The sequence below is a fragment of the Scyliorhinus canicula genome, chromosome 3, assembly GCF_902713615.1.
Source record: "Scyliorhinus canicula chromosome 3, sScyCan1.1, whole genome shotgun sequence".
Taxonomy (NCBI): domain Eukaryota; kingdom Metazoa; phylum Chordata; class Chondrichthyes; order Carcharhiniformes; family Scyliorhinidae; genus Scyliorhinus; species Scyliorhinus canicula.
Genome location: NC_052148.1, coordinates 98,086,656 through 98,158,744, shown reverse-complemented (window position 1 = coordinate 98,158,744; position 72,089 = coordinate 98,086,656). Strand labels below are relative to the sequence as shown.

At 46.1% G+C, this 72,089-nt stretch overlaps 1 protein-coding gene and 1 long non-coding RNA gene across 3 annotated transcripts; one reads left to right on the top strand and one right to left on the bottom strand.

The window, feature by feature from the left end:
• The first annotated feature begins 18,803 nt into the window (after positions 1-18,803).
• On the top strand, positions 18,804-23,941 carry plk2b (polo-like kinase 2b (Drosophila)). The gene is made up of 15 exons (XM_038790960.1): positions 18,804-19,031; positions 19,403-19,510; positions 19,633-19,749; positions 19,859-19,988; positions 20,097-20,184; positions 20,274-20,369; positions 20,600-20,798; positions 20,901-21,048; positions 21,180-21,274; positions 21,382-21,529; positions 21,644-21,724; positions 21,846-22,005; positions 22,107-22,236; positions 22,411-22,521; positions 23,189-23,941. The coding sequence occupies exons 1-15, from the start codon at positions 18,843-18,845 to the stop codon at positions 23,378-23,380; spliced, it is 1,992 nt and encodes a 663-aa protein (XP_038646888.1). The 5' UTR covers positions 18,804-18,842; the 3' UTR covers positions 23,381-23,941.
• A 5,136-nt stretch (positions 23,942-29,077) lies between these two features.
• On the bottom strand, positions 29,078-44,411 carry LOC119963720. Of its 2 annotated transcripts, none has more exons than XR_005460138.1 (3): positions 44,338-44,411; positions 33,757-33,865; positions 29,078-29,319 (listed from the first exon to the last, which is right to left on the bottom strand). It is a non-coding gene; the product is annotated as an uncharacterized LOC119963720 (long non-coding RNA). The 2 variants fall into 2 exon arrangements; XR_005460139.1 differs by lacking the exon at positions 44,338-44,411 and adding an exon at positions 42,761-42,863.
• Positions 44,412-72,089: the final 27,678 nt, after the last annotated feature.

Below are 72,089 nucleotides of genomic sequence, written 5' to 3'. Positions count from 1 at the left end.
TTAAGCCCGCGATGCCAGAGTTTACGGCGGCGGCATGCTAGCCCCGACCGGGGACCAGAATCGGTTCCCGGTCGGGGAGGGGGAGGCTGGCCTCAAACCCGCCCGGATTTGACGCCAGCCTTACGATTTCTCCCTCTCTGGGAGAATCGCGCCCATTGTATTTTATATCTGTTGCAGTAAGGTTTTTAAAAGCCTGTGTTAAGGTATATATATGTTTGTGCAGTAATATTATTAAAGAATCAATGTTAAATTATTCAGACTGTGGATCTGCTGAAGCTGTAATTAAGAGGTCATAAAAGATGAGGCAATTATTAATGTAACCGTTTACAAAGAGATGCCCTATGGAACTTTGTTCTGATTGTTAGAGATTCTCTGGAAAGTAGATAATTTATGAGGGTATGTATGTGGTCCATAGTTGGATAAAGATGATGTAATTAATGGGAGAAGCCAGGTCTGTCTGTAGTTTTGCAGTTTTGATATACGTTTGACAGTCACCTGGGAGTTTCTAAATTGAACAGCAGTTTTGCCAAATGCTGTCAGATTGAGCAGGGAAAAGACAGAAGAATTTGTAGGCTGTTCCTGAAAGGCTATCTCTCTTTCTCCAAGCAGTCTTTCCAACACATCTCTACACAAGAGTACAGCAAGTAACCCTATGTTGTTAACATTATTTATAAGTGACTTTTGATGTGTAATGTGCTTTGCTTAATTGAAAGTAGAGATGGTATCAATTAGTAGTTCAATTATTTTCCTATTTTGTTTTAGAACTGTTTAACTGTCAAATGTGGAGCTATTTTTCCTGTGATGTTAATGCAGTTAATACTGTATTAATAATAAAGATTATTTTAATATAGAAGATCCCTATTTGTCAGGGGAATCATCCTGGGGCAAATTATCCTTTCCTTACAGTTTTACAAATTGAAAAATTGTAATCTCATCCGATTTCCCAACATATATTGGGGTCTGGTCTAATATCGTAACACTAGTCAATGACTCATTATTTTTTTCTTCCTTTTTGCGCCACCAGCATGAAAAGGCAGAAGAAAATAACAAGCAAGGGCCTCAGCTCAAGCCCCAGCCCCCAGAGCACCTCAGATGAGGAGGCAGACCCATAACTGCCTTCAGCAGCGCAGACACATGCACCTTGGTTTGTCTTAGCTCTAGAGTAGGTCTCTGCTCACAATCTGGTGATTGCCTCACTAACATGTGTCCACAGCAGGAGACCTTGGAGGTCCAGTCACAGCCGGTTCAGGTGGATTTGCACACCTTCTCTCTAACCTTGGGGTATTCCAGCAGTGGCTAGGTGAGTGATGGATGAGGCACCTTGACCTCCTCCAGGTGTCCTTTCTTACAGCATCAGGGAGAGGCCCTTAGGCACTAAAAGAGAGGAGAAGCATCAGCCAGACAACTCGAGGGCATCCAATGTGTACTCTCCCCTGCCACTCCAAATCCCCTCTGCCTGTGACTCCATCATCTCCAATGGGTCAGGCTGAGGAGGGTGCACCTGCCCCAGAACAGGTGACCCTTAGCAGGCACAGGCCATGTCAGGCCTCCAGAGGATGGCTTCCAAAGTCATCTCAGGCAACAGGATATAGCAGTCAGCAGGCTGACTCCACCTCTGTTGCAAATATTGGAGCTGCACCTAGACAGGGGCAGCACGGTACCACAGTGGTTAGCACTGTTGCTTCACAGCACCAGGATTCCAGGTTTGATTCCTGGCTTGGGTCGCTGCCTGTGCGGAGTCTCCACGTTGTCCCTGTCTGCGTGGATTTCCTCCGGGCACTTCGGTTTCCTCCCACAAGTCCTGAAAGACGTGCTGTCATGTGAATTGGACATTTTGAATTCTCCCTCTGTATACCTGAACAGGTGCCGGAATGTGGAGACTAGGGGCTTTTCATAGTAACTTCATTGCAGTATAAATGTAGGCCTACTTGTGACAATAAAGATTATTATTATTATCAGAGAGTTAGAACAATTAAGAAGTTTTGAATGCACAATAGTGATACAGGTGTTCATTCACTGTATACTGTGTGCAGTATTGTAGATATATTTTGCATCTATCTCTCTCCATGTCTCAGGTACTGAATAGCTAATTGTTATGATTCATGGTTCCACATTCATTCAAAGGTATCAATAAACTCCCCAAATTTTCTTGCACCTTGCCCCTCTGTTACAGTAAATGCACTCAATCTCATCATATCCTATCTTCCACATCAGCGACATGAACAAAGGGATTTCCTATATGAAGTGATGGCTAGACAAAACGTATGTGACCATTGCATCTCAGGCAGATATGTGACCTCATGAGAATATTCATCAATGTTAGCGATTATCCTGATGCTTCTGAACTGAACTCTTTAGTTTGCGGATCTGCTGAGTATTTAGAACATAGAACATAGAACAGTACAGCACAGAACAGGCCCTTCAGCCCTCAATGTTGTGCTGAGCCATGATCACCCTACTCAAACCCACGTATCCACCCTATACCCGTAACCCAACAACCCCCCCTTAACCTTACTTTTATTAGGACACTACGGGCAATTTAGCATGGCCAATCCACCTAACCCGCACATATTTGGACTGTGGGAGGAAACCGGAGCACCCGGAGGAAACCCACGCACACAGGGGGAGGACGTGCAGACTCCACACAGACAGTGACCCAGCCGGGAATCGAACCTGGAACCCTGGAGCTGTGAAGCATTGATGCTAACCACCATGCTACCCTGCTGCCCCTTTTTTGTCGCGACCAACTTTGCAATGGCGTTTATTTTATGACTGAGAGTTTTGGGGACAAGTAGTATTCATTGTTGAGCATCATAGCCTTTTGTGCCTCCCTGCAGCAGTTTTCATCTCCACTTGTAGGACTGAATGTTATTCCTATATTAGGTCCCCACTGTCCCCATGCATGATGCTGAGCAATGGAGATTGGTTCCACTCGGTAACATTTGAAATGTCTGCTAGACAGGAATGAGTGTGTGCTGTCAGAGGTGTGTGAACATCCTGATGAAGCTGTCTACTTACCTATGAGGATCTTACTTTGCTCCTGAATGGCTGTCGAGCATTGTTTCACAGTATCTTTCCATAAAGCCACAGAACATAAATCGATATGCGATCATTGCATGATTGTGCACTCAGTGACGTAGGGTTCACAGAAGGCTTCTCTGAGAAGGACACGACAAGGACTGTAACGGTATGAAAGTGACGCTGCAGCACATTTCCCGAGTTCTCAACAGTATTGGTGAAGGATTAAATAATCATTCACTGCAGTATTAAAGCTGACTGCCAGATGCCATGGCTATGCAAGACATAAACTTGGCAGGCTTTCGGCGAATGCAGGGTAATGAGTGTTTGTCAATAATCACACAATGGCCCTGCTGAAGCGCTGTGAGGACATTGCTCACATAACTCACAGCTTTGCATCCATGCTGTGATGTAACAGATCACTGCATCCTGATGTCCAATGCAGCACGGTAGCACAGTGGATAGCACTGTTGCTTCAGAGCTCCAGGGTCCCAGGTTTGATACCCGGCTTGGGTCACTGTCTGTGCGGAGTCTGCACGTTCTCCCCGTGTCTGCGTGGGTACTCTAAATTTAAAAGCAAAAAATAATAGGGGGCTACGTACACAGCCTTGCAGGCCCTGGTGTTGTGGACTATCGTGGAGGAGATGTTGCTGTTTATCCTTACTGATTATCTACGGCAGCACGGTAGCACAAGTGATTAGCACTGTGGCTTCACAGCAGCAGGCTCCCAGGTTCGATTCCCCGCTGGGTCACTGTCTATGCGGAGTCACAAGTTCTCCCCATGTCTGCTTGGGTTTCCTCCCACAGTCCAAAGACGTGCAGGTTAGGTGGATTGGCCATGATAAATTGCCCTTAGTGACCAAAAAAGGTTAGGAGGAGTTATTGGGTTACGGGGCTAGGGTGGAAGTGAGGACTTAAATTGGTCGGTGCAGACTCGATGGGCCAAATGGTCTCCTGCACTGTATGTTCTATGTTTTATTGTGATCTGTGGGTCAGAAAGTCGAGGATCCAGTTGCAGAGGGAGGAGCCGAGTCCTAGATTTTGGAGTTTGGATATGATCTTGGCTGGGATTATGGTGATGAAGGCGGAGCTGTTGGCAATGAATAGGAGTCTGATGTCAGATTCCTTGTTATCGAGATACTCCAGGGATGAGTAGAGGGCCAGGGAGATGACGACTGCTGTGGACCAGTTGTGACGGTATGCGAATTGCAGTGGATCAGGTCAATCTGGAAGGTTGGAGTTGATGTGCCTCATGACTAACCACTCAAAGTCCTTCATAACAATAGATGTCAGAGCCACCGGTTGGTACTTGGTAGTCGGGACAGTCTCTTCAAAATTAAGTGACAGTGTGGCCTCAACCCCAGGACAGACTCTTCAATATAACCCAACAGTGTGGCCTCAGCCCCAGGACAGTCTCTTCAATATTCCCCCTGACAGCATGGCCTCAACCCCAGGACAGACTCTTCAATATAACCCGACAGTGTGGCCTCAGCCCCAGGACAGTCTCTTCAATATAACCCAACAGTGTGGCCTCAGCCCCAGGACAGTCTCTTCAATATAACCCGACAGTGTGGCCTCAGCCCCAGGACAGTCTGTTCAATATTCCCCCTGACAGCATGGCCTCAACCCCAGGACAGACTCTTCAATATAACCCGACAGTGTGGCCTCAGCCCCAGGACAGTCTCTTCAATATAACCCAACAGTGTGGCCTCAGCCCCAGGACAGTCTCTTCAATATAACCCGACAGTGTGGCCTCAGCCCCAGGACAGTCTCTTCAATATCCCCCTGACAGCATGGCCTCAGCCCCAGGACCGTCTCTTCAATATAACCCGACAGTGTGGCCTCAGCCCCAGGACAGTCTCTTCAATATAACCCGACAGTGTGGCCTCAGCCCAGGACAGTCTCTTCAATATCCCCCTGACAGCATGGCCTCAGCCCCAGGACAGTCTCTTCAATATAACCCGACAGTGTGGCCTTTGCCCCAGGACAGTCTCTTCAATATAACCCGACAGTGTGGCCTCAGCCCAGGACAGTCTCTTCAATATCCCCCTGACAGCATGGCCTCAGCCCCAGGACAGTCTCTTCAATATCCCCCTGACAGTGTGGCCTCAGCCCCAGGACAGTCTCTTCAATATAACCCGACAGTGTGGCCTTTGCCCCAGGACAGTCTCTTCAATATAACCCGACAGTGTGGCCTCAGCCCCAGGACAGTCTCTTCAATATCCCCCCGACAGTGTGGCCTCAGCCCCAGGACAGTCTCTTCAATATAACCCGACAGTGTGGCCTCAGCCCCAGGACAGTCTCTTCAATATCCCCCCTGACAGTGTGGCCTCAACCCCAGGACAGTCTCTTCAATATCCCCCTGACAGCATGGCCTCAGCCCCAGGACAGTCTCTTCAATATAACCCGACAGTGTGGCCTCAGCCCCAGGACAGTCTCTTCAATATAACCCGACAGTGTGGCCTCAGCCCCAGGACAGTCTCTTCAATATCCCCCTGACAGCATGGCCTCAGCCCCAGGACAGTCTCTTCAATATAACCCGACAGTGTGGCCTCAGCCCCAGGACAGTCTCTTCAATATCCCCCTGACAGCATGGCCTCAGCCCCAGGACAGTCTCTTCAATATAACCCGACAGTGTGGCCTCAGCCCCAGGACAGTCTCTTCAATATCCCCCCGACAGTTTGGCCTCAGCCCCAGGACAGTCTGTTCAATATAACCCGACAGTGTGGCCTCAGCCCCAGGACAGTCTCTTCAATATAACCCGACAGTGTGGCCTTTGCCCCAGGACAGTCTCTTCAATATAACCCGACAGTGTGGCCTCAGCCCCAGGACAGTCTCTTCAATATCCCCCCGACAGTGTGGCCTCAGCCCCAGGACAGTCTCTTCAATATAACCCGACAGTGTGGCCTCAGCCCCAGGACAGTCTCTTCAATATCCCCCCTGACAGTGTGGCCTCAACCCCAGGACAGTCTCTTCAATATCCCCCTGACAGCATGGCCTCAGCCCCAGGACAGTCTCTTCAATATAACCCGACAGTGTGGCCTCAGCCCCAGGACAGTCTCTTCAATATCCCCCCGACAGTTTGGCCTCAGCCCCAGGACAGTCTGTTCAATATAACCCGACAGCGTGGCCTCAGCCCCAGGACAGTCTCTTCAATATAACCTGACAGTGTGGCCTCAGCCCCAGGACAGTCTCTGGCTCTGACTTGAAGCATCTTATAACTCTTGCCCCAGGACAATGTTTCACTACTCCACTCTGTTCCTTGGCCACTCCCTAGTCATGCCTCAGTCTCCACCCTGGTCTGCCATGTCCACACCCTGCCATAGGCCACACTCCTCAACACACTACTTCCCACACCCCCCCACACCCCCATGTCCTTTCTCCATTTCCCCCTCCCTGCTGATATGGCCTCCTATGCCCAGCCTTAGTATAGCATGTGATGCAGGGACCTGAAATCTCACAGAAACTCATAAAAGTCGGCGAAGGCAGCGTCCACTGACCTTGATGTTGTTGATGAAGTGAGGTGTGCAGCTCAGTCAGGAAACAGGCCGTTCTAATTATTCATAGGTGGGGCACTTAATTTGAAGCAGCAACAAAATTTCAGTGAGTTGACTATTTAGTGAGCATTCATGAGATATAAATCATTGCAAATATAGTTCCCGCCATAGATCAGCAGGAAACTGATCCGTATTTATCGCACTAAAGGCGGGAGAACAAATTCCTAAACTCATTTACCGCCAGCAGAAAACTGACTTTTCCATCATGCAAATTTAGTGCCCCCAGCTGTCATGATTCCCGTCACTGGCAGGAGTGCAAAACCCCAGCCAATAATCCAGGTTGATGGTTGGAAAGATAAGTGATGCTTAGCGATGTATGATTGTAATACAAGGTCTGAAGTAGCATCTGGAAAATTACTTCTCTCAGAAAATGCAAACCCTTCACACTGCTGCATGAAGTAAAATTACAGTATCCAATTGAAGAACAGTGAAATGCTTCTGCTGCTTATATAATGACAGTAATTATCTTGGGTGGAAATTGGTTAGAAGGTTAGTCACCCTTGCATCTCCTTAGATGACACACATAGCACTCCTGACAGAATGTAAGAAATGGGAGCAGAAGAAGACCACTGAGTGATAAAATCATACAGCATAGAAAAGGCCCTTCGGCCCATCGCATCTACGCTGGTCAAAAACAACCACCTAACCAATCTAATTCAATTTTCCAGCACTTGGCCCATAGCCTTGGATGCCTTGGACCACAAGTGCACATCTAAATACTTCTTAAATATTATGAGGTCTCTGCACACATCACCCTTTCAGGCAGCGAATTCCAAGCTCCCACTCTCTGGGTAACAATGTCTTTCCTCATGTCCCCTCTAAACCTCCTGACCCTTACCTTAAATCTATGCCTCCTGGTCATTAAGCTCTTCACCAAGGAAAAAGATTTGTTCCTGTCTGCTCTATCTATGTCCCCAATAATTTTATACATCTCAATCATGTCCCCCACTTCAGTCTCGTCTGCTCAAAGGAAAGCAATCCAAGTTTATCCAATCTCTTTTCATAACTAACAGTCTCCAACCCAGCCAACATCCTGGTAAATCTCCTCTGCACTCTTTCCAGTACTATCACATCCCTCCTGTAATGTGGATTCCAGAACTGCACACAATATTTTAGCTGTGGTATAACCAACACTTTATACAGTTCCAGCATAACATCCTGGCTCTTAAACTCTATGCCTTGTGTCATGAGAATGTCGCTTCTAAAAATGTTTGGCGGCTCATGTTACTGCAGTGATGTCAGACTGTGGGTGGAGCTGAGCTCTGGCTCTGCTTTTTAGTTTCACTTTGAGAAAAGCTTGGGCATGTCTGTGTCTTTTTGGTTTCATTTTCAGTGTTGGAGCTGGAGCCAGACAAAGCAGGTGTACTGCTGTTCTCTCTGCCATGAAAAGACTATCTCTTGATCATTTGGTGAATTCAGAATTATAAATGTTCTCAGTAGTGACTTTAACCTGATGTTCTTCTGTTAAAGGTTTTGTTTTTAAGTCGTATGGATGTTAAAATTAAAGCTTAACGGAATACTTAGTGTTGAAGTCTTTGGGGTTGTATTTGAATTAATGGTTGCTAAGATGTTCACTGTATGTTTTTAAAAGGTTAACTTTAGTTCATAGAATAAACATTGTTTTGCTTTAAAAAATACTTTTCCTTTTCTGCTGTACCACACCTGTAGAGTGGGCCGTGTGCTCCTCATACCACAATCTATTAAAAGTTGTGGGTCAGGTGAACTCCATGATACACTTTGGGGTTCTCTACACCCTGGCCCATAACAAATTGGGGGCTCGAGGGGGAATAAAAGTGTATCTATTAGATTGGCTTTGTGAACTTAAAGACAGTGAGGGGTGAGCATATTGTGGTTGCTTTTTAGGTGTGGTATTTTAGTTTAAGTGGGGAGTGTGTTGTGGACAATGGCTCTTTCAAAGGCTCTGAAGTTTTTGGAGGTGGAGACGGTCACATGCAGTACCTTACGGACAGAGACTAAACGCAGACTGTTAGATTTGGCAAAAACATTGCAGTTAACATTACCTGACAAAAAGCGAAAAGATGAGGTAATTATGGCGGTGGCTAAGCATTTAAAGTTGCCTGAGATACAGTTTGACTCATTGGAAATGGCAAAAATTCAGTTACAAATTAAACAAATGGAACATGAGAAAGAATTCGAGCCAGCTTGAATACGAAAGAGAGAGAGAGGAATAAGAAAGAGAAAGAGAGAGAGAGGAAAAAGAAAGAGAAAGAGAGAGAGAGGAGAAAGAGAGAGAAGAAAGGAAAACAGAAAGAATAGCCCTAGCAGAACAAAAAGAAAAAGAAAGGGAGATACAGATCAGGGAAAAAGATAAAGAGAGAGAGTTTGAACTTCAGAAAATGGCCATGAAATATGACAGTCAGTTAAAATTGGCATGCTCAAAATGAAACGTGCAGTTGGATGATTGTGATGAGGATAGTGAGAAAGAACGACAAAGTCGAAGGCTTGGTGGTAATCTATTTAAATCTGTCTAAGCATTGCCAAGATTTGATGACAAAGAGGTAGAAGCCTTTTTCAGTTCATTTGAGAAAGAGGCTAAACAAATGAAATAGCCACAAAACATGTGAGTAGTACTTATTCAAACAGAGCTGGTAGGTAGGGCTAGTCAAGTGTTTGCATCACTACCAGAGGAGGTATCTGAGATGTATGAGGAGGTGATACATCTGAAATGATACATCTTAGGTGCATATGAACTAGTGCCTGAAGCTTACAGACAAAGGTTTAGAAATTTAAGGAAAGAATTTGGTCAAACATACATGGAGTTTGAATGGCTCAAACAGAGTAATTTTGATAGGTGGATAAACACTTTGAAAATAGACCAAACGTATGAAGCTCTCAGAGAAATTATGCTTTTGGAGGAGTTTAAAAACTCAATTCCTGATGCAGTGAGAACTCATGTGGAAGAACAGAGGGTTAAAACTGCGAGATTAGCAGCAGAAATTTCAGATGATTATGAATTAGTTCATAAATCAAAGTTTGTTTTCTGCCATCAGTTTCAGCCTGAGGGATGGAAACTGGGGACATGATAAATACTCAAGTGGTAAAGTTAAAGGTGATCTGATGGGAGATAATAAAGAGAGTGTACCTCAGATTTTTTTTTAAATCCTGGGGAGGGTGGAAAAGAAATGAAAAATTTTAAATGTTTTCACTGTAACAACCTAGGCCATGTAAAGTCATAGTGTTGGTGGTTGAAGAAAAGCACTGGGGGGGGGCTGATGTGGTAAAACAGGATAAGACAGTGGGGTTTGTTAAAGTGGTAAAGGAAAGCCCAAGTGACGCGAAGGAGGTGCAAAAGATTGTGCAGCCTGGTCAAGAGGTGATTGATAAGAAGGTGCCAGATCTCTTTAAAGAATTTACTTGTGTGGGTAAAGTTTACTCATGTGTATCAGGAGGAGCAGGTAAAGAAGTCACAATTTTAAGAGATACGGAAGATAGTCAATCTTTCATGGTAAGAAATGAGGAGTTATGTAGTCTGGGAAGAATATTGCCAGAAAAGCTGGTAATATGTGGAATTTAGGATGAGAGAAGTAATGTTCCATTATATAAGGTAAAGTTGGTCTAGTGAAGAGTGGTGAAGTGGTAGTAGGAGTAATAGAGAAACTATCTTGACCATGAATACAGTTTATCTTGGAAAATTGGCGGAGTTACAACAAAAAGATATAGAAATAAAACGGATGTATCAGAAAGCATACATGGAAGAGGAATCTGAGTGTATCCCTCGTGTTATTACCGTAAAAGTGATATCTTGATGAGAAAATGGAGATCTTTACATATGCAGGCGGATGAAAAGTGGGCAGAAGATCATCAAGTAGTATTGCCGGTAGGGTATAGAAAGGAAGTGTTACGAGTTGCACATGAGGTACCAGTGGGAGGTTATTTGGGAAGAAGGAAAACTCAAACTAAAATACAAAAACATTTTTATTGGCCTGGATTACACAAAGATGCAGTTAAATTTTGTCAATTATGTCACACATGTCAAGTGATCGGGAAACCTCAAGCAGTGATAAAACCAGCGCCCTTAATACCCATTCCAGCATTTGAGGAACCTTTTACAAGGGTCCTAATTGATTGCGTAGGACCGGTTCCTAAAATGAAAAGTGGGAATCTATATCTTTTGACTATAATGGATGTGTCTACTAGGTTTCCAGAGGGCAGCATGGTAGCATGGTGGTTAGCATAATTGCTTCACAGCTCCAGGGTCCCAGGTTTGATTCCAGGCTTGGTTTACTGTCTGTCCGGAGTCTGCACGTTCTCCCCATGTGTGCGTGGGTTTCCTCCGGGTGCTCCAGTTTCCTCCCACAGTCCAAAGATGTGCAGGTTAGGTGGATTGGCCATGCTAAATTGCCCTTAGTGTTCAAAATTGCCCTTAGTGTTGGGTGGGGTTACTGGGTTATGGGGATAGGGTGGAGGTGTGGGCTTGGATGGGGTGCTGTTTCAAAGAGCCGGTACAGACTCAAAGGGCCGAATGGCCTCCTTCTGCACTGTGAATTCTATGATTCAATTCTATGATTCCAGTTCATAATATTACAGCTAAAAATTTTGTGGAGGAGTTACATAAATTCTTTACTAGATATGGACTACCCACAGAAATACAATCGGATCAATGATCAAATTTTACCTCAAGGTTATTCAAAGAAGTTATGGATAGCTTAGGAATAAAACAATTTAAATCAACTGCGTACCATCCAGAATCGCAGGGAGAGTTAGAAAGGTGGCATCAGACATTAAAGACAATGTTGAGGGCTTATTGTCACGATTATCCAGATGATTGGGATAAAGGAATTCCATTTGTGCTGTTTGCAATTAGGGATGCACCTAATGAATCAACCACATTTAGTCCTTTTGAACAAATTTTTGGTCATGAGGTAAAAAGACCACTTAAATTGATTAAGGAAAGATTGGTGAGTGAGAAATTAGAACTTACATTATTGGATTACATATCACATTTTAAGGAACGATTAAATAGAGCAGGTGAATTGGCTCCCGCTAGATAACATTTAAAAGTTGCACAAAATGTGATGAAACGGGTAGCGGACAAGAAATCCAAAGTTTGTAGTTTAGCCAGTGGAGATAAAGTTTTAGTATTGTTACCAGTGGTAGTGGAACCTTTAAAGCTAGGTTTTGTGGACCTTATCTGATTGAAAGGAAATTAAGTGAGGTGAATTATGTGGTAAAAACACCGGATGGAAGGAAAACTCACCAAGTGTGTCATGTGCATATGCTTAAAAGTTAATTTGAAAGGGAAGGAGAAAAAAAGGAGGAGGTTTTAATGATTCTAACTCAGTGACGAACCAAATCCAGATGACTGGGAATTTGACATACCTCAAACTAAATTGGAAAATGAGGATGTTCTTAAACATTGGGATAAATTGTTGAGTTACCTTCTAGAGGAAAAGCTAACCTACCTGAAAGAGTTATTGATATCACATAGGCAAGTTTGTAGAGATAAACTGGGAAGTACTAAAATGGCTATACATGATGTAGATGTGGGAAATGCTGTTCCAGTCAAACAACATCCATACAGACTTAACCCTTTAAAATTGGCACAGGTTAACAAAAAGATTGAGAGTGTGCTTAAAAATGGCATAATTGAAGTGGGTTGCAGCCAATGGAGCTCACCCACAGTGATGGTACCTAAACCAGATGATAACCAACAGTTATGTGTGGACTATAGAATGGTTAATGCAGTTACAAGAACAAACGGTTATCCTATCCCACATTTGGAGGATTGCATTGAGAAAGTGGGACAATCAGCTTTTATTTCCAAACTGGATTTACTTAAAGGTTACTGGCAGGTACCTTTATCCGAAAGGGCGAAGGAGATTTCAGCTTTTGTGACTCTGGATGGTTCATACAAATTCAAAGTTATGCCATTTGCATGAAAAACGCCCCAGCCACATTTCAACGGTTAACTAACAGTTGTTTCAGGATTACCCAATTGTGGGGTATACATCGACAATCTGGTAATTTTCAGCCAGACATGGAAAGAACATTTAAAACACCTGTTGGAGTTATTTGATCAACTTTAGGAGGCGTGTTTAATGATAAACGTAGCCAAAAGTGAATTTGGAAAAGCCCAAGTCACTTTCCATGAGGAGTTTCTGATACCCTCAAGACGAAGGGAATTAATGCGATTTCTTGGCATAAGTGGATTTGTTCGAACATTGGTGAATGATTTTTGTAGCATGGTTGCTCCACTGACGGATTTGTTCAAGAAGCGTAACAAATTTCAGTGGACAGCGGAGTTTCAACAGGCATTTGACGGCTTGAAAGGTGTGATAACCAATGCTCCTGTGCTAGAGAATTACAAGGGACTCTGATCAGATTGAACTAAACTATCTGACTTTAAAGAGAAATGCCGAGGTGTAGAGAAATGAAAGTATCATGCAGAGACCTTCTTGTTCAAAGAGACTGTCAATCGAGAAGGATTTCAGTTGGAGGAAGAAGAAAGGGAAAAATATTGACTGCATTATTATACCTGTTTGCTTGTGTTGTTTTTTTGAAACGAAAAAATATATTTACTGTGTGCATTTCTTAAAGGATAGTGAAAAGGTGAAAAATGAAATCATCTTGGAGTTGATGGTTTATTTTTTTTCTTGGGGGGAGGTGTCATGCTTTAAGAAATGTTTGGCTGCTCATGTTACTGCAGTGATGTCAAAGTATGGGTGGAGTTGAGTTCTGGCTCTGCTTTTTAGTTTCACTTTGAGAAAAGCTTAGGCATGTCTGTGTCTTTTTGGTTTCGTTTTCAGTGTTGCAGCTGAAGCCAGACCAAGCAGGTGTACTGCTGTTCTCTCTGCCATGAAAAGACTGTCTCTTGATCATTTGGTGAATTCAGAATTATAAATGTTCTCAGTGGTGACTTTAACCTGATGTTAAAGGTTTTGTTTTGAAGTCGTATGGATGTTAAAAGGTAAGCTTAAAGGATTACTTAGTGTTGAAGTCTTTGGGGGTTGAATTTGAATTAATGGTTGCTAAGATGTTCACTGTATGTTTTAACTTGAGTTCATAGAATAAACATTGTTTTGCTTTAAAAATACTTTTCCTGTTCTGCTGCATCACCCCTGTAGAGTGGGCCTTTGTCTCCCCATACCACAATCTATTAAAAGTTGTGGGTCAGGTGAACTCCATGATATACTTTGGGGTTCGCTACACCCTGGCCCATAACACTTGGCTAATAAAGGCAAATAAAATGCGTTCTTAATCATTATATCCATCTGCTCAGGTACTTTAAGGGACCGGTGTACACGCACAACAAGATCCCTCTGATCCTCGATGCTTCCCAGAGTCCTGCCATTTATCATGTATTCCCTTGCCTTGTTTGTCCGCCCCAAGCGCATCACCTCACACTTATCTGAATTGAATTCCATTTGCCACTGATTAGCCCACCTGACCAGCCCGCCTACTCAAAGGCTGTCCTCCTCACTATTAATACTCCACCAATTATCGTATCATCCACAAACTTACCGATCAACCCTCCTGCATTCATATCTAAATCATTTGTTTAAAGTGAAAACAGCAAGGGCCCCAACACTGATCCCTGTGGAATCCCACTGGACACAGACGTCCAGTCAGAAAAACACTCCTCGGCCATCACCCCTTGCTTCCTGCTAATCAGGAAGTTTTTGATCCAATTTTCAAAATTTTCTTGGATTCCATGGACTCTTATCTTCGCTATCAGTCGCTCATGTGGGACCCTATTAAAAGCCTTGCTGAATCTAAGTAGACTACATCAAATGCATTTTCCTCATCTACACACCTAAGTCACCTCTTCAAAAAACACAATGAAGTGTCAGACATAACCTCCCCTTAAAACTATGCTGACTGTACAGCTCATTGAACCTGCTCCATAATTCAATATGATCATGGCTCATCTTGGGCTTAAAATCCACATTCCTGTACGCTCCCTATATCCCTTGATTCCCTGAGAGATCAAAAATGTGTCCACCTTAGCCTTCAAGATAATCAGTAACAGAGCATCCGGAACCCTCTGAGGTAGAGAATTCCAAAAATTCACACCCTTTGAATGAAGAACTTTCTCCTCCTTTCAGTCCGAAATCATCGGCTCCTTATCGTGAAATCGTGCCTCCTTATTCTCGGTTCCCCAACCGGGGGAGACAGCTTTTTGGTACCTACCCTGTCAAGCCCCTTCATCATTTTGAATGTTTCATATTCAGGTAAAGTGACTGCAATTGTTTTCCCCCCGAACATGAATTTTGAGCAGGAGTAGGCCATTTGGCCCTTTGAACCTGCTCCACAATTCAATAGGATCATGGCTGGTCTGATTGTAGTCTCAATTCCACATTCCCACCTATGTCTGATGACTTTTCACCCCCTTGCTTATCAAGAATCTATCTAGCTCTGTCTTAAAAATATTCAAACACTCCGTGGTGTATTCTCCGCCGACGGGAATCTCCATTCCACCGGCAGTGCACCCCTGCCGACGGGTCTCCCAGCGGCGTGGAGTGGCCAAAATGCTAAATCCCATTGGCTGGCGATGGGAATAAAGTATCCCGCTGCCAGCAAAGGAGCGCCACTGAGGAACACGTGGTGGTGGAGATGGAGAATGCACCCCTCTGATTCCACCACCTGTTGAGGAAGAGAGTTCCAAAGGCTCACAACTCTGAGAGAAAAAGATTCTCCTCATCACTGACCTAAATGGGCGGCCCCCACAAGAAGGAAACATTCTTTCCACATCCATCTCTGCCAAGTCTCCTCAGGATCGTATATGTTTTGCACCACTATTCTCTGCATGGATCTTACCCTCTAATGCACAATTACTGTTAAATTCTCTGCCCCTTTCTGTCCCTCTCTGCTTGTCTTTACCCACATTGATATACTTTTCTATTGCCTCAACTTTTGTCTTTGTTTTCTAAATCTCCCATCACATGCACATTGCCACTCTCTGTTAGTTTAAAGCCTTTGTTTCCTTCCCTGATCATGCTTGCTGACGCAGTCTCATATTTGTATGCTCTGTTCCTTCCTGTCACATACTCCTTATCATTACCCGGATTGCTTACCTGCATTGTTGCCTTGTCCTTCCTCTTTAGCTGTCCAAATCTCCCCTCACCTGAACCTTCCCACCAGTAATTAAGGAAGTGATGATGTGGAGATGCTGGCGTTGGACTGGGGTGAGCACAGTAAGAAGTCTTACAACACCAGGTTAAAGTCCAACATGTTTGTTTCAAACACTAGCTTTCGGAGCACTGCTCCTTCCTCAGGTGAATCAGGCATTCACCTGACGAAGGAGCAGTGCTCCAAAAGCTAGTGTTTGAAACAAACATGTTGGACTTTAACCTGGTGTTGTGAGACGTTTTAAGGAAGTGGACATCTTTTTTGGGTTATAATACATGTACATACAAACATACAAACAAGCGCAATAGGAGCAGGAGTAAGGCATTCGGTCTCTTGAGCCCCTTCTGCCATTCAGTCAGATCATAGTTGATCTAATTGTGGATTTTCCCACCTACCCCCATCCTATACCCTACATATGCAGGTTTTTAATGGCAAATTTGAGAACCCTAGGAATCCTTTTGGATCTGGAAAAAATTAGCATTACCCATGTAACACCTCGAAAATGGCATCGTCAATCAGAGTGCTACAGATTTCACAGTGGCCGAACTGCTGGGTAGTTAAAGCATCTGCCTGTTTGAAGTGATAGGTCCCTTTTAATATGAAAATTCAGGTATTATGGACCCTGGTTATCATATTAGGATAGGACTAATTAGAGTGTGTGCTGCGCATGTTTCAACCAGTAGCACAGGCATTAATCCTGAAGAATCCCTGGAAAGAAGAAAGACTTGCACTTATCTAACACCTTCCATGACCTCAGGACCTTGCAAAGCATTTTAATTTTAATAATGTACTTTTATAATGTAGTCACTGTTGGAATGTAGGAAATGTAGTAGCTGATTTGCACACGACAAGGTCCCCCAAGCAGCAATAAGATAAATGACCATTTTCTTTTGTTTTTGATTAAGGTAGCATCTGTGGAGAGAGAAACAGAGTTAATCTTTCAGTTCTAATGAAAGGTCACAGTCCTGAAATGTTAACTCTATTTCTCTCTCCACAGATGTTGCCATAAATTGCTTAGCATTTCCAGCATTTTCTGTTTTTATTACAAATTTCGAGCACCTGCGGTATACTAATAATAATAATAATTGTTTATTGTCACAAGTAGGCTTCAATGAAGTTACTGTGAAAAGCCCCTAGTCGCCACATTCTGGCACCTGTTTGGGGAGGCCAGTACGGGGAATTGAACCCGAGCTCCTGCCTTATTCTGTATTACAAGCCAGCTATTTAGCCCAGTGTGCTAAAACTGCCATTGTTTTTTGGTGTTAACCTGAAGGGTAGATATTGGCTAGAACACTGGAGGTCAAAGTACTATCAACTGGGTCAAAGGTGACACTTAAGAAAGGAAACTTTGAGTTGTCTTTGTGGGCCCCAAGTCCTCCTCAAGGGCCCAACAAAAATATTATTACCCCCCCCCCCCCCCCTCTCCCTTGGCTCCCCCTTTCCTCCCAGGACCTACTCACAGCTGCCGTTGGCAGCACAGCGACCCAACATTCATGTGACCCAAACTGGCAAGCTGGTATGCAGCTGGTAAAAACTACAAAACCTTCACCCATTTTACCACCAAATCCCCCCATAATGGGCTTTAACTCAGAAGAGCCCCAAAGCCCCAATACTTAAATCAGGAGACTGCACATTTTTGGATTGGCGTTGGCGAAAACATTACACAATTTAGTGTACCAGGTCACATTGGCCTGAAATATTAACTCGGTTTCCCCTCTCCACAGATATCCCAGACCCTGAGTATTTCCAGCATTTGTTTCTGTGTCATATTTCAGTTTGTCATTTGTTCAATAGGGGGAGCCAAACAAGCGTTGATCCTTGCAGAAAATACCCGTGGAGCAGAGTCAGTGCAAGGGGTTGATGCAGTTTAGATGGCGGGACATTGGGTGGCGCTCTGTACAATGATTCATCCCCTTCCAACCACCTCCAAAATTCATGTCCAAGTGTCAGTGCACTTCCTGGTTTCTTTCTGTGCAATGTGTCTCTGCCTAACACACATAGATCTATTTCGCTGCCACGGTGCTTAAAATCCAAACGTGCGCTGTTTTCACAAATTGCGACAAGGGAATTTACGAAGGTTGAGCCGCGGAGTTAAATGCGCCCACATTTTAAAATACACAACTTAAACTAAACACTGCGCAAAAAAATGCCATGTAATTACAAATGGCATTAATCAAAATGAGCAATGACACGGTTTTGGGTGCGCACTGTTCGCTATATCGGATGGTGCTCCATCCGTGTTTCAGACGTTGCTAAAAGTTCCCTGAAAACGAATACATGGTGAGTCGGCTTCTGAGCTTGCGTAAGGGCAAAGCAAGGATGAATCCCAATGAATGGATTTATAGTAAAATCTATGATGTATCTGGTCTTGAATTGATTCATTTATTGTAAAACCCAAAGCTGTACGCAACATAGATAAGTACACTGAGAGTAAAAACAAAGATAAAATATATAGCATCGAATGAACGCGTGCAAAAAATACTTGCAGTGTCGTGACAAAATATAGCGGTTATGGAAAGATACAATACCCCTAAATGACAGTTTGGTCTGGGCAGATGGGAAGAGTATATTCAACAGAGTAACTGATAGACTGCAACGCTCTGATATAAATCTGCATGTCGTGCTTATAAAAACAGCAGTTAACAACATGTTGGGATAATACTGAGGCGGAGGCAAATGGAAACAGTAACGACTGAGATGATTGATAAAAGTTGCAGTGAGACTGTCTGGAGATAAACCGCAGGCGGTTGGTTGTTCTTAGAAAATGCAGCAACAACCTCCCTCTCGACCCCTATGTTTGCAACTGCAAATGTACCGTGCATTCAGATAGGAAGGAATAAAACAGTGTATGGTATTTCTAACAAATATAATAAATGCACCGTTTAGTGCTGCTTCTTATATGTTATGATCCAGGAGTTGTGCATGTTGATGATTTTTGCTGGCATCAAGGTAATTTGTTGGTCCTGGGGGTTGACTGAACTCGGCACGTTTCATCCAATCAGGTTTCGAGGAGGGCGGGGAGGAAGGCATGAGAGGTGATTGGCATTCCCCAAAACCAATCGGAATGGGCGGTGGAGCGGTTGCAGCCAGTTGCTCTGTGACGCCATGGCGGGAGCATATAAAAGGCAGCGGGGAGCGAGCTGGCGCTCACTGCAAGTGCGGAGAGCAGAGTAGGCGATGGACATACTGAGGACTATCACTTACCAGCAAAGCTCAAAGATGTGTGAGCAGCCTCTCAGCAGGTCCGCCGATCACCGCTTCACCAAAAGGCAGGAAGAGTTAACATACTCCAACGCCGAGATGTCCCGGATTATAACCGACCCCGCCACGGGCAAATGTTACTGTAGAGGAAAAGTGTTGGGCAAGGTGAGACAAGAGGCTGCCTTTGTGTGTGGTGTGCGGGGGATAAGCGGGCGCACTGAATGTGGTGCAGCGGGTGCACTGAATGTGGTGCAGCACTTGTAAATGTGGTTCAGTGAGCGAATCCCTGCCAGAGGTTTGAGTTGATGGGGTCTCATCCCTGTGGAAAACGGTGAGCAGAGTGTGTGCGGTTCCCAGCCCGCAGTGTCTGGGTCAGCATCTCTCAGACTTGCGAAGCACAGCACGTTCAATACTAGAATTTTTTTTTTTTGTTACAAAAACTATCGTTATATCTCAAATCTTTAGGTTAAAAAATATAGAAAATATGTTGCTGTGGATGCTTATTAACTTGGCCCCTGCGGTTTTGTTTTTCTTAGGGTGGTTTTGCTAAATGCTACGAGATGACCGACCTGACGACTAACCGCGTCTATGCTGCAAAGATCATCCCGCACACCAGAGTAGCCAAGCCCCATCAGAGGGAAAAAGTGAGTATGCCACTGGGATTGACGATGATTTTTGTAATGCTACAGGCTAATTAAAATACTAATGTCATAAAGTGTTCCTGGGTGCAACACTCGAGCCTGATTTTGATATTTCCTACACGCAGATTGATCGAGAGATTGAGCTGCACCGAACGCTTCACCATAAACACATCGTTCACTTTTACCATTACTTCGAAGATAAAGAGAACATTTACATCCTTTTGGAACACTGCAGCAGACGAGTAAGTATTTATCCTTTTCTCTTCTGACACTGACTGTGAAGTGCAATATTTACCAGTATATTTATTTTAAAAATGCATAGTGCTTCATTTGTTTTGTTTTAATTTGCAGTCAATGGCTCACGTACTGAAAGCTAGGAAGGTGCTGACAGAGCCAGAAGTGCGATACTATCTCCGGCAGATAGTATCAGGACTGAAGTGTCTGCATGAACAAGAAATCTTGCACCGAGACCTCAAATTAGGTATGATGCTTCTTAATATGAGATTAAGATTAAGCAATGGTAAAGAACATCGTGTCTAATTTTCTACTGGAAAATATGATTCTAAGTGGTCATGCTTTGTAATTGCAGGTAACTTCTTCATCAATGAGTCTATGGAACTGAAAATAGGGGACTTTGGGTTAGCAGCTAAACTGGAACCAGTGGAGCAACGGAGCAGGTAATGAACCAAGATATATCCAAGTCTAAATGATTTTGGGGAAGAATTATGAAATAACAGTGCTAACATCAATGTGATTATCTCCACAGGACTATCTGTGGCACACCAAATTACTTGTCTCCTGAAGTTCTCAACAAACAAGGGCATGGCTGTGAATCTGATATCTGGGCATTAGGCTGTGTAATGTAAGTACTGCACTTCAAAGTATGTTTATATTCTTTAATCACAATTGGGAGTAAATTCTTGTCTTCAGTAGCAAATATGAGCTGCCTCACTATCTAATTATATACCCAATTTTTTTATTTTCGTGAACTGAGGTTCAGCTCTTCACTACTGAAGATGAAAACTAATCCCCTTGGCTTTGTTGGGGCTTAAACTTTGAAGACACTGACTCCTTAAATTGTGTTCATTACAGGTACACGATGCTGTTAGGGCGGCCCCCATTTGAGACAACCAACCTGAAAGAAACTTACAAATGTATAAGAGAAGCAAGATATTCAATGCCGTCAACATTGTCACCCTCTGCCAAACAATTGATAGCCAACATGCTTGCAAAAAATCCAGAGGATCGGCCAAGTTTAGATGACATCCTGCATTATGACTTCTTCACTCAGGTTTGTGTTGCAAGAATTCTTAGTTTAACTTCAGTACCCTTTTTTTCATCCTATTGCCACAATAACGCAGGCACGCATCTAAATTTTGGTCTTCTGTTGCAGGGATTTACACCTGAGCGATTGTCACAGACCTGTTGTCATTATGCACCAGATTTCCATTTGTCCAGCCCTGCCAAGAACTTTTTCAAAAAGGCAGCTGCAGCAATATTCGGTGGGAAGAAGGACAAAGCCAAGTTTTTGGACAATCACAGTAAGTGCACATTTGCTAAACAATGTGTTTGAGTTCTGATTAGTGAAGAAAAAAAAAACCATGCATAAAAGTCAAATTCTGACTTTACATGTGCTCTGCTACAGTAAGCAATTTCTTTTTATACAAACCAGGAAAAGATGATTATGATGAAATATATAAGCTGAAGAATGATTTGAAGAAAATGTCATTAAGTGACCAATTGAGCATCAAAAGCAGACTAGCTGAGGTAGGTTGGTCTCATTGCTGTGAATATAATTTTTTCATGTTTAATTATGTATTCAACAGTGCAAAAATCTAAATCTCTCCTAAAAGTTGACACTTTCTTTTTGACAGGAGTCACGGTTGTCTAGCAAGTCACTGACCGTCCATGTCAAGCCAGAGGCCACCTCTCCAGTGAAGGATAATGAACAACAAATCAGAGACTCTATTAGGATGATAGTGAGAGGAACTTTGGGAAGCTGCAGCAGCAGTAGTAGTGAATGTGAGTACAAGTTTTGCAGTTACTGCAAACCTTGGATATATATTTGTGTAACAAATATAAACTTTGAAGTCTAAACTTATTTAATTGAGAATTTCACAATACTTTATTTTCCAGCTCTTGAAGACAGTACCATGGGAAGTGTTGCTGATACAGTAGCTAGAGTACTAAAGGGCTGCATTGAAAATATGCCAGAAGGTAAGGACTGCTCTTAATTGAATCAAGTGTCTATTTAAAAATTGAAGATTAGGATTGGCCACTTGTTAACTTGACCACTTTAAACAAGCTGCTTTTTTTTTCATTTTTGCTGCTTTCCCAGGAGACTGTCTGCCAAAACAACAGTTAAACTTCTCCTTCCAGTGGGTCACAAAGTGGGTGGATTATTCCAATAAATATGGGTTTGGATATCAATTGTCTGATCACACAGTTGGAGTCCTCTTCAATAATGGAACTCACATGAGTCTCTTGGCAGATAAGAAGTAAGTAGCTCAATCTGATTTTTTTTTTTTAAAACTGCCTTTGAATCTAAAATTGACTAAAATTAGGTGTTAACCTGGAGCATATCTTTTCCCCCTCTTAGAACCATCCAGTACTATGCAGAGTTGGGCCAATGTTCCATCTTTTCAGCACTTGATGTGCCTGAAAAGTTCATCAGTCAAGTGACGATTCTGAAGTACTTTGCACACTATATGGAAGAAAATCTGATGGAGGTAAGAGTCCTTGACTCTTCTGTTTCCCCTGTATACTTTGGTGTGTTAGCCATTTTATATTTATAACAAAAAGCTCCTCTACTATCATCCTGTGCTTGCCATTGAATCATTTTAGTCCAACCATTTAGAATTTGTAAACCCAAGTTTTTAAGCAGCCTGATCTTTCTCCTACAGGGTGGTGATCTGCATAGTTCAACGGACGCCCAGAAGCCCAGACTATGTCTCCTTCAATGGCTAAAATCTGACCGTGCTCTAATGATGCTCTTTAGTGATGGCACATTCCAGGTGAGAATTGCATTGTCTTTAGCCAGCATGTTACTAGTGCACAAATTTATTGAACTAATTTCTTGATGGCCAGAACACCCAAGGTGAGACATCCTCCCCATAAGTGAGATTGAAGGGGAAAGCCACTTGATTAGCAAATGTTGAAATCGGGTGGTTTGAGAACCTTCTCACCAGTACTGAAATTAAAGATCGGTTGCACCATTTTGATAACTGTGCAGCTTTGAATTTCCTGGGGCTGGGTTGCTCTAAATTCACAACAAGAATAAAGAAAAATAGCTTGTTGAAAATGAAATGAAATTAAAATCCATCTCTGATCCAATGCTATAGAATTCCAACAGTGCAGTTGTACTTGCCTCGAAGAGCACCCTATTTAGGCCCACTCTCCTACCTCTGTAACCTACATGTAACACAGTTTAGCATGGCCAGTCCACCTATCCTCTTCTTTGGACTGGGAGGAAACTCATCCAGAGGAGACCCATGCAGACATGGGAGAGTGCAAACACTACCCAAGGCTGGAATTGAATGGAGGTCCCTTGTGCTGAGGCAGCAGTGCTAACCACTGCCACCATGCCACCCAAGTATATTCATCAAAACTCTTGTCATGAAGAATCATTAAGCAGCCTTATAAAGAATCATTTAAGTAATCTGACTTGTACTTTTATCACAGGTAAACTTTTATCATGATCATACAAAAATCATTATTTGCAACCACAATGAGGAGTACCTGCTTACTTATATCAATGAAGATAGAGTTTCTACTACATTCAAGCTCTCAACACTGCTAATGTCTGGGTGCTCCCAAGAACTTCGTACTCGAATGGAATACGCATTGAATATGGTGCAGCAAAGATTTAATTAAAAGGTTGAACAGTGAAGCTTGGCCATGGCTTCCTTCAATTTTTGGAACTGACTCAAGGTAACCATCTGTCAGGCGGTACGAGGAACTTGTATTTCGATTGGTGTGCTGGGCCGGTACCAGACAGATGAGTTTTACAATCCTGCTTTATTGAACTGACCTTTAAAAGGACAAGTACCTGAAATGTAACAGCTGCCTGAGGAACTTCAATATTTTTGCATTACAAGAAGAAATTGATTTTTCTGTTGCAACAAAGGGTGTTGCAGCTCCGGTGAGCAAAAGGAAAGTGTGTGGCGAGTGAAATTGTAGCTGGATTTTGCAAGTTGTAAGGACACGTATTTTTTTTTTAAATGCAGCTTATGCTACTGGTTTAAAATATGACTGGTTCTTTGAACAGAGAACTGAAAATTCAAACACATTGCACCACATTTGTGGCTGGACATATTCATTCTTTAATTTATTATGCACTGAGTATTTATTATTTATTGACCAGCCTGCTCAATGACACTCTGACATGCTGAGCAAGCAGTGGTTTAAAATATTAATAAAGATTATTTGAATTCATTTTGAGTATGAAATTGTTTTGACACATTTCAGTGTGGGGTTGAGTTACTCGAATGATCATGTCTGTACATTCTGGGTGGCGCAGTGAGTTAGCTGTGCTGCCTCAGATGCAGAGATCCCAGGTTTGATTCTGGGTCACTGTCTGTGTGGCGTTTGCACATTCACCCCGTGTTTGCATTGATTTCACCCCCACAACCCAAGGATGTGCAGGTAGGTGGATTGACCACACTAAATTGTCCCTTAATTGTAAAAAATGAATAGGGTACTTTACATTTTTTTTTAAATGTCTGTACATACCACATAACTACACAAGAACCCAAGACTGATAAAGTGTATGAATGAGGGCTGTGCTGACTTGAACCATAATGGCTGCTGCACCTCAACGCACTGGAAAAGCAACAAAGTGCTGATCTTCCTCACCGTAAAGATGCCCTACATGGCGTTGACCCTTTCAGTCTAACATCACTTGTCGCTTTCCGGAATCACCTTTCATTAGTTAGGCTGTTACATGAAGTCGTCAGAGCTGAGGTATTTATGGATGCTGTTATGACCAATACATGTACAAAATGGAGTTTGGGGAAAACCACTGGCAGACCCACTTTCTGGAGATGTTGCCTTTGATGCCTCCCATTTTCTCTGTTTTCCACCTTTATTCTGGTTGGAATCTATCCACTTTCCTCTCCTGCCACCTCTCCAAGACATTTCTTGCTGTTATGTCATTGTTTATATCCTTTTAATTGAGTTGCTACAGGTCTCTGGCAATTCCAACTAGTCCAGGTCTTGATAAAGTTAGCACATTGCCTGGGTGTTGTACACGTGATGCAACTTGGGAGCAGTAGAACATGGTGCAAAGGATTTATTCTGATGGTTAAATTGAACAGTGAAGGCACTTGAGTTTTGTATCAGGGAAGTTAATCTCATCGACTGAACCAGATTAGTCTTTTCCATCTGCACTGGGTGTCAGCCATTCAGTTTGGTTTAGCTTTCATCTGTATCATAACTGCTCTGCCAGATTTGTAGTATCATTCTACAAATTTTAAATGAATGTGGTCTGATGCCTTTCCTTAAAAATTCTTGAGGACAATTCCACAAATAACAAACTATTTGACTTGCTGAAGAATCTGGCTTTTTAACCTCCAGTTAGCAATCTCTTTGCAGGGTAACGGCTCTTAGCTATTAAACTATTTAAGATATGCATTCAAAGATGTTCACTGTAGAATATATCAGTACTGCAGCACATGCTAAGGAACCAGGTTATTGTGTTAATCTTTTAAAATGCAGAATAAACCATTTCATGAAGTTTCCTTGTTGCCCTATTTTACCTATTGCTCAGATGGATAAACTCCAATTCTAAAAATGGGCAGTGGTGAATAAAATTAGTTTTGAGGACTATTTTGATGCATCTTTTTCCTTCCATCTCTCTCCCTCCTTGGGCTTTATGGCTGAAAGGAGCTGGAGCTAACCTAGTAGATCTGTCAAGTTTAAACATGTCAGTAATGGCAAATAAGAGGCTTCTGGTCACATTACTGACATCCTTGTTGTTAGCAGTAGGAAGAGACTTTTAAAAATCTTTCATGGGTGCCAGATTTGTTAACTGTTTCTGCCCAGTACCTGATGTAGAAGAGTGATTGTGAGAGGCTGTGTGAACATTGCTCCACTTAAACTGGCAGTGTAATGCAATCGTCCCAGCCCATCTTGTGATCTTAACTCTGACTCATTCTTGAGTGTGGATCCATTCTTGAGTCTGGATGACTTTAATTTTTTTCATCTATCACTGAGCTTTTGCAAAAGATTTGCAGTAATATAGGTGTGTTTCGGCCAATGACCAATGATTTGATGTAGTCAATGTAGGAAACATGGCCCCAATTTGTGCACAGCAAGCTCTCTCAATATAATGACCAGCTAATCTGCTTTGGTGATATTAATTGAATAAATATTGGCTAGGACCTATTTGAAATAGTACTTATGGTCTCTTGTCCATCCACCTGAATGGGCAGATGGGGTCTTGGTTTAGTATTTCAAAAGTACCACTGACAGTGCTATATTCTCCCAGTACTGTACTGGAGTGTTATGTTGTGTGCTCTAATACCTTCTGACTTGAGTGAGAATGCTACTAACTAACTGAGCCATGGCTTACTTCCAACTCTACTGTGGCAACATACTGGAATTTCTAGCTGCAGTGAAGCCTGGTGTGGCATAGCAGATGTGTAGACTGCGCCAAGTTGCATCTGCATTGCAATAAGGTAATTCTTTACACAAGCTATCCAAGAAAGAAAAACTTGCATTTCTCACCCCTTTCACATCCTCAGGATGTCTGTCCCAAAACACTTATACAGCTAACGAAAAGTAACTTTTTGAAGAATGGTCTCTGTAAAAGGCAACGACATAGTTAGTAAGAGTAATGTGATAATAATCAGATCTGCTTTTCCTTTGAGGTAGACTACGGATGGCTAATGCGCTGACACATTTTTAACAAAGAATATAATTGTGCAGAGAACATCATTCTACTGAAATTTCTGAAAACACCCACAATGGATGTTGTTGCCCAATTTTACACTGCAACTGGCAAGAATAATCTGAAAATAGTTTCCTAATATAAAAACAAATTGAGTAACAACCTACAGAAAAAGTATAAATAGAATGAGTGATTAAATGTAGTACTGGGACACATCTTTAAATGACAGATGCCAGGATATGCAGTACAAGGCACATTTCCTCTTTCACATCTTCCCATGAAGGTAGATGCAATCTGGCACCAGGGAGTGGTTAGTTGTGCAGCAGTATGCATTCCTGAGCATTTTCCCCTTCTGCTTACTGCAGGCCCACTGGCAAATCCGAAGTGGGGTGGGGAAAAGGGTGTTGATCCTTCATTTTTGGAAGGCATCAGAGCCATGACTCGTCCTATCCAACATATGAACCTACACTCCAATGTAAAAGTAAGAAGCAGGATCCTTGTCTAAATCTTCCCCTCCCTAGCTCAGATGTTTTAGCATGCTTTTTGCTGGCCAGCTGACATCAGCTAATACAAGGCAGGTAAAACCATGGTCTATATGGATCAGTTCAACATGAGGCATTTGTTCACTCATTAGATGAAATAGTTACAATCAGGACTTCTTCTAAGGCTTCTGGTGAAATGCTGGTGCTGCTGTCCCAGTTGTGACGTTGGAGCATTCCGTCTGTGAGTTATAATTCATCACAATTAACTCATGAGCCACAAGATTCAAAGAAGGTGTAACCACAATAAGTTCAAGTAGCATTCCATTCCAATCTTTGAATTATCTAATCCAAAATGATTTCAGTGTGGCTGCAATGTGAGAAATAATAGGAGAACTAGATTTCCAGTTTTCCACCTGCATCCATTGGCCAGGTCAGGGCGCACTCTTAAATGTAAGGTAGGGAGAATTCTCAGAGCTCCAATTCTCCTTCTACTGAGATTATGCAAGAAATCCAATGAAGCTCGAGAAACAACACTAAATCTGCATCATAATATTACCCATCCCTCAACTCTCTAGTCCTCTCATGAGTGAGAAAACCTTGGACCTTTGCTTGCACTGAATTCTGCCTCTCTCACAGAAGGAGGTGCTGGGGCCCCCTAAAAAGTCAGGGGTGTGGGAATTTCAAGGCACTGATCCAGGCACTAGCAACAATCAGCAGGGTGGAAAGGTTGGTACGACACCAATCTCCCATCAATTGAGGTCAATTAAACTTGTTAAAAAGCTAAAGACCTTTTGAAAGGGAAGGATAGAATATTTCAAGGGGGGGGGGGGGGGGGGGGCAAATTGTTCTGAAGCCGTCAGTTTTTGAACAGCTACAGGGAGGCAGGTAAACAATGTGAAGTTAGTCAAGGCTGCCCCGGGGAATCAAAGGGGGATTTGGCACTTGGCAAGAAGTTGGGTTTGATGCTGTGCAGGTAGCAGGAGAATGGGCACTCGAACATCGAATGGGGTTGTCAGCCCCTTGGAATTGCAGGATCAGAAGAGCAGGAGGCAAGGCTGCCAATCACACCAGGATGGCCCCTTGTCAAAAAGGAATGCTGTAGATAGCATTGGAGGGATTTGGGCCAAGTGGCATCTTTTGCAGAAAGGGCGTGAATCCCTGTGATCAGGTGGCATTGGAGATGAAAGAATGGCAAGGGAGGCCATACCCTCAAAGAGGACACAGCACCAAAGGTAGATCTACATGGTGATAGCTGAGAACCAGTGTTGCAGGAGATGGGGAAGCACTAAGAAGGTGGTCATTGACATCTATACCCTCATCAGCACTGAGGCCATCATACTCTGCCTTGAACATCTTCACAAATGAGGTCTAAGCTGCCACGCTATGGGACATGCTCAAGGCAGTGGTCAGGGGGAGTTTATATCAATCAGGGCGCATAGTGACAAGGTGGAATGAGCAGAGATGGCAAGGCTGGTGGAGGAGATTCTGCGGGTGGATAGGAGTTTCTCGGAGGCCCCAGAGACAGGGTTGTTGAAGGAGCAGCTGGAGCTCCAGATGGAGTTTGGGTTGATGTCCATGGGGAAGGCAGAGGGGCAGTGTACAAGTATGGAGAGAAGGCGAGTAGGATGCTGGTTCACCAACTTAGGAAGCAGGAGGTGGTGAGGGAGATCAGACGGTGAAGGACGGAAGGACTTCCCAGTGGGAAAATCTTAACTTAATTTTCCTCTGGAGACAGGTTTCTGATACCAAAACAGACCCAGCTCCTGTTTCTCACTTCAGTGTTGAAAAATTAGTCAGCCCTTTGTGTTAAGGTACTTATGTTTCCTCTTAGAAATACTCCTTGTGTCATCCCATACAATGTGGAGCACTTTTATACAGTAATATATATTGCAGAAGACAATGATCAGAACCTATTTAGGATACTTGTGGGGTTCTGGTTGCTTAACTACAGCTAAGAAATTATTGTTCCTGAATCGACAGAAGTGAGTCACTAATTTGTTTCAGGTATCAAAAAACATTCTGATAGTTAATCTTTTATCCATCAGAAAAGGTAACCGATGGGTATTTTAAGTTTTCAAGCTTATGAAGAGGATCGATAAAATTGATCATGACAAATTTTTCCATGGTAAAGTGTTCAAAACCAGTAACTCAAATATAAAAAATAGGACTTTAGAAGCAATAAAGAAATCAATTGGAACATTTATTTTTACTGAGGGAATGATAAACATGAGGAATAAATTACCTTGGAACAGTCAATTGAAATGAATCAGATAGGTTACAGGTAACTAGTTAAGTGACAAGTAATTGAGGGATTTGATGAGAAGATGATGTTGAAGTGATACATTTGCAGTTCCCTGCATGTGAAAGGGTAGCAGGCAAGGCTTTCCTCATCATTTGCCCATGCTTTGACCTCTGGTACATCTTTTGGTGATTATAGAGATCTGTCACAAAGGAAACATTCTTTGATCAATAAACACAAAATACACTATATTGCAGCATTTAGTTTGTGGACAAGTAGTTTCTTGGATCTTGAAATTATGTGTGCGAACATTAACGCAAGATATTTATGTTTAGAACATGGCTTAATGACTCATTCAAAATAGATGGCAAAGGAGTTCCATATGATGTGCTATTGTAATACTGCTTTGTCACCGATCACAGTTTATCTTCAGGAGAATTGCCTGCATAATTTGCAGTGTAATGTCTCTTTCACATTTCACCTGTTTCCTTATGATTCCATTCTGCAGTGTGTTAAGTCTCTACATGTGATGTGAGACAGAGCATTGGATTTTCTTGGTCCCTTTCCTCAACGCAAAAGTTCTTCATGAGGGACAAAGGGTGGGATTCTCCGTCCAGCGATACTGGAACCACGAAACGTGATTGGACGGAGAATCATGTGTGAGGCAACAATTGTGGCTGACGCCAGGCACCTGACAGAGTGCCATGCACCGGTGCCTCGACAGCAGCATCAACGCGTTCTACCCTGCACGGACAGTGAACGCTGTTGTCATATCATTAACGGGCCTGACACATTATTCTCCGGGGCCTCTGCTCTGCCTCTGCCAGGAGGAATTATTGACGGCAGTCTTCACATGTGTTTTTAAAAATCATGAAACATGCATCATGGCTGCTGAGGGAGAGTGAGGAGATAAGGCATGTTTCCAGATGTGTGACTGTGGACTGCAGGTCCTGTCGTAAACAGGACTGCAGCGGGAGGGAGGGGAGAGATCTGCCAGGGCTGGCCGGGGAGGGGGGGAAGGGGGGGGGGGTTGTAGCGGGAGGTGATGGGTGGTGACCATAAAATCATAGAATTTACAGTGCAGAAGGAGGCCATTCAGCCCATCGTGTCTGCACCAGCCCTTGGAAAGAGCACCCTACCCAAACCCACACCTCAATCCTATCCCCACACCTCCACTCTATCCCCACACCAGGGACTGGTTTAGCTCACTCAGCTAAATCGCTGGCTTTTAAAGCAGACCAAGCAGGCCAGCAGCACGGTTCGATTCCCGTACCAGCCTCCCCGGACAGGCGCCAGAATGTGGCGACTAGGGGCTTTTCACAGTAACTTCATTGAAGCCTACTTGTGACAATAAGCGATTTTCATTTCACCTTCACCCAATCCCTGTAACCCCACCTACCTTTTTCAGACACTAAGGACAATTTAGCATGGCCAATCTATCTAATCTAACCTTTGGGACTGTGGGTGGAAACCAGAGCTCACGGAGTAAACCCACGCAGACATGGGGAGAATGTGCAGACTCCGCACAGACAGTGACCCAAGTCGGGAATCGAACCTGGGACCCTGGAGCTGTGAACCAGGGGATGGGCCGTGAGGTTGGTGTGACCCTCCTGGGACAGGAGTGGTCAGGCACAGACCTCCACTGCTGTGGCCATCTTGCTGCGCACCCCACTGACCATCCACCATGACCTGTGCTTGTACAGAGTGTCACCAGCCATATGGGTAGTCAGGGTGTGGTGAGGGGTGTGTGGGGTGGTGGTAGTGTCACACTTGCCATGAGAAACCGCAACGCAGTAGGGTCTCACTTGGCTGCCCAATGCTGACCTCCACCTCAGCGATTGCCCTCTCTCCGTGTCCAGTGACCAGGTCCACTGCCCGCCGCTCCACTGCTGTTTGAGGCTGCAGGTCCAGCTGTCCCTCTCCAGTTTTCTCCCTCTCTCTGCAGTTATGTACCCTCTGTGGGGAGGCGGGGCGGTGAGGGGGGACAGAAAGTGCACAGTGTTAGACAGTTGGACATGGGCAGCACGCAAAGTGGGCAGCTGGTGATCTTCAAGATGGTATGGGTGTTGATATGTGCTGCAGGATAGGGTACATGCACACTGCAGGTAGGTAGGGTTCAGGAACCCACCGGCTGAGGGACGAGTTTACGGGTTTGTGATACGGGGGTTGGTGACAGGAGTAAGGTGCTGCCTACTCACTGTGGCTACCCTGAGGAGGTCGTGCAGCTTCTTCTGACATTGCTGTCCGGTCCTGGCAGTGGAGCCCACGATGCTCATGACCTCTGCCATCTGTGCCCAGGCCCACCGGTACAGTGGTGGGTGGCAACCTCCTTCCCACCCTGGGGAACAGGATGATTCACCTATCCTCTATGGTGTCCAGCAAGGTCTCCAGATCCGCATCCGCAAACCGGTGTGCTACTCTCCATGTTGTCATCTTGTTGGCTGGAATAAGTATGTGTGGGGAGTGGAGTGCTAATATGCAGCTGCAGCTTGTCAGCCTTCTGAGTATCAATCCCGACCCCATCCCATCGGACACCAATTTTCATTGGAATCAGTTGTGTTCCACCTGGCACCAGTGCTAGCCCATTAACGCCCATGAATTGCGAGGGGTCGGCACCAATTTAGTTGTCGTAGAAGTCCACCGATTCAGTCCCGGGTCAGCAAATAGGGCAGAATTTTCCGATTTTGAGGCTACATCCGGAGCATGTATCTAGTATTACGCCATAAAGTCAGTGCCACCCCTGCACCGATGCTCTGGGGGGGCTAGCAGCTGCGCCACGTAAACCCCTGGCTTTTCCTGCAAATATGGAGCGGGTCCATGGCCGCACTTACATACGGCGGCAACATGCAGAGGTCGCGCTGTACAACATGGTGCCGGGCGTGCGTGGACCCAGTCTGCCAGATAGTGCCCCCCTGTAACCCCCCTCGCCACCCCTGGACCACCCCCGCCAGTCCCCCCAGCCCGCCAAAGCCCCCCTGGCCAGCGGAGCGGCTTCCCTCCTGACTGTGGCGGTGCTGGACACAGTTTGCAGCCACCACGCGAGGTTGACGAAACCTCAGACCACAAGTGATCCACGCCATCGAGAAGTCGGCCCATCGAGGGCGGAGCATCGGGGGAGGGCCTTCAGATGACGTCCTGAGGCCATCCCAACAGTGTGCGGCATAATCACCGATGAAGCCATTTGGGAGGGGGCAGAGCATCTGAAAACAGGCGCCGCCCCCGATTTCGGCGTCAACCGGGATTCTCTGTCCAATCGCTGAATGCGATTTCCGCGTCAGCAATTGGAGAATCCCACCCATTGTTTCTGAAATGGAGAATCCCGCCCAAAGTACTTTGAGGGACATAAACACACTAAAAAATACGACACAAATTTACTTAAGTGCTCTTTACTCAGCTTTTGTTTCTTTGCCAATATTTAATTAAATGCTAGAATTTTCACTGAAGTATGTCACTATGCTACAAAACAGCATCAGGTTGATTGTATGGAATATTGTTCAGATGAAAAATCATCGAACTTTAAAGCCTAAAAACAAGCCATCCAACCCATTAACTCTGTATTAGCGTTTTCTGCATTTAAGTTACCACTTCTAATCCTGTTACCTTAATGGTCTATCTTCTATCAACTATTTTCATCCTTTATGGTCTCTACTTCAAAAGTATGTGATAGAGTATATCACATTTGATTTACCCTCTTGGCAAAGATTTTTTGCCAATCTCTGCTTTAATTTTCACAGTAACTTCATTTGAAGCCTACTTTGTGACAATAAGTGATGTTCTTTTCATTTCAATTTTTTGTACGCTATTTGCATCCTTATCATGTCTTGCAGCAAAATCAATTTGTTTCTATTTATCTTTGGACATTTTTGTCAGGTCATCATTTCATTCTGTCAGCTTGACTGAGAAATAACTTTTCACAGGTCTCTTTATAACTGTAACTGCTAAGCCCTGATAATGTCTTAGTGAATCTATGCTGCACCCTCAACCATTGTTTTTGTACATTACACCACCATCCAAGCCAGTGACCTCTACCAACTAGAAGCATAAGGGCAACGTATGCATGGGAACTTCGCAAGTTCCCCTCAAAATCGCACACACTGTTCTGACTTGAAACTATATTGCTATTTTTCTCTGTTGCTGGTTCAAAATCCAGTAACTCCCTTGTGACATCATTACGGGTGTACCTACACCACAGGGACTCAAGCAGTTCAAAAAGGCATCACCCATCTTCTCAAGGGCAATTAGAGATGGGGAATAAATGCTGACCCAGCTCGTGACACCAACATCCCATGAATGAAACAAAAACAGAAAATGCACTCAATATGGTGAGTGTGGCCTTCTGAATGTGTTGCTATTCTGGCTTCTCTCCCGATCCTACTAAAACATTGCCAATTTGAGTAAATATTTTCAACAGTCATCAATATCTTATGTCAGATATTTACATAAAAATTTGTTCTATTCCTGGAGTTGGAAGAAACTAATATTGGATTGATGTGTCCAAGCAATATTTTCCATGCAATGATTCTACCAAACTGCAGTGCACAAATGCAACTGCAAGCATCCAGTATGCTTGTGAGTTATAGCGGCCAAGACAATTACATATCACGAAGAGTTTGTGTTTACACAGAAGAAATCTGCTCACTGGCCCTGATGTTCAACATGCAGTAACGTAAACGCTTCCTGCAGCATTGCAAATTTCATCCGTCCCACGGCTCCAACAGCGTGATTTCTTGCTTTTCTCTCATTCTGTCCTGAAAACAGAGGTTGGAGATAAAACAAAATATTCAGACTCTGTGGTTCACAGGCATTTGTATTCTGGTACACATCAGGGTCTTTCATACCTTGTAACTGAGAGACCACATCTGTACATCCAATCAATTGGACAGAAATGATAAATCAGTGGTTGACTGGAATTTAAAGGATTAGATTCAATATTTATTCTGAGGCTGGCATGAAGAAAAAATGCATTCTCCTTTATAATGACAACATTTACTAAATCTGTTGAATGCACAGTGAGGTACCGTATACTGGTTGTTTCATAATAGTTATTCAAATATCCTGCAAGAACAGATGTACAGTGACGCAGAACGGTCTGCAATAGTTCAATACGAAGATTGCTTTAGGCATCCCAGCTTGTTCAGCCTTGAAGACAACTTGGCTGTGCATCAATTTCCTAATAATGCTAACGACATTCTGCTTGGCAGAGGTGTGGCTGATCTGAAAGTGACTTCTTTTCTAATGAGCAGCTGTTAGCTTTATGATACAAAATGGAGGCTGGCAGAGGAAAAAGTGCTCATGTTACCAAAATGCAGCAATTAGGCATTGTGTTTGAAGGCAAGAGCTGGAATTCAGAAATAAAAACAGAAATCAGAACTAATGACAAACCTTTAACCTGAAATGCTAACTCTGCTCTCCCCCCACCCCCCACCCTCGCCACCCCACAGCCTATTGAATAGTTCTGGCATTTCTTTTGTTTTATTATTTTATGAGGTCTACTTTCATTTAGAAAACTGTATAATATCCAATACAACAAAAATGAACATGTTCAAATGGACTCTTTTTTACATGCCTACCGGATGTTGGGTAATCTTCTCAACAGAATAATTCTAAAACCATTATTATACTGTAAATCTTCCCAATATAAGTAACCACATTCTAGTCAACAATGGAAAGCCAAAAAAGTTATCAAATTTAAAGTTACAAAGACTGTGCCTCCAGAACTTCTGTCTCTGCCCATCTGCCACAGAAACTTAATCCCATTTTTTTGTCAGCTGCAGACTTGACGCCTGATTTTCTCCTGGTCAGCCTCTCATTCTCCATGCTCTGTAAACTTCAAACCTTTTTGTCCGTATCCCAACCCCTACAACATTTTTGCTGCTGTGTGTTGGCTCCCTATCCACCAACACTTTCAAATCAAATTTCACCCTCTCTTGTTTAAATTTCTTCATGACATTGCACTTTCCTGGCTATCTCTGTAATCTCCTGCACTCTATAACCATCAGTCTCCAAATTCATTCCTCAGACAACGTCCTTTTTTACATCCCCCCCCCCCCTCCCCCCCACTAAGCCCCATCAATAACAGTTGTGTTTTCAGCTGGAGGCCCCACTGCACCTTCCTCTGTTCTTTTAAGACATCCTTTGAAATCTGTCTATTTGTTCAAGCGTTTGGTCACCCCTCCCAATATCTTCCTTTTTGGCTCAGTGTACGCTTCTGTGAAGTAGAATATTTTACTGTGTTAAAGGCATCGTATAAATGCAAGTTGTTGTAGTGTAAAGTGGGAAATGTATCCACGATTTAAAAAAAATCAAGGATTATATATGAGCAATGGGTACAGAAGCCTAGTGGTTGTAATTGGACCAACACTATCGCAGTCTGGACTGAACTTCTTGAGGTGTGCTTTCAGATCCCACTTTAGCACTCAGATAATGGAAATTCAGTTAATTGAGTAAATGTGGACTAAGAAAATATCAAAGGCAGGGTTTTACGGTCCTCCGCCAGTGGGGAGGTGTAAATGGGGTGCAACCCCCTAAAACATCTGCCCCAGTGGCTGTTCTCTTCCCATATCTCCTCTCCTGAATCCCCTCAGCCTCATCTGCCCTCCCCTCCATGATGTCAACTTCCACTGCCCCAACTCCCCACCCCCCAACACTTACCTCATCCTGGATTCCAGTACTTAGGATCCAGAGATTGGGTGTGGACCTGGTCACTGCTGTCACTGGCACTGCTGGGACTCTGAAGCTGGACTTGTGTCCGAGTGAGAGATGGAAGTCCCATCTCTAGCCAATTAATTGTCACGCAACAGCTGCAATCCACGGTGATGCATTTTCCGCCCATTATTTGGATGGTGCGGTGGGAAACCTCGCCACTCAAAACATTCTGCACCAAGTATCAGTAATGATGACAATGAAACTACTGGCTTTATTGTAAAAACCCAACTGGTTCACTAATGTCCTTTATGTTGGGAAAGGAAACTTGCTGTCCTTTCTTGGCCTATATGTGCCTCCAAGTCCACCCTCACACATTTCCCAACAGATGACTAAAGAATACCATTGGCAATGACCTAGGAACAGATTCCCTTCCTTCTGCACTATAAGTACAGAATAATAAACAGCACAGATTAACTAAAAAGGGAAATAAACACAAATCAAATAGAGGGTGTCCAATAGCCCAAAGAATCAAACTTCTAGCACAAAGTTGCTTCTCAAGGGAACATCTTTTGAAAATGGCTCCTATAAAATAAGTAAGTAAAGACGACTTAGTCCCAAATAGCTATAGGCTGTTTTCCCCTTTGAGGGGGGAGAGCTGACTGGTGGATTCAACCTGAGGATCACTACACCTCAGGCGAGGAGAAAGGTGGAGAAGGTTCATGAATAACCTCAGAATGCGGCTCCCATATTGCGTGGTTTAAATCACTGAATTGACCTTTTATCATTAATAGCCATTTGGACACGGCAGTAAGGACTGCCTGGTTTTGTGGAATTGTGTCCCAGGAAGAAATCAATGCCTTTCAGAAGCAGAAAATATGGGAGATAGTTGGTGAGAAAGATATTTTAAAATCTGTTCAAGGGCAGGGGATAAAGTTTCTCTTTCATTATTTTAATATTTGTCTCAAAAATGGAACACTTCATGTTAGAACTTTTTTAAACAGAAACATATTCAATTCAATTATTCCCTGTCTTTGTATCCTTACTAAAGATACTTCAGGAATCTCAGTCACCTCTTGTTACCCTGTTTTCTTTTCTAAAGGGGTTATGTTACAAGCCTATCGTACTACCAGGGAGCCTCACTCCCATCAGCCATCTCAAATTGAATTCAGTTTGACCTAATCCAGCACAACTTCTTGAAAATAAAGACAGATGCTATCTTCTCAAATTGCAATTAGGTCAATGGCTCAAATGAAAGCTGTTTCCACTTCACCGTTGGTTGAGTGTCATTTTTCTTGTCGAAAGAAACATTTCTGTAAGTTTTTCGCTTGGCTGTGATTATAAGTTTCCAATCATTGAGTAGTTTGAATTTCTACTGGGAAAGTTCAGAGAATGTGATTAAATGGAAAGTAAATGTCATTAAGATACAAAACTTTCTAAAATGCTTTACACCCAACAATCGTAAATGCCCCTTTGCATTAGGCACGCTAAGTTCATCTATGGCATAACCTGACCCACGAGACATTCTTCAAACACCTCAAAGTGAAAATCCGAATTTGATGCCCATATTCTGCCCTTCCATTGTGGCAAGAGAGGAGGCTTATCACGTTATTGGAATATTGAGACTGCAGAACCATTCTTTCAATTCAACGGACAAAATCTCAGGCATGAGCAAACTGTTAAGGATCTGACAAGGAGCTGGAAAAGGCATGTCCCATTTCCTTTAACACCCTTGGGTGAGTGCCATCTGTACTAGCATTCAAAGAAAATGCAGTCATTTTTTGGAGTTTTAACACAAATATGTGTGTGAAAAGTACTCCTTATTTCACTCCTATATGGCCTATAGCGAGTGCTGTTGGGCTAAATGAGAGTTCTTTTGGAGTTGAGAGAAAACAGGCTGTTATGTGAATCAGGGAGAAGGTGAAGTGAAAAAGACTGAGTATGGAGCTCAGTCTCAGTCCAGCAGGAGCGGAGCGCAGCTGAGCTTCATAAACACTAGAGAGAGCGAGAAAACTGATTTGATTCATCTTCCCATCTGGAGTGAGACACAGCCAGAGTGAGTGTGGGGATCGGGAATTTGGAACAGAGTGTGAATGTGGTGCAGAGCAGAAAGAGATGTTTTTTATCCTTGCTTTGTAATTTTTTTAATATTCAGAGAGTGGTCTTGCCCTGCTGCAACACCAGAGGCAAAAAGAGAGAGAGCTGATTAGTAAGTAGTAAGGTCAGGTAAGTTTTTATTGCATTCATCACTTATAGGTCGAGAAAACATTTTAAGGCTTATAGCTTGTAAGGGCCATATTTGGTAGTAACGAGCAACAAGAAAGAAGGGCCACAGAGAATTGGATATAATCTGACATCAAACATCTCCCAAAGGTTTAATTTAAAGGGGCAAGTCAAAACAGGAGAGCTCAAAGCCGTGGTTTGCTCCTTGTGCTCCATGTGGGAAGCCGGAAACATTTCCAGTGCCCGGGGCCAGCCTGTGTGCAGGAAGTGTCTGCAGCTGCAGTTCCTGGAAGAACCGGTTTTGGTGCTGGAGCGATGGCTAACAACACTGTGGAGCATTCACGAGGCGGAGAGTATTGTGGATAACACCTATAAAGAGGTGGTCACACTACAGGCTCAGACTCCACAGCCAGGAAGGGAATGGTTGAGCACCAGGCAGAGAAAGAGAGCTAGGCAGGCAGTGCAGGAATCACTTGTGGCCATTCATCTGCAAAATAGACATATCACTTTGAATACTGTTGAGGGGAATGACCTCTCAGGGGAAAGCAGCAGCAGCCAAATTTGTTGTAGCATGGCTGGATCTGCTGCCAAGGAGAGGAGTATAAAGTGTGAGAATGAAATACTTCTATGGAATCCAATTTTAAGAGGTATAGATATGCGTTTCTGTAGCTGCAAACAAGAATGGTATATTGCCTCCGTGGTGTTAGGGTCAAGGATGTTTCAGAGTATTTACAGGACTTTCTGGAGGGGGAGGGTGAACAACTGGTGGGTCATGATAACACATTGATACAACCAACATAGTAAAAGAGACATGAGGTCCGAAAAGCAGATTATAGGCAGTTTGGAGGAAACTTGAGAAGTCTGTCCTCAAAGATAGTGATCTCAGGATTACTACCTGTGCCACATGCTACTCAGAGCAGAAAGAGCAGGATAGAATCTTGGAGTCATAGTGTCTTGAATTATACAGCACAGGAAAGGCCCTTCGACCCATCACGCCTGTGTCAGTCAAAAACAACCACCTAAAAATTCTAATCCCATTTTCCAGCACTTGGCCCATAGCCTTGCATGCCCTGGAATTGCAAGTACAATCTAACTATGTCTTAAATGTTATGAGGGCCTCTGCCTCCACCACCCTTTCAGGCAGCGTATTCCAAACTCCCACCATCCTCTGGGTGAAAAAACTTTGCCTTACATCCTCTCTAAACCTCCTACCTCTTACCTTAAATATATGGTCATTGATCCCTCCACTAAGGGGAAATGTTTCTTCCTGTCTATTCTATCTATGCCCTTCATAATTTTATATATCTCAATCATGTTTCCCCTCAGTCTACTCTGCACCACTGAAAACAACCCAAGTCTATCCAATCTCTCTTAATAATTAAAACTCTCCATCCCAGGCAACATCCTGATCAATCTCCTCAGCACCTTTCCAGTCTTATCACATCCCTCCTGTAGTGCAAATTCCAGAGCTGCACACAATACTCTAGCTGAGACCTAACCAACGTTTTATACAGTTCCAGCATAACATCCCTGCTCTTAAACTCTGTGCCTCAGCTAATAAAGGTAAATATACAAAATGCCTTCTTAACTATTGCATCCAACTGCTCTGCTACCTTAAGTGACCAGTGTACAAGCAAGTGACCAGTGTACAAGCACACCAAGACCCCTCTGATCCTTGGTGCGTCCCAGAATCCTGCCATTTAACATGCATTTCCTTGCCTTGTTTGTCCTGCCCAAGTGCATCACCTCACACTTATTCGGATTGGATTCCATTTGCCACTGATCAGCCCATCTGACCAGCCCATCTATATCCTCCTGTACTCAATGGCTATCCTCCTCACTACTTACCACCCCACCAATTTTAGTATCATCCGCAAACTTACTGATCAGCCCTCCTGCATTCGTAACTAAATATATTGGATGAATACGTGGCTGAAGAGGTGATGTGAGGGGGAGGGTTTCAGATTCCTGGGGCATTGGGACCAGTTCTGGAGGAGATGGAACCAGTACAAACTGGATGGTTTACAGCTGGGCAGGACAGGAACTGATGTCCTAGGGGGAGTATTTGTGAGAGCGATTGGGGAGGGTTTAAACTAAAATGGAAGGGGGATGGGAATCTGTGCAAGGAGTCAGAGGAGGGGGAATCAAAGGCAAAACAAAAGGCAGAAATAGGAGTAAGAAAAGTGATAGACAGAGAAGCCAAGGACCAGATTCAAACAGGGCCACAGCGAACAATAGTGGTAACAGGACAAGTAATGTTAAAAAGTCATGCATTAAGGCTTTGTGCCATAATGCATGGAGTAGTTGCAATAAAGTGGGTGAATTAATTACGCAAATAGATGTATACGGGTTTGATACAGTTCGGATTGTGGAGACATGACTACAGGGTGACCAGGAGTGGGAATTGAACATTCAAGGGAATTTAGCATTTAGGAAGAACAGCCAAAAAGGAAAAGGTGGTGGGTTGCATTGCTGGTTAAAGAGGGGATTAACAAAATAGGGAGGAAAGATATTAGCACCGACAATGTGCAATTTATGTGTGTAGAGCTGAGAAACACCAAGGGGCAAAAAACCTTGGTCGGTGTTGTATATACACCCCCAAACTGCAATGGTGATTTTGGGGATGGCTTTAAACAGGAAATTAGAGATGCATGCAATAAAGGAATATGTGTAATTATAGGTGAATTTAATATGCGTATAGATTGGGCAAATCAAATTAATCACAGTGTAGAGGAGGAATTCCTGGACAATATACTGAATGGTTTTCTGGATCAATACATTGAGGAACCAACCTGAGAACAAGCCATCCTCAACTGGATATTGTGTTATGAGAAAGGAATCATTGGCAATCTAGTAGTGCAAGACACTTCAGGGATGAACAACCATAATATGAGAGAATTTTTCATCAAGGTGGAGAGCGACGTGATTGATTCTGAGACTAGGGTCTTCAATCTAAATAAAGAAAGCTATCATGATATGCGGCGTGAGTTGGCCAAGGTGAATTGGAAATCATTATTTAAAGGGGTGATGGTGGATAGGCAAAGGCAAACATTCAAGGAGCACATGGGTGAACTCCAACAATCATTTTACCTGTCTGGCTCAAAAGTAGAAAACAAGAAAAGTGACCAAACCTTGGCTTACAAGGGAAATTAGAGATAGTATTAGATCCAAGGAAAAGGCATACAAATTGACCAAAAAAAGCAATAGACCTGAGCAGTTTAGAATTCAGAAAATAAGGACCAAGGATTGACTAAGAAGGGGAAAATAGAGTACAAGAGTAAACTTGCGGGGAACATAAAAACTCACCCTAAAAGTTTCCATAGGTATAGAGAAAAAGATTGGTGAAATCAAATGTCAGTCAGAAACAGGGGAACATAGAAATGGCTGACAGACTAAATATGTAGTTTGGTTCTGTCTTCACAAAGGAGGACACAAATAACATACCAGAAATGTTGGTGTCCACAGGGTTTAGTGAGAGGGAGGAACTAAAAGAGATCAGTATTAGTAGAGAAAAGGTATTCTGGACATTGATGGGATTGAAGGCCGATAAATCTTCAGGGCCTGACAATTTACATCCCAGGGTACTTAAGGAAGTGGCTCTGGAAATAGTGGATGCATTGGTCGTCATCTTCCAGGATTCTATAGACTCTATAACAGTTCCTACAGAATGGAGGGTAACTAATATAACCCCACTATTTAAAAAGGGAGAAAACAGGGAATTATAGACCAGTAAGCCAGCAGTGAGGAAAATTCTAGATTTTGTAGCAGAGCAGATGGAAAGTAGTAGCTGGATCAGACAGAATCAGCATTAATTTATGAAGGAGAAATCATGCTTAATAAATCTACTGGAATTCTTTGACGATGTAATTAGTAGAGTTGATGAAGGGGAGCCAGTAGATGCGGTTCATTTGGACTTGCAGAAGTCTTTTGACACAGTCCCACATAAGAGATTAGCATGTTATATTTAAGTGTTGGCATTAGGGGTAGTGTATCGAGATGACTAGAAAACTGGCTGGCAGATAGGAAACAAAAATTAGGAATAAACGTGTCTTTCTCCAAATGGCAGACAGTGACTAATGGGGTATCACAGGGATTAGTGCTGGGACTATTAAAAGGACAATCAACACAATATTACAAACAGACTGCAGCAATTATAGAGGATCAACGATGGCCCATGGTCAACAGTGGCCATTTATTCACTTTGAACAAAACGTCTCTGAGATAAAGACTGAAAGCAACAGGTTGACCGCAGAGAGAACAGGTCTACCATTGAGCTGATATTTACAGTATGGTTGGTCTCTGCCAAATAACTCAAATATGGGGGGGCAGTAAATATATACTTTGACATACTGAGTAGAGAGCAACTATGGCTCCTGTTGCAATCTCTCAGCATTCCAACCAAAATGATACTGTTAATCACAGGGCTTACAAAGACAGCCTGCTCCTTCTGGTCAGGAAGCTTGCTATGAGTTTTCTGAGACAAACACTGGAGTATGTCAGGGAAGTGTCGTCTCTGAAGTCAAAACAGAAAAAGTGGATGTGGAACCAGCCTAAACAATGAGTTTCATACAGATCAAGACTTCACAACACACTGGCCTAGATGGAATAACAGTGGAGACCCTCACTAAAAATCAATGGGGGTGGGGGGGGGCCCTCTCCTTAAGGCTTGGTGACCTCCAGACTTCCCTCCCTCTGGCCTATCCCCCAAGACCCAGAAAGATCACTGCGATCCCCCAGGCCTTCGCGACCCTTCCCACCCTGGGATTGCTGACACTTACCTGGGCCTCCAGTTCCCGGGACGTATGCCCTGGCAACTCCATACAGTGCCTCTTCCAGCCACTGCAGCGCTATTGCTGGAGGGGCTGGCGAGTTGCTGACCAATCTGATTGGCCGCCAGCTCTCTAATGTGGGACTTGTTCCCGACTGATGGGTGGAAGTGCTCCTTTATGCCAATCAGTGGTCATTAGAGAGTAAAGTGGCAGCAGGGCTCTCAGAGTCAATGGGTATGTGTTCAAACGACTCTTCAGATGCTACAAATCCTAATCCTAATCCTAAAAGTTCAGGCCAATGATTCTTTGACCAAAAAGCATTGAGTCTTGTTTTTTGTTTAGATCAATTGGAACAAAACAAACTCTGGTAGCAAGGACACAATATCATTCTAACCTTTTTCGTAACAGTTGCCAATTCATCCAAGACAATCTGTACTACAATTCATTCACTTACCCATCTGAAAAGTGTGCTCTCTTCACTGCCATAAAGGCATGCCGCATGCGAGCCGACAACAAACTATTCTATTTATGGAGATTGAACATAAATTACATTTTTAAATGGCGCCCCGATCTCTGGACCATCCACCGCGGCCCCCGGACCCACCCAATGACCCACCTTATCAATTTGGAGGTCCTCGAGCCTCCTCAAACCACACCTCATAAGGGAAGGGCATCCCCGGACCCAATCCAGCATGAGAAAAATGCCACCTGGGCATCTTTGTACTGCCAGCCTGGCACCCTGACAATGCCGCTGCCAGCCGGGCAGTACCAACTGGGCACCCAGGCATGGCTGAGGGCACCCGGTTGGCACTATCATGGTGTCTGGGTGACATCATGGGTGCCAGGGTATGACCCTGCCCAGAGACCAACCACTTGGAAGTCTCCGATCACCTGGGAGACACCCCTCCCTCCCCCATTTGCCGGTACACCTGGGCCATGTTTGTGGAAATTAATGCTAAATGGCGCCCCCTCGAGGTCCCCAAGGCAAGGCTATTTGATCTCGCGCCTTGGGTAACCCCGGCACAGACATATTCACGTGAGTTCACTTGAATATGCAGATCTGGATCACGCCCACTGAGGGTGAGATTAGGGCCTTTGGGCGAGACAAGGCTGTTAGATCATGCCCAAAGGTCCTAACACCCATTTCAAACATGGGAACTGCATGCAAATGTTTGAGCCTTCATCAATCATGACCATACATTTCCTGCCTGCCAAATTGGAAGCTAAGGAGGGTGAATTATTAGGCTCAGAAGCAGCAAGATATCTTCAAAATTAGACATCTTTAAATAGCAAAGTCAATGTCACAAAAACCTTGGTACAGTCAAGGGGCTGGACTCTCCGCCATCGGGATGCTCCATTTTGCCGGCAGCCAGCTTTTTATTCCTGCTTTGTGACTTTTAAAATATTTAGAGAGTGGTCTGGATGGGGTGGAGCATCACGACCCAGCGTCAAACTGGCATCTGTCCCGCTTCCGTTCTCAGGAGCCATTCTCCGTCCGATCACTGTTCGGGTTGCGGAGTATCCCGCCCAGGGTTTTTTCTTGGTTTATGTTTCTTTTAGTTTACTATTTTCCCTTTTCTCCTTACCTCCCATGAAAGCCTGGATGAGGAGTAGACACAGGGCGAAATTCTCCCATCGGGAGACTAAGTCCCGATGCCGGAGTGAAAACCGGAGTGTGTCACTCCGGCATCGGAGGCCGCTCCTCGGCCCCTATTCTCACACCCCCGGGGGGCTAGGAGCGGCGCCGCGTCATTTACACGCGCCGGGCCTTGGCCGGCGCCGCATAAATAACGTCACCCGCGCATGCGCAGGTTGGCCGGTGCCAACCCGCGCATGCTCGGTTGCCGTCATCCCCGCGGGCGCCCCGCAAGATCAATCCGACATTTCTTGCGGGGCGGCGGAGGAAAGGAGTGCCCCCCCCCGGTGCTGGATCCCCCTCCCCCCCAGTTCCCGTGCTGTTCCCACCGGTAGCGACCAGGTGTGGACAGCGGCGGCGGGAACCTGTCGTGTTGGGCAGGCCGCTCGGCCCATCTGGGCCGGAGAATCGCTGCTCGCCCGTTACAAACGGTGAGTGGCGATTCTCGAGCGGCCAGCCGTAAATCTCACCGCGCCGGTTTGGGGGGGGTAGGAGAATCACGTGCGGGTGCCGGGGGGGCGTGGCAGGACTCGCGCAGCGCCCCCGCAATTCTCCCACCCGGCGTGGGGGGGGAGAATTCCGCCCACAGAAATGAACTTGTCACCTTCTGGTACAAAGGATGAAGCAGACGTCAGGTGGTGTCTGGAAAGACAGTAGTTACAGAAATAGTGAGATACAGATTGACAGAGAGCAGCAGAATGGTTCAATCCTTCTGGGTTTCCCTGACAAAAATACACAGAAGATTAATGCAGTATTAGAGGGGAGACTTTATGTAGGATTTAATGGTCTTAGCATACATCTGGCATAAATGAACAAAAGCCGTGCTGCTTTATCCACTGGCATATGTTCCAGGCAAGTTTTTTAAAAATTGTATTATTTTACAATTACCCTTGGGTTTCCATTATCCTGCCAGGTTTTCTATTCTGAAGCCTTTCTCCTATTTGTTATTCTTCAGTGAGACTGATTTAATTATAGTGACTGTTTTCTGTTTGAATGAATTGAGCCCTCAGGTATCTTTCATCCTGCAGTGAAACATTTTGGAAAGTGCCTGGAAAATTCCAATTACCATTTTTTGGATAAAGCTTTTGTTTTCGAGAGATTGAATCTCAAATCTAAGCCTCACGCATATATCAGATTGAGACTCATTGTTTCACATGAATGAATATGAAACATGAATATATTTCCACTCTCAGATCTTGTACACCATCCACGCCATTAACATCCTGATCTCGTTCAGCACCCTATGGACATTTTCTGTGTTTGAATGGATGTCGATTACAGATTGGCTAAATGAGGAATAACTGTAAAGACACAAACAAAAAATGATTTGCTGAAACGTATTTGCTTTGTATTTAAATATGAAAGGTGGATAACAATAAGAAAATACCATAAATCACATAGTATAATTTGACCTGGTGTATATGTTCCCAAAAATCATGCTTTAGCGCATATATTGACTTGCCTTTTCAGCAACAGCATACAATACTAGCATCAGTAGTCAGCCTCCATTTTTCACTGCCCATGCGTGTTTTGCTTACTGCTACTGTTACGAGCCAGGGTTTAGAAAATTCCAAAGTATATCATGGAGTTCACCTGACCTACAACTCTTTATTGATTTTGGTTACAATGAGCACAAGGGCCTGCCTTTCAGGTGTTATTCAAGAGAAGCCTTAAGCACTTTTAATCAAAAACAAAGTTTACTGTATGAATTTATTTAACATTTCAATAAGCGCACTCAGTAAGCATTTTTATCAACTACCCATATAAATATCCCATACAGCTACAGTAATCTATGTATAACATTTAATAAATTCTCCCCTTAAACTGTTCCAATTTAATAACAAGATCCACTAAATCAGTACCCCCTTTTCAAAGGTGTGGCCCAGCACACAACTCTCAAGACCTGGGGCGAGATTCTCCGCAAATGCAGAGAATTGTAAAGGCTGCCGTGGGACAGGCTGTGACTGGATCCCACCGATGGAGATTCCAGTCCATGCTCTTTCCTTACGTTTGATGCTTTCATTAATTTCTTTAGTTAACCATGGACGGTGGCTCCTCCCTGTAGAAATATTCTTTATGGTAGGAATATACTTATTCTGAATTATCTGAAACCTCTTCTTAAATGTCTTCCACTGCTTCTATGTTGATCTATCCCCCAGCCAATTCACTTCACACAGTTCAGCTTTCATACCAACATAATTGCCCTTAAAATGCTACTCTGAGACCCACTCTACTCTCTTTCAAACGGGATGTAAAATTCAATCATATTGTGGTCGCTGACACCTCGGGGTGCTTTTACACTGAGTTGTGACGTTTGAGTTTGACCAGACTCCAACATATATTAGGAAACAGGACGAGACCACCAAAAAGAAAGGTCTTTGAGCTTACTGTCCCATCTACTTCTAAACTTTCAATTAAGCATATCCCCACACACAGGCCAAATGCCACTTATTAATACAGTTAACACTCAGTGGCTTACAGACTTCGTCCCTGGGAGAGAAGCTTTCAGAAGTCAGTCTGGAAAACATACCTCCTTTCCTCAGAAACCAGAGCAAAACTCTAAAAATGAAACTAAAAACAACAGACACAGGGCAGGGCTGAAAACAAATCTAAAAACAGACTCAGCCCCTCCCATGAGTCACACCACAGCCTGCCTAGCTGCTAACCCAGGGGTGGGCAAACTTTTCCGTGCAAGGGCCACATTCAGAAATTCACAATTCACAAAGGGCCGCATAGTATATTAAGTAAAATAATTACTTCCCCCGGTTATGATTCTGGGCGCCTCATATAGAACATAGAACAGTACAGCACAGAACAGGCCCTTCAGCCCTCGATGTTGTGTCGAGCAATGATCACCCTACTCAAGTCAACGTATCCACCCTATACCAGTAAGTAACCCAACAGCCCCCCCCATTAACTTTAAAAAAAAATTAAAAAAAAAAAAAAAAAATTAAAAAAAAAAAAAAATTTTTTTTTTTTTTTTAATGACTTGGTGGGCCGCAGAAATACCTTTGGCGGGCCGCATGCGGCCCGCGGGCCGTAGTTTGCCCACCCCTGTGCTAACCCCTTAACCACAGCTTTAGCAGACATATAATCTGGATACCTTAACCTGTATTCTTATAATAAAATGACTGTTATAGACATACAGTATAATAGATATAAAAATTTCTTACATTCATCACAGTAAGCTTCTCCATTTCATCAATGTATTTGAAGTCCCTTATCGCTGGAAGCATTCTTGTAAATTTTTTTGCAACCTCTCTTAAACATGCACATATTTCCTAAAATGTGGTGTCTAGAATTGAACATAATGCTCCACTTGAGGAATAACCAGTATTTGTTCTTCATACTTCCTTGTTTTTGTACTCTATGGGCAGTATCTAGTGATATACTCTCAGCCCATCGATAGGACGGCCATTTTGAAACAAGTGACACCTCACCAAGGGATTCCCAATGCTATTAGGCACTTAAGCGGTCTGCTTTGGGCCTTCCGCAGAATTCTCCAGTCCCCTGGCACCATCTCTGTATTAAGGAGGATTGGAAGATTGTGGCCAATGTTTCCACAATTTCTAAATGAACAATAACATTTGAATTGAATTGAATGGAATTACCTCCTATCTCAATGTAAAGTTTGCAGCATCTTCTTCCTGGGTAAAGAGAGATGTTAAGTATTAATTTATTACATTAGGCCTGCCCTACCTTCAATCATTAATCTCCCTTTTTATCCCTGATCTACCTCACCCTGCTGCTACTACCCATTTATATGGCTATGGAAGGATTTTGGGTTCTCCTCTCGTTCTCCCTTGGTTTGTCATTGTAAGGATCTTTCTTGTTTATTTCCTTATTTTCCTCTTTTCTTTTGCCGTTATCATTTTTGATCCACATATGATTAATGGACATGTATCTTTAAGTCAAGCAGCAGAGAGAATTAGGAATTCAGAAGTTAGAGGAGAAAACATTCTGCTCGTTTCTGCTAGTTTGAGCAGGAGCTTCAGACTTTTCAACACCAGAGAGAGTCTGGGGTGGGACTCAGTTTGATTTTCTGGTGACCAATGAATTGACCAAAAGGCTGTACTCTGCTGAGTAACCGGTAGTGATTGGATCATGTCCCAGTAGAATGTTTTTCCAAGTACCAAGAAGCTCAGTTTGACTCGTGGAACTAAAGGGTCAAGAGTCTCTCTCTCTCCTCCGTGTTTTTATAGATTCATAGAATATAATTTTCTCCAGAAAGGTTGACTGCCAGGGTGGCATGTGGTGCAGTGGTTAGCACTGGGACTGTGGTGCTGAGGACCTGGGTTCAAACCCTGGCCCTGTGTCACTGTCGGTGTGGAAATTGCACACTCTCCCCATGTCTGCGTGGGTTTCACCCCCACAGCCCAAAGCTGAGCTGGTTAGGTGGATTGGCCATGCTAAATTGCCCCTGAATTGGAAAAGAAAAATAATTGGCTACTCTACATTTATTAAAAAAAAGAAAGGTTAAGTGCTGTATTTCCTGATCTGCAGAGAACCTGAATTAGTGAATCTACAGGAAAACCATTCCAGGCTGCAAATAAAGACCGGCATCAGAGCGCCATCATGTGAATTGCGCCCCCCCCCCCCCCCCCCCCCCCCGGTGATTCTCCAACCCGGCCTGGAGTTGGAGAATCCCGCGCATGAACCTTCACTCTCTCTCTCTCTCTCTTCAGAAAGGCTGTGAGTTCTGATTTCTGAAACTACAGAGACCTGAATGAATCTACAATAAAAACCTTGAACTGAAAGTTAAATTTGAAGAGGAGTAAGGTGCTGGAAATAACCATCTGAAACAAAGACCTTTTTTTTTTACTCCTTTCTTTCCCTCTGTATTTGGCTGTCTTGTGTGTGTGCATAGAGGGTGGAGGCAAGTTAAAGTTGGGAATTAGGAAATAGATGATAGTTAACCAGTTGTATTTGCTGCATATCTCATTGTAGTTCTTGATATAAATAAAAAGTAATTGGTATTCCTGGAACAGGTCACTAGTCTGTTGTCAGAGGCTTATAGCATGAGTAACATCACTTCATATCAAGCTTGGCTGACTAGGAGTGTCTCCTGCACTTACTACCAGCTATTGGCATGTTTGGAAGGATTTACAGGTTGATGCTCAGCCTGTTTGACTGCGTTATGAACTCGCTCTCCTTGGCCACCAAGTACTAGGTGGGACTCAAACTCTGACTTAGAGACAGGGACACCATCCACTGCACCATAAGAGTCTAACCCTGAAAATCTACTGATGTAATATTTAAGATTCAATAAACTAAGGCTACATCTGTTGTGTCATGGCCATTTCAGATTAAGCACTACAGTTCAAAACTGAATCCTGCATTGAAATATGAAAAGTTCAGAGATTTTTAGTCAGTGAATGACTAAATTAGATGACGGTTGAAATCAAAGCCTGTTATGAAAGTTTCTGTGGGTCTAGAAGGGAGAGCCTCTCAGCTGTGTCAGCACAATGTCATCAGATGTACAGTGAATGCCAGATATGAAAGGGCCGTGCAATGAGGTATGTGTTGCAAGAACAAAGGAATCTACATGTGAAAAATGTATAATTAAATGTGTAATTAAATTGCAGTACATAAAATCATTCTGCAGTTGCTTAATCAGCTTTTTAGGAAAGGAATGCTTGCCCCAAGCAGTTATTGAGCCTGTTGCTGTAATCCTTTAGTCTTAATGATTTTTTGAAAAGTTTGTCAATGGCAAATTATAGAGCTGTGAAACCATACTTGGTGACAGTTTTGATGTTCAGTGAAACCCAGTGTACAAGCTTGGCCCTTATTTAATGTCAATTTTGTACTGCATGATTACACTCCAGAGAAACACCTTGGGATTTCCCACTGTGTTAAAGTACAAATTGCGTTGCTATTCAATCATAATAATTTTGATTCCTTCTGCACACTCTCCACAATGAAAATGAAATGAAATTATCCGAATGATCCAGCCCTAGTTACTGAGGGGTTTGGTATTATTTTATAATAGATACAAGCATATTTATATTTTATATTTCCAAAAGATTAACCAGTGGAGGAAACACAATGACACAAATATCAATCAACAGCACCCGCACTGCTGCATATGTCATGGTATTAAGTGCATCATGAAATCCTTGATGAACTCTTGCAGGGGAGGCATTTTTACATTTAATGTAGAGAATAAAGTCGAGAAAGAAACAGGTGAATTAGAAAAGTCAACGGTATCTCAAAGAAGATGGGCCTCTTTCAATAAGATGGAGGGACTGGCAGCTCTCTATTATGATACAGATGGAATATCCATCAGGCTGTATAGTTTAAGCACAGTAGTACACTGCCATCACTGATGATATTTTCTGGTTTTCTGTAGATGTCAATATGTAAGTTAACCTTTGAAACCTTGAAAGGTTCTTCCAAAAATGGGGATCGACTTTGTACGCCCGGTGAACTGCCGGCTTGGGTGTTGGTGGTCGCCATTTTTGCCATTCACCTTGAGAGCTGTGCTGTGTGTGTGTTTTAAATACATAAGGATCTTTCAATGCAACCTGTATTGCCTGCTTGATCCCTTGGAACCAGTTATAAGTAGTGTCATGGGAGTGTCCCTTTAAGAAATGTTTTTGTCTAATCACATGGCTTCAGTGGTGTCATTGTGTGGGTGGAGATGGGCTGTGGCTCTGGAACTTGGTTTTACATTCGCTTTGAGTTTGAACTGGTTTTGTTCTGCACAGGTTGAAAGAATATTCTCCATCTGCATTTTAAAAGCTGTTTCCTCACTGCTTGATAACTTGAAAAGATGTAACTGTTTCCTGGAAGAAATTCAAAGCTGCTGTTTTGTAAAGAGTATCGATACCAGGGGCGCGATTCTCCACCCCTCAGCCAGGTGGGAGAATAGCGGGAGGGCCTCCCGACATTTTTCATGCCCTCCCGCTAGTCTCCCCCCCCCCCATGCCACGAATCGCCGCTCGCCGTTTTTTACGGCGTGCAGCGATTCTCCGAGGCCTATAGGCCGAGCAGCCGGACCTTCACGCCCATTTCAACACGGCAGCAAACACACCTGCTCGCTGCCGTCGTGAAACGGGCGCCAGATGCCCGTTTGGGGCATCTGGGGGCCCGATTGGCACGGCCGTACCACGGCCGTGCCAAGGGGGGCATAGGCCCGCGATCGGTGCCCACCGATCACGGGCCGTGCGTCAGTAACGGACGCACTCTTTTCCCTCTGCCGTCCCGCAAGATCAAGCCGCCATGTCTTGCGGGGCAGCTGAGGGAAAAGATGCCAACTGCGCATGCGCAGGTTGGCTTTGTGTAACCTGCGCATGCACGGCCGACATCATCGGCCGCGTCAGCCAGCGTGACGCTTGACGTGCGGCCTTGAACACGTGCGGATTTCTCGATGATGTGGGGGGCCCACAATGGGAAACCTCAGTGGCTGACTGGTGGGTGCGCCAGATCAGAAAACGGGTGTGGCGGGATGGAGAATCCCGCCCCAAATTGAGTGGCAAGTCAGATGACTGATTTAAATATAAAGAACAGCAGGGAATGACTAAAAGTTCAATCAGGAGAAAGATATTAGAGTATGAGAGTAAGCTAGTTGGGAACTTTAAAAACAGATAGTAAGAGTTTTTACAGGTACATAAACAGGAAAAGAGTAGGTAAAGTGAGTGTTAGTCCTCGAGGGAGTGAGAACAAGGAGTTAGTAGTAGATAATAAGGATTTGATAGGTGAAATAAACAAATATTTTGCTTCTATCTTCACTATTGAGGATACAAGAAACATTCCAGTAATAGCTTAAATCAGGAGGTAGAGGGGAGAGGGGAACTTGAAATGACAATCACTAGGGAAGCAGCATTGAGCAAACTGATGGAGTTGTGGGGCCTGATGTACTTCATCCTTTGGTCCTTAAAGAAGTGGTGAATGAGGTAGTAGATGCATTGGTGTTAATTTTCCAAAATTTGATAGATTCCATCAGACTGGTAAGTAGCAAATATAACCCCTCTATTCAAGAAGGAAACCAGGGAGAAACAGGAAATTATTGGCCTGTAAGCTTGAGCTCTGTTGGAGGGAAAGTGTTAGGATTAATCATTAAAGAGATTATAGCTGGGCACATAGACAATCTCAAGGGTAATTGGAAGAGTTAGCATAATTTTATGAAAGGGCGACATGGTGGCACAGTGGTTAGCACTGCTGCCTCACAGTACCAAGGACCCAAGTCCGATCCTGACCATGGGTGACTGTCTGAGTGGAGTTTGCTCTTTCACCTGTATCTGTGTGGGTTTCCTCCGGGTGCTCCAGTTTTCTTCCACAGTCCAAAGATGTGCAGGTTAGGTGGGTTAGCCTAACTAAATTGCCCTTTAGTGTCCAAAATAAAAAAGGTTACGTTACCGGGATAGGGCATGGGCGTGAGCCTGGATGGGGTGCTCATTCAGAGGGTTGGTGCAGAATTAATGGGCTGAATGGCCTGCCTGTGCATTGTAGAGGTTCTATGGTTCATATCTAACTAATTGATTTGAGTTCTTAGACGGAGTAACATGCGCTGCGGATAAAGGGGAACATGCAGACGTACTGTACTTGGATTTCCAGAAAGCATTTGATAAGGTGTCACATCAAAGGTTATTGCAGAAAATCAAAGCTCATGGTGCATGGGGTAACACATTAGCATGGATAGAAGATTGGCTGGCTGGCAGAGAACAAAGAGTATGCATAAATGTATTTGTCTGATTGACAAGATGTGATGAGTGGGACCCCACAGGGACTGTGCCAGGGCCTCAACATTTTGTAATTTACATCACTGAGTTAGCTGAGAGGAGTGAAGTAGCTAATTTTGCAGACAACACAAAGATAGATCGGAAAGTATGTTTGAAGAAGTTTGTAGGTGGATACACGTACAAGATAGGTTGAGTGAGTGGGTAAAAGCCTGGCAGTGTAATAAAGGGCATGATTCTGCGGCCTTGTCACACCTGACCTGGTGTTGGGACAAGGTTGTTGAATCTTTTGAGAGGTTTCTCGTGAGATTTATGACCGTCAAAATGTCTCACGAGATTTAATGGAGCCTCGCGAGATATTGGAATTTGGATCTCGCTCTCATTGGATTCTTCTGGCAACGGGGATCTAACGGCTGCACCTGTGAGATGTTATCGGGATGCCATTTAGTACTAGGCCACGAAATGTTGGGCTAGCCAGCAGGAAATGACTCAAATGCAGCCTTGGCAGAGAAAAACTTCCTGAGGCCAAATAAAAGGGCAAAGTGCCGTTGAATCGCAGGGACTCTCCATTTTAGAGAATCACAGTAACTGCGCACTGATACTCCGAGCGGCGGCAAAGAGAGTTTCATGTCATGCAACCTGGATTTAAGCGCTCCACCCAGCACAGACTGTCATTTCAGCCAAGAATATGGCTGCTAAAAGACCAGCACCAAGGTACCTGGAAGCTGATATTGAACGCATGGTGGACGCCTTTGAGTAGAGGCGGGCCACCCACTTCCCCAGGGTGGGGCGGAGACTCAAACCCATGATCCAGAATGAGATCTGGAATGAGGTGGCAGAGCCTGTGAGTACTGGCATAGTCACCAAGAGGACCAGCATGTAATGCTGCAAGAGGACAAACAACCTCTTTCGAGCAGCTCGGGGGAGTAACGACCTCTGTGTTCCTGGCATCATTCCCATCCCTCACTCCCCAATCTCCTAGAGGCCAATAAAACCCCGTCTGCCTGCATCTCCCTTATATCCCACCCTCCACGAACCCCCAACATGTGTATTGTCCTCTTTGGTCAGGAACCTTGCACAGACATGCCTTGAGCTACAAACCCCCCATAAAACTTGCATCCCGGAATGTCACTATGTTCTTTATGTGTCCACAAGGATTAAGCGAGCCATAAATGCCGAGTGCACCAGAAGACGGGAAGGGGCATCCCAGATATTCAGTCCACACCCCCTCTGAGGAAAGGGCCATGCAACTCGCTGGGGGAAGGCTGCTGAAAGGGCAGTGGCATGGAGCAAACAAGTGAGAGTTCAATGCAACGCGGATGTCCCTATTGTAAGTGAGTCAGCCCCCACCCACAAAAGAGCCTTTCCCAATGTCTCTCCAATGGCTTTTGTCTTGCAGGGCCATCCAGTGTCGCTGACCCCCATCCAGACCCTCAGAACACTTGGAGCACGACTCCAGGGAAAATACCCAACGCCTTGGGGCTGCTTTCACCTGCACCATCCACGATCGCAGAGACTATCATCTTGGTGGGCAATGTTAGTAATCAGGCTCCTGGGTCACCCTCTGTTGAGCATTGCACACATGCTGCAGCACGTCAGGTAGAGCCAGGGACTCCGAAGGGAGCGGATGTTTGGAACGCTGCCCAATTCCAGGGAACAGCCGTCACCCAGACAGATGTTACACTTCTGGAAAAGATGATCCCATCACTGGTGCAAATGCAGAAGCAGAGCCAGAGTCTACAGGAAGAGGTGTCAGCAACGATGCAGCACCTGCAAGGACAGTTGGAGGGGTCTACTCACCTTCTGGCACAGGAGATGATGCACCCAGGCCAACACTGAAAAGGTGTGGTGGAAGGCCTCAAGCAAGTATGTGAGGACATCCAAGTCTTGGGGCACACTGTGCAGTCCATGGCTCAGGTGAAGGACAGGAGAGCCCAGCCACAGGCCGACATGTCCTGGGCGCAGATAGAAATTGCTGTGGTGCTCCAAAGCTTGACCCATTCACAAAGGGTCATGGCTAAGAGCATCAAGAGCATTGGCCGGGCACTGACTGGCCTTAGCCAGTTAGAGGGACATGCCACAGGCACAGAGTGTCATGACCGAAGCTATGAAAATGAAAAATGAAAAATGAAAATGAAAATCGCTTATTGTCACGAGTAGGCTTCAATGAAGTTACTGTGAAAAGCCCCTAGTCGCCACATTCCGGCGCCTGTCCGGGGAGGCTGGTACGGGAATCGAACCGTGCTGCTGGCCTGCTTGCAAAGCCAGCGATTTAGCCTTGTGAGCTAAACCATCCCCTGGTTGAGGGACATGGCTCACTCGCTGAGGAACATGGTCCAGTGTCAAGGCGCCTTGGTTGAGTGCATCGACACCATGGTTCAGGCAATGGCAAGCCTCCAGGACTGGCAACAACAGGTGATGGTGGGCCATTGGAGCTCACTCCTGCCTCCCTTCTGTGCCATGTTCTCTGTGCCCAGAGACCAATGAATACCCTGAGTGAGGAAGAAATGATGGGGCCCATACACATACCGGAACACTTCATCCCTTCTGAATCTTCCCTATTTGACACTGGCGCATGCCTTGTATCTCACCATGTGCCACTGGTCCTATTCATTCTTTAAGTGTCAATATCTGGACTGGTGGCTGTGAAGGTGAAATTGAGAGACAGTGCCGTGTCTTCATTAACACTTTCTTCTGATCATTCCTGCACTGCTTGGGAATCTGAAAGGAGAAATACACAAGAATTTGCAGGGAATGGCAGGGTAAGTGGCACGGCATGGTGGTCAGCTTGTGTGACTGTCTTTGTGGAGTTTACAAGTTCCCCCCCAGTTTTTGTGTGGGTTTCCTCCGGAAGCTCCGGTTTCTTCCCACAGTCCAAAGATGTGCACTGCCCATGGATTGCCCATGTTAAATTGCCCCTTAGTGTCCAGATTAGGTTCCGAGGATAGGGTGGGGTGGAAATGGGAGTGGATATGGGTAGGGTGCTCTTTCGGAGGGTCAGTGCAAACTCGATGGACAAATGGCCTCCTTCTGCATTGTAGGGATTCTATGATCTATGTTAACAATATCTACAGCTTATAAATTAGAAGAGATTGTGGGGGGTGGAGAGTGCTAGCTGAGATGTGAGGAGGAGGCTTAGTGAAGTAAACAGCAAAGGGGGAGTCCGAAGAGGTAATAAGAAAGACTTTATTCTATGCTATAGCAGCTGACCTGTTATACTAGTGCTGGTTAACTCACTAACTCAATCAGCACTAGGGAACAATCATCCCCAGCTGGATGAGTCCCGTGCAGAGTTATAACACCCCTCTCCCACAAAGTCCGAAAACTCACAAAAATGACCCTGGAGGAGAGGACAATGAAAAAACACTGAAAACAAAGAGGACAAAAAACCAATACAACTAAAGCGCAATGGCCAGACAACAATAAAAGTAACATAAAAAGCGTCTCTGTCCCAATAAGGCATCACAAAAATGGGGAAAGAGGATAGACAGGTGTACATCCTGCCGAACATTACGTCCGGCCCAACACCACACCAACCACACAAAGGGTGAAGCCTGGGCACGGTGCACACCATAGAGTCTCACTCATTGTCCCAAGGCCTTACCAGCACAACATATCTTTCAGCTACAAGGGGACCGAGTATAGTTGGGGTGAGGGAATCATCAGACAGTGCCCAATGCTACACTCCATATACCCCCAAAATGTTTGTCAGGGTGTTAGCGTACAAAGGGTTTTACCATGCCCATCGAACGTGCAGGAAGCTGTCACCACAGAATTAATACAGTACCGAATCATTTCGGCACATCACACAAAAAACACATACGCCCCAACGGTGTCTATCAGCACAAAACTTGCAACCCTTGCTGTCAACATCAGCACCCATGTAAAACACTGCTGTAGTCCATCTTACAAAACCAACCATCATGGAACAGTCTTCAATGCCTCATTCTCAAACCTAAATGACAGTCCAAAATGGTGGGAGCCAAATCCATAAGGACTCTCCAGTAAACCATTCTGCCACAGTAAGCCGGCATCGGGAAAAAGGCCGCAAAGGGAAATGAATGAAAAAGGTTATACAACCATCACCAGAAGTCACCTGCTGGTATCGCTTCCGGTAATGCCGGATACACCAGACCCTTGAACTCTCCCAGCACATGCGCTCCACAAGCCGGCATCAATCCTCGGCTGGCACTCCCCTGCCTTTTCAATACAGGTTCCAAAAGAGGGTCTCACAGCCACGAAAAATCCCTACCTCAGTCCACACTAAGATTTGGGGAAGGCGGCCGGAAGTTCCGATTCAGTCTCTGACGTCGGGACATGATTCTCCGGCGACCAGAGAATCGGCGGCAGTCGCATGCGCGCGGTCGATGCAGCGCCGGTCAGGGGCCGTTGAAAGAGGCCCCCACGACGATTCTCCGCGGTCGACCGGCTGAGTTCCTGCTGAGTTCCGCCAGCGTGGTTCACATATGGTAACACCCGGCAGGAGCTCAGACCCGCGGCCGCGGTGCCAGTCCTGGTGGAGGGGCAGGGGATCAGACTCCGGGGGGACCTCCACAGCGGCTAGGCCCACGATTGGGGGCTACCGATTGGCGGGCGCGTGCGATCTGGGGGGCCCTTTATTCTTCTGCATGGGCCTGCTGTGTCGCTATGCCATGTTGCGCGGCGCCGGCGTGGGCACGGCCAGCACGCGCATGCACTGGTGTGGAAACGGCCGCTGCACGGACCTGTGCCGGCAGTGCAGGGCCACGTGTCGGTGTTGGAGCTGCGTGGAACGCTCCAGCACCGTGCTGTCCCCTGTGGACCACTGAATCGCTGGGCCAAGAGGCCCATTGATGCCGGCATGAAACACTCTGGTGTTTACCCGGTGTCAACACTTAGCCGGGATTTTGGAGAATCCCAGCCATGATCTTGAGTGCCCTGCTGATGCGTTTAGGTAATAAATAGTATGGTTCATGCTGGCTGAATACAGCAAACATTTAAATGAGCAGGCAGGACAAACTTGGCAATTTGCCTGCATCACATCAAACAGGATGGGCTAATTGCCCATTGAGACCCCTGTTTCTGTTTTTGGGGGGTGGGGGGTGGGGGGGGGGGGTGCTATTGAAATTGCCCATGTGTCGCTCTAACTCCTTTCAACCTTGTTTTCTGGGCGGGCGGTGGGGGGTGGGTGGGTACGGGGAAGGGATAAGTGTAAGCCTGTGAACAACATTTCAAAGTCATTCATTATAGAAGAAACACTTTGACATGTTTCTTAGAAATATGATGAGGCTTTTTATTCAAGTAATCCTTTTTTCTCTTTACTTTTGTTCCTCCCTCCCTTTCCCCTTCCTGCTCCTGGGAGACAGGGTGAACTACAGCTGGTGTAGAATATGCAGCTGCAGCTTATTCATCTCCCCCGCTGTGAAGATGGTTGGGTAACAGGAGCAGGAAGCATTAATATTACTCTTTTTGTTTTGTTTCTTTTTCAAACAATTTGGCTGATTGTCACCAGTTACATGACAATATTAATGCTCCTTCTGCCACTGTCAACATTTGGGCAAATACTTCATTCTAATAAATACATCAAAACGTAGAAAAAAATGCTCCAGAAATGGCAGCTATCCTTTCAGTTCCTGAGCTTAGCTGAGTTAAATTATTGGGCTGGTGTGGTTTACAAGCTTTGTGTATGAGGGTGAGCATAATATTCAACTTTTTTGCCTTGCTGTTGTCCTCCACAATTTTGCACTCTCAGCAACACAGCCTCTTCCCTCAGTCCATGGTTACCTCCATCTTGGAGGCCCCAAGTCATCATATTTTCCTACTATGAAGTCCCTAGTCTCCCAGCAGCTGTCCCAAGCTTCTCAGCATTCCCTTTAACCATCCACTGGCAGGTCACTCGGAGATTGCTTTTGTTTTTTTTTGTTGTTTACAATTATTAGAGAAGTTCTCACGACAGATTGCAGAATAGAACCTATTGTCGGAACTTAAACAGATTTTTCTTTTCACAGGTCATTGACAGTTATTTACCATAAAGATCTCTGACTACTGAGTTCTCACAGAACCAATGACAATAAATGGAGGCAAGATTGTAATGTCCAGAAATATGTCCATAGCCTAAATATGAATGTGGATCTTATCACTATACCAGCTTTTAACGTACCCCTATTAAATTGCATCGTGCCATTTTAACAATTAACAGCATTAGGAGAGTGTGAATCTGATATAGTCACAATATACTTCCATAAGAGAACACTACTCATGGTAATTTTCAAGCTTATATCCATGAGATGTATTGAGTTTCTTGCGACCTCACAAAGCACATAAACGCAGACTGGGTGATCGCTTTGCTGAGCACCTTCAGTCTGTGCGCATTCAGGACCCTGACCTTCCCACTGCTTGCCATTTTAACACAAGACTTGCTCCCATGCCCACATGTCTGTCCTTGGCCTGCTGCAATGTTCCAATGAAGCTCAACGCAAACTGGAGGAACAACATCTCATCTTCCAGTTAGGCACGCTACAGCCTTCCAGCCTGAACATCGAATTCAACATCATCAGATGATTAGCTCTGCCCCACCTAGACCCATGTTTTCATCCCATTTCATTTCAACTGTCTCTAACCATTTCTTTCTTTTGTGTCTTTCTTAATATATATTAACCCCCCCAATCTTATCCACCTTGCTTCCCACTTCCCCTCCCTGCAGTTTACCCTCTGATGTTAGTTTTGCTGCTGTTTGGCCTCTCACACCTTTGTCCTCTCTGGGGACTGCCATTAGCACTCTTTCCCCTTGGTTTCTGTGGCCATTAGTACCCGGTTTCCCTGGGTTTCTGTGGCTATCACTCTTTCATTCTCACTCATCTTTCATTCTCACTCCACAGTATAAATATTCCCACATTTTCTGTCTGTTAGCTTTGACAAAGAGTCATCAGACTCGAATCGTTAGCTCTTTTCTTTCCTTACAGATGCTGTCAGACCTGCTGAGATTTTCCAGCATTTTCTCTTCTGCTTCAGATTCCAGCATCAGCAGTAATTTGCTTTTATAAACGTATTTAATGATTTAAAAAGTTAAACTCAATTTAAAAATATAGTGGGGAGATTTTCAAGTCAAGCCCAAAACAGATAAGATTTTGATGTTATGCCAACTGTTATGATGAGGTGAGATGAATAGATTGATTTTCCTCTTTTACCAACCCCATTTAGTCTTGAATTTTAAAAGGACGTGGGATTTTCCAGCCCTTCCTGATGGTGGGATCTTCTGCTTCCCCCAAAGGAGATTCGGCGGGCGAGCCATGCAACATTCCTCTGGTGGACAAGACCAGGCCAACTGGGGGGGGGGGATTGGAAAATCTCGGCCACTGTGTTGCCAATTCCTGGCTCCTGGAAAGCAATGACTTAAATTTAAAATTCTCTTCTTGGCTGTCAAGTCCCGCAATGGCCTACCGCTCCCTGGGCTGGATTCTCCGCACCGCCGCACCACATTTCTGCTTCGGCCTGCCTGCAGGATTCTCCATTACAAAGGCCAGTCATTGGGGTTACCCATTGTGGGGCAGTCCCACGCAGTCAGTAAACCCCCGGGCATCGGCAAAATTGAGAATCTCGCCGGTGGAGAATCCCACCCCCTATTTCAGTAATCTCCTCCAGCTCCACAACCCCCGGCTTCTTGATCATCTTTGATTGCTCCACCATTGGCAGGCATGACTTCAGGGGCGGAATTCTCCAACCCCCCGCAGGGTCGGGGAATCGCCCGGGGCTGGCGTAAATCCCGCCCCCGCCGTGACCAGAATTCTCCGCCACCCGGGAATCGGCGGGGACAGGAATCACGCCCCACCGGTTGGCGGGCCCCCCCGCGCTGATCGGCGGGCCCAACGCGGCGATTCTCCGGCCTGCGATGGGCTGAAGTCCCGCCGCTGTCAGGCCTCTCCTACCTGCGTGGTCTAATCCACATCTATGCCGGTGGGAGCAGATGGCATGAGCGGGCCCTGAGGTCCTGGGGGGGTCGCGGGGCAATCGGACCCCGGGGGGTGCCCCCACGGTGGCCTGGCCAGTGATCGGGGCCCATCGATCGGCAGGCGGGCCTGTGCCATGGGGGCACTCTTTTTCTTCCGTAGCACTAAAGGCCATTCTCGCCGGCCGGTGGAGCAGGAGCCACTCCGGTACGGGCCCAGCCCTTAAAGGTGCGAAGAATTCTGCACCTTTGGGGAGGCCCGACGCCGGAGAGGTTGGTGCCACTCCGCTACGCCGGGAGCCCCCACCCCGCCGGGTAGGGGAGCATTTCGCCCAAGATGCTTGGGCCCTAAACTCTTCAATTTCCTCCCAGAACCTCGCCGCATCAACTCCCTTACTTTCCTCTTTTAAGGCACTCCTTAAAAGCTAACGCTTTGATTAAGTTTTTGGTCAGAAAATCAAAGGTGAGTGCCTGAACTTCCAGTGTCAGCAGCAATCTTCCTTCAGGCATGATAGCACAGTGGTTAGTACAGTTGCTTCACAGCTCCAGGGTCCCGCGTTCAATTCCCAGCTTGGTTCACTGATGGACTATTAATTACGACAAGACGAGAGTAGAATGTAATTGAGGCTTTATTACACAGAGATGTGTGGCCTCCTGCAGCAGCTGACGAAATGGCTGCTCTATGGAGAGCTCACATATTTATACTCCGCCTACTGGACGGTGCCAGCCGGCAGGGATCTACCCCCGTAGCTGTAGTATAGGGGCCTTACCGGGAAACCCATATAGAGTATAATACATCAGTGGTGACTACCACATTCATCCCAGGTTAAAAATGAGTCCAGTGGGGGTGGTGGAGAACTATGTATAGACAAGTTGCTTTTTAAAAACAATCACAGAGAATATTACAAAGTTAGGCGGTCCGGTGCCGTGATCTATCATCGAGAGCGCCGCAGTGCTTGTGGTGACTCCGGCATCGGCTTGGTCTTCGGTGACTCCGGGAGCATGTCGAAATCCTCTTCATCCCGGGCGGAAACAAGGAAGGACGGATTGTCCTGGAGCGGGGGCTGCGGTGGGGTGCACCGGAGGAAGGGAGGGTGGCGCCGGGGAAGAGGGGGTGTGTGTGGGGTACCAGCTGGTGCCAGGTCCCTGAGGGAGACTGTGTCTTGGTGGCCGTTGGGGTATGCTACGTAAGCGTACTGCGGGTTGGCGTGGAGTAGCTGTACCTTCTCAACCAATGGTTCCGCCTTGTGGAGTCGGGTCCTGGAGCTGCCAGCCATGTTGGGAGCGAAATCCTGGTGGTGGACTTCCTGGGGAAGGCAAAGAGACGTTCATGGGGGGTTTTGTTAGTTGCGGTGCACAGGAGCGACCAAATGGAGTGAAGTGCATCGGGGAGGACTTCCTGCCAGCGGGAGGCTGGGAGATCTCTGAACTGTAGGGCCAGCTGGACGGCCTTCCAGACCGTCCCATTCTCCCGCTGCACCTGCCCATTGCCCCTGGGGTTGTAGTTGGTCATCCTGCTCGAGGCAATGCCCCTGTTGAGCAGGAACTGGTGCAGCTCATCGCTCACAAATGAGGATCCCCGGTCGCTGTGGACATAAGCAGGGAAACCGAACAAAGCGAAGATGGTGTTGAGGGCTTTGATGACCGTGGCAGACGTCATATCAGGGCATAGGACAGCAAAGGGGAATCGTGAATATTCATCGACCACAGGTGTTTCGGTCGGTGGAGGGGAGGGGCCCTTTGAAGTCCACGCTGAGGCGTTCAAAGGGGCAGGAGGCATTCACCAGGCGCGCACGGTCTGGCCTGTAGAAGTGCGGTTTGCACTTCACGCAGATCTGGCAGTCTCTGGTGATAGCCCTGACTTCCTCAATGGAGTAGGGTGTCATAATATACATCCAGGTATATCATGGTGCACAGACAGGCAGTGATTGACACACAGGGTGACCAGTGAACACAGAACACAGCAGCCAATCACCAGACAGGACACGACCACTATAAAGCCAGAGGGCACTAGTTTTCCCGCTCTTTCGGGATCCAGCCTCTGAGACAGTCAGAGCTCGTGAGCAGCAACTAGAACAAATACCATGTGGTAGTAAGATAGTCTGGTCAGGTTAGCCTCAGGTCCCAGTCAAGTCAGCATAGTGTCAACCCATAGTTAAAGTATGTATGATAGTTAAGAGTTCAATAAAATCGAGTTGCATTTCTTCAAGTGTTGGAAGCCTGTGTCTCTCACCACTGCAGTAAATGCAGTCCTCGCAGACCCAGCTTACCCAACGCATCATGGTACCAGTGAGTCTTGCTCGAGTTTGACGGACCTACCTTGAGATATTCTGCCTTTGACCAGCGATCAGCCATCCTGTAACATGGACAGCGTCCGCCCTCCCCCGCCGCTCCGCATCGCCGGCAACCTCGGTGCAAACTGGAAGATTGTTAAGCAGAAGTTTCAGCTGTATCTTGAAGCCACCGACCTCAAAGCCGCATCGGATGGCAGGAAGATTGCTCTCTTCCTTTCTACAGCCGGGGACCACGCTATCCACATCTTCAACTCCCTCACCTTTTCTGAAGGCGAGGACAAGACAAAGTTTAAAACGGTCCTGCTGAAATTCGACAACCACTGTGACATCGAAGTCAATGAGAGCTTTGAACGCTATGGGCGCGATTCTCCCAAAACGGGAGAAATCGTAAAGCTGCCGTACAACCCGGGCGGGTTTTACGGCAGCGCGCCCCTTCCCGACGGGGGACCGATTCTGGTCCCCGGTCGGGGCTAGCAGCCCGACGCCGTAGGCTCCGGCAAGACGGGCTTAACGAACATCGTTAAGCCCGCTTGCCGGAGTTAGCGCCGGCTGACGCGTCATATGACGTCAGCCGCGCATGCGCAGTTTGGAAGACTCCAACCCGTGCATGCGCGGGTGACGTCATCGCGTTTTTGCGCGAAACCCGCGCATGCGCGGGCCGGGTTGCCCCTCAGCCGCCCCGCGAATGGATACTGCGGGGCGGCGGAAGGACAAGTAGTGCGCGGGCATCGGGCCCGCTGCCCGCGATCGGTGCCCACCGATCGCAGGCCCATGGCACCCTTGGCACGGCCGTGGTACGGCCGTGCCAATCGGTGCCATGGTTATTAATAGCGAGTTAGTCACACCGTTTTTACGAACGGCAAGACCAGGTGTGTTTGCCGTTCGTAAAAATGGCGTAAAGGGCTGGGACTTCGGCCCATCTAACAGCTGAGAATCGCTGCCGGCCGTAAAAAAACGGCGGCAGCGATTCGGGTCGGGACTTCGGCGGGGGGTGGGGGAGAATAGCGGGAGGGCGGCAAAAATGTCGGGAAGGCCCTCCCGCTATTCTCCCACCCGTCGTGGGGGGCGGAGAATTTCGCCCTATGTGTTCCAGCAGAGGCTTCAGGGTAAGGTTGAACCTTTTCAGTCCTTTTTAACCCATCTCCGCATCCTCGCGCAGTCCTACAACTATGTCTCCACTTTCGATTCCATGATCCGGGAGCACGCTAACAACCGGTACTCCCATATCAAGGCGGCAGAAACGGCATGGCAAAACCCCCACGATGCGGAACAGGTGCAGGTCATCAAACAACTGCAGGGCCTGAGTCTGGATGAGGGTGGCCATTTTGTGCGCTTTTCCCAGGTTCCTGCGCATGCGCGCTATGACCAAGGGGACGGCGAGGCCGACGACCGAACTGCGCAATTGCGCACGTCGTTCGACCACACTGTGCATGAGCAGTGGCGCACGGAACGTCCTGACGTCGGTGCCATGACGTGCTCCAACTGTGGCTCCGCCATTTTAAAGCGGCAATGTCCAGTGAAATCTCGAATCTGTCTCCAGTGTGGCAAGCTTGGCCACTACGCAGCCCTTTGCAGATCTGATCAACTGCCCAACACACAGCGATCCCAGCCACAGCGCAGGAGCGTCCGGTCAGTGCAGAAACCTTTTGCAGAATCTGACTCCGACATTCTTCCAGATCCCGACACCGAGGGCCTCACATCCCCATTCCGGGTGGGCATCATCGCCAAGCATATGCTGCCTTCAGCAACAATGGTGCAACAACTCCCAATAATGAGCATTGATCCGGACGACGAGCGATGTGCCAGCTTACGGTCAACAAGGCTCGCATACGCTTCAGGCTGGACACCGGCGCTTCAGCAAACTTCATTTCAAAGTCTGACCTTGACGCCATCCACGTCAAGCCAAGCATTCTTCCACCAGCCTGCCAGCTCCTCGACTACAATGGCAATGCCATTGCTGCCAGTGTCTCATGACAGTTTGCGGTGTCCCATCGTTCCTCAAAAGCAACGCTGCGTTTTGAAATTGCAGGAACCAACAGAGTTTCCCTGCTCGGTGCTCGGGCCTGCAAACTCTTGAACCTTGTGCAGCGGGTTCATACCATGTTGTCCACAGAGGCAATGGCCTCGCCAGATGTTAACTTCCAAGCCCAACTCGATGACATCATTACACAATACCATAGCGTGTTCGAAGGTATGGGCACACTCCCCTACCAATACAAAATACTGTTGAAGCCAAATGCCACCCCTGTGGTCCATGCACTGCGTCGGGTGCCTGCACCCCTTAAGGATCGCCTCAATCAGCAGCTGCAAGACCTTCAAAACCAGGGCGTCATTTCTAAGTTCACGGAACCCACGGACTGGGTTAGCTCCATGGTTTGTGTCAAAAAGCCGTCAGGGGAATTTGTATTGAATCTGTATCGACCCCAAAGATTTGAACCGTAACATCATGAGGGAACCATCCTCAATACCTAAATGAGAAGAGCTAACCAGCGAGATGGCTCATGCCAAGTTCTTCACGAAGCTGGATGCCTCCAAGGGGTTTTGGCAAATACAGCTGGACGCATCCAGTCGAAAGCTGTGCACATTTAACACCCCGTTCGGTCGCTACTGCTACATCCTGATGCCCTTTGGCATCATCTCCGCCTCAGAGGTGTTCCTCCACATAATGGAGCAAATGATGGAGGGCATCGACGGGGTGCGAGTGTATGTCGATGATATCATTATCTGGTCCACAACTCCTCAGGAGCACATCGATCGCCTCAAGCGGGTGTTCCACAGGATCCACGAGCATGGCCTCCGCCCCAGCAGAACCAAATGCAGAAATCAGGTTCCTTGGCAACCACATTTTGCAGTGCATCGGTGTGCAGCCAGATGCAGACAAGGTGTCGGCGATCAACACCATGAAGACCTCGGAGGACAAGAAGGCGGTCCTCCGCTTCCTAGGGATGGTCAACATCCTTGGGAAGTTTATCCACAATCTTGCATCACACACCACAGCTCCCCGCCATCTCGTAAAAAAAAAAACTACGGACTTCCAGTGGCTACCCGCCCATGAGCAAGAGTGATGTGAGCTCAGGGCAAAACTCACCAAAGCCCCGGTGCGGGCGTTTTTTGACCCCGCCATGGAGACGAAGATCTCCACCGATGCGAGTCAGGCTGGCACTGGGGCAGTACTCCTCCAGCGGGACTCCTCCTCCTCCTGGGCCCCAGTCGCATATGCCTCCAGAGCCATGACACCCACTGAGCAACGATATGCTCAGATTGAAAAAGAATGCCTGGGCCTCCTCATGGGGATTGGCAAATTCCATGATTACGTGTATGGCCTCCCCAAATTCACGGTCGAGACGGACCACAGGCCATTGGTTCAAATCATGCAAAAAGACCTCAATGACATGACGCCACGGCTACAACATATCCTCCTCAAACTCCGCCGCTACGATTTCGACCTGGTGTACACCCCGGGCAAAGACCTCATTGTGACCGATGCACTCTCCAGATCGATCACCACACCGTGTGAGCAGTCAGACCTTGTCTGTCAAATAGATGTGCAGGTGAAATTTTGTGCCTCCAACTTTCCGGCCACTGATGAAAGGGTCGGGCAAATTCGTCATGAGACGGCCAGGGATCCTTTACTCCAGCGGGTCATGCGACATCTCACGGATGGTTGGCAAAAGAGGCAGTGCCCCCAGTTTTATAATGTAAAGGACGATTTAGTAATGATGGACGGAATACTAATGAAGCTGGACAGAATAGTAATACCACATAGCATGCGAGCGCTGGTCCTCGGCCAAATCCACGAGGGTCACCTGGGGGTCGAAAAGTGTCGCCGTCGAGCCCGGGAGGCAGTATATTGGCCAGGCATCAGCCAAGATATCGCCAACACGGTGCTCAATTGCCCAACGTGTCAAAGGTTCCAGCCGGCTCAGCCCAAAGAGACTCTACAGCCGCATGAAATGGTGAACTCCCCATGGTCCAAAGTTGGTGTTGACCTCTTTCATGCCAAGGGCCGAGACTATGTCCTCCCAGTGGACTACTTTTCAAACTAGTCTGAGGCAGTCAAACTGACTGACCTCACCTCAGCAACAGTAATCAAGGCATGTAAGGGGACTTTTGCTCGGCATGGCACCCCACTCACAGTTATGACTGACAACGGCCCTTGTTTTTTAGCCAGGAGTGGACAAATTTTGCTCAGCTGTACAATTTTAGGCACGTCACATCAAGCCCCCACTACCCCCAGTCGGATGGGAAGGCTGAAAAAGGGGTCCACATCGCTAAAAAACTGTTGGCCAAAGCTGCTGACTCGCGTTCGGATTTCAACCTGGTGCTGTTATCCTACAGGGCAACTCCTTTGTCCGCTGGCCTGTCCCCAGTGCAGCTCCTAATGAACCGCAAACTGCAAACGACGGTACCGGCCATCCACATTCCGGACCTTGACAACTTCCCGGTCCTACAGAGGATGCACCAGTCTCGGGCCTAATGCAAGTCGGCGTATGACGCCCGCACCACAGATCTTCCTGCTCTGGTCACTGATGACCGAGTTCGTGTTCAGCTACATGACGGTGGCTGGTCTGCCACAGCTGTGGTGATTAAGAAAGTGGCCCCGAGATCGTTCCTCGTTCGCATGCCTGATGGATCCTTTCTTCGGCGTAATAGGCGGGCACTGCGGCGGCTTCCACACCCGCCACCCGACCGTGATGTCGCGCCTCGCATGCTGGTTCCTCAGGACGCACCCTCCCGATCCCGGCCACCGATCTGTCAGTTATTTTACCGACCTCTACATTGGAGGCAGTTCCGCCCGTTCAAGTGCAGGCGGCCCCTGACCCACCCTTGAGGCGGTCAACCAGAATTCGTCGCCCACCACAGAGACTGAATTTATAGACTGAATGTTGAATTACCTTGTTATCTCGTCGTTTACACATCATGTACATATTGTTTTTATTTCCTAATGTGTTATCTGCCCTCTATCTGCACTAGACACCTTCCCATGTAAATACGTTAGCAAATTTTGTATATAGTCAGGCTCCTGTACACACACACACGCACTATTTTGTAAAAAGAGGGGGAGATGTCATAATATACATTCAGGTATATCATGGTGCACAGACAGGCAGTGATTGACACACAGGATGGCCAGTGAACACACAGCCAATCATCAGACAGGACATGACCACTATAAAGCCAGAGGGCACTAGTTTTCCCGCTCTCTCGGGATCCAGCCTCTGAGACAGTCAGAGCGCGTGAGCAGCAACTAGAACAAATACCATGTGGTAGTAAGATAGTCTGGTCAGGTTTGCCTCAGGTCTCCAGTCAAGTCAGCATAGTCTCAACCCACAGTTAAAGCATGTATGATAGTTAAGAGTTCAATAAAATCGAGCTGCATTTCTTCAAGTGTTGGAAGCCTGTCTCTCTCACCATTGCAGTAAACGCAATCCTCGCAGACCCAGCTTACCCAACGCATCATGGTACCAGTGAGTCTTGCTCGAGTTTGACGGACCTACCTTGAGATAATCTGCCTTTGGCCAGCGATCAGCCATCCGGTAACATGGACAGCATCCGCCCTCCCCCGCAGCTCCGCATCGCCGGCAACCTTGGTGTAAACTGGAAGATTTACAAGCAGACGTTCCAGCTGTATCTTGAAGCCACCGATCACAAAGCCGCATCGGATGCCAGGAAGATTGCTCTCTTCCTTTCTACAGCCGGAGACCACGCTATCCACATCTTCAACTCCCTCACCTTTTCTGAAGGCGAGGACAAGACAAAGTTTAAAACGGTCCTGCTGAAGTTCGACAGCCACTGTGGCATCAAAGTCAACGAGAGCTTTGAACGCTATGTGTTCCAGCAGAGGCTTCAGGGTAAGGATGAACCTTTTCAGTCCTTTTTAACCCATCTCCGCATCCTCGCTCTCGACTTGGAATGGTAATGTCTCGCCGACCGCGTGCATCGCGGCCTTGGCGATGTCGGCCTTGGTACGATTGAAGGCCCGATGAGCCTCAGCCGTGAGTGGGAAAACGGTGGATTGAATGAGTGGGCGGGCCTTGTCCGCATAGTTTGGGACCCACAGAGCGTAATACGAAAAGAACCCCAGGCATTGTTTGAGGGCCTTGGGGCAGCTTCATGAGGGGACGCATGCGATCGGGGTTGGGGCCTAGAACTCTGTTCTGAACTACATAGCCGAGGATGGCTAATCGGTTTGTGCTGAACACACACTCCTCCTTGTTGGAAGTGAGGTTGAGGAGAGTGGCGGTGTGGAGAAATTTGGAAAGGTTAGCGTCGTGGTCCTGCTGGTCCTGGCCGCAGATTGTGACGTTGTCCAGGTACGGGAAAGTGGCCAGCAGTCCGTACCGGTCAACCATTCGGTCCATCTCCCATTGGAAGATCGAGACCCCGTTGGTGATGCCAAAGAGAACCCTAAGGAAATGATAAAGGCGGCCTCCTGCTTCGAACGTAGCGTATGGGCGGTCTGTCTTACGGATGGGGAGCTGGTGGTAGGCAGATTTCAGGTCCACTGTCGAGAAGACCCGGTATTGTGCAATCTGATTGACCATATCAGATATGCGTTGGAGGGGGTATGTGTCGAGCTGCGTGTACCGGTTTATGGTCTGACTGTAGTCAACGACCATCCTGTTTTTCGCGCTGGTTTTCACCACTACCACTTGGGCTCTCCAGGGGCTGTTGCTGGCCTTGATGATACATTCCCGCAGCAGTTGCTGGACCTCAGACCCGATGAAGGTCCTGCCCTGGGCGCTGTACCATCTGCTCTTGGTGTCGACGGGTTTGCAATCCGGGGTTAGGATTGCAAAAAGGGAAGGCGTGTCGACCTTAAGGGTCGCGAGGCCGCAAACAGTAATAGGTGGTAAGGGCCTGCCATATTTCAGGGCTAGGGTCTGGAGGTTGCACTGGAACAGTGGGCTGTTTAGCTCACAGGGCTAATCGCTGGCTTTGAAAGCAGACCAAAGCAAGCCAGCAGCACGGTTCGATTCCCGTAACAGCCTCCCCGAACAGGCGCCGGAATGTGGCGACTAGGGGCTTTTCACAGTAACTTCATTTGAAGCCTACTCGTGACAATAAGCGATTTTCATTTCATTTCAAGTCCAGGCTGAGTAGCAATGCAGCGCAGAGGTTGGGGAGGACGTAGAGGCGGAAGCCGCTGAACTCACAGAGTGGGATCCAGAGGCCAGGGAGATTCTCTGGTTAACGGGGTGTACCGCGAGGGAGCAGCACCTTACCTTATCGGGGTGGATGAAGCTCTCAGTGCTCCTGGAGTCCAGAAGGCAGGAGATCTCGTGCCCGTCGACCTTCACCTTTGTCAAAGCGGTCACGAGGTTGTGCGGTCGAGACTGGTCAATCGTGACCGAGGCAAGACGTGGCTGGTCGGCGGCGGTTGCAGGCGATGAGCGGCCTGATGAGGTGCCCGACGGGCGGGGTCCTGAGACAGGTAAGAGGCGCACACGGGCCCCACATGTCCTGGGGCCGGCAAGATTGCAGTGCCCTCGGGGCCGCACGTGTCCTGGGGCAGTCAAGATGGCGGCGCCCATTGGTTCTGAGGCAGGCAAGATGGTGGCGCCCACAGGCTGCAAGTGTTGGGAGTAGAGCAAGATGGCAGCGCCCATGGGCCGCACGTGGTCCGCGGAGTGAAGACAACGGCGCCCATTGGCCGCATGTGGGGGGTGCCGGGACAATAGCGATTGAGCGGGCCTGGCACATTGCAGTGAAATGTCCCTTCTTGCCACAGGCCTTGCATAGCGTGCTCTGCGCCGGACAGCGCTGCCGCAGAAGTAGCATTTGGGTCTCCCGGGTTGGTTGGCAGCCGCGCGGCGCAAGCGTGGGGTTGCCTGGGGGCGGTCGCTAATGGGGTCCATGATGGGGTGGCCGTCGGCAGGGTCCACGATGCATGGGGGGGGGGTGGTCAGGAGCATAGGCCTGTACGTTGCGTGAGGCGATCGTCAGCGAGAGCACTAGTATTGCGGTCGCCGCAAGGTCAAGCATGGCCCCTTCTAAGAGGTGCTGGCGGATGTAGTCAGACTCTATGCCCGTAATGAACGCGTCTCTCATCAGCAGGTTCGAATGTTCAGTGGCCGAAATGGCCTCGCAGTCACAGTCTCTCACTAGGGTGAGCTAGGGTGAGCAGGGCACGCCCGATATCTTCCACAGACTCACCGGGAAGTTGGTGCCGCGTGGATAGGAGATGCCTGGCATAGATTTTGTTGGTCCACTGAGCGTAATTCTCCTTCAGTAGCGCCATGGCGTCTGTGTAGGTCCGTGCGTCCTGGATGAGGGGAAAAACATTGGAGCTTAGACGCGTGTACAGAATCTGGAGCTTCTGTGCTTCTGAGATTGGGTCTGGCGCAGACCCGATGTTAGCTTCAAAACAGGCTAGCCAATGTTCAAAGTGTTTTTTGGCGTTGTCTTCTTGAGGATGCAGCTGCAGACGATCCGGCTTGATGCGGAGATCCATCTCTCAAAAATATCTGTGTAATAAATTGATGCACTATCAATTACGACGAGACGAGAGTAGAATGTAATTGAGGCTTTATTACACAGAGATGTGTGGCCTCCTGCAGCAGCTGGCGAAATGGCTGCTGTATGGAGAGCTCACATATTTATACTCTGCCTACTAGGCGGAGCCAGCAGGCAGGGATCTACCCCCGAACCTGTAGTACAGGGGCCTTACCGTAAAACCCATATATATATATAGTATAATACATCAGTGGTGACTACCACAGTCACTGTCTGTGCAGAGTCTGCACGTTCTCCCCGAGTCTGCGTGGTTTTCCTCCGGGTGCTCCGGAGTCATTTGACTCGCTCC

Coding starts and splice junctions, on each gene's coding strand:
- plk2b (XM_038790960.1), top strand. CDS start 18,843: ATGGACATACTGAGGACTATCACTTACCAGCAAAGCTCAAAGATGTGT. Junction 19,989..20,096: donor GCACCGAGACCTCAAATTAG/GTATGATGCTTC, acceptor TTGTAATTGCAG/GTAACTTCTTCATCAATGAG. Junction 20,185..20,273: donor CCAGTGGAGCAACGGAGCAG/GTAATGAACCAA, acceptor TTATCTCCACAG/GACTATCTGTGGCACACCAA.